The 72,089-nt window shown below is 35.8% G+C and overlaps 2 protein-coding genes and 1 long non-coding RNA gene across 3 annotated transcripts; 2 read left to right on the top strand and 1 right to left on the bottom strand.

Annotated features, from left to right (window-relative positions):
- Positions 1-28,722: 28,722 nt before the first annotated feature.
- LOC147498800 (uncharacterized) lies at positions 28,723-32,551 on the top strand. The gene is made up of 6 exons (XM_086563341.1): positions 28,723-28,808; positions 31,461-31,530; positions 31,614-31,681; positions 31,793-31,902; positions 32,267-32,369; positions 32,444-32,551. The coding sequence occupies exons 1-6, from the start codon at positions 28,723-28,725 to the stop codon at positions 32,469-32,471; spliced, it is 465 nt and encodes a 154-aa protein (XP_086419467.1). The 3' UTR covers positions 32,472-32,551.
- A 6,877-nt stretch (positions 32,552-39,428) lies between these two features.
- On the top strand, positions 39,429-48,777 carry LOC147498799 (fanconi anemia group I-like protein). Its single transcript, XM_086560700.1, has 13 exons — positions 39,429-40,510; positions 40,729-40,810; positions 42,514-42,705; positions 43,124-43,188; positions 43,272-43,431; positions 44,931-45,176; positions 45,258-45,374; positions 45,536-45,727; positions 45,826-45,907; positions 46,223-47,208; positions 47,295-47,802; positions 47,884-48,074; positions 48,157-48,777. The coding sequence occupies exons 1-13, from the start codon at positions 39,525-39,527 to the stop codon at positions 48,580-48,582; spliced, it is 4,233 nt and encodes a 1,410-aa protein (XP_086416826.1). The 5' UTR covers positions 39,429-39,524; the 3' UTR covers positions 48,583-48,777.
- Positions 48,778-49,743: 966 nt separating this feature from the next.
- On the bottom strand, positions 49,744-53,625 carry LOC147498798 (uncharacterized). The gene is made up of 3 exons (XR_015195600.1): positions 53,428-53,625; positions 51,116-51,224; positions 49,744-50,426 (listed from the first exon to the last, which is right to left on the bottom strand). It is a non-coding gene; the product is annotated as an uncharacterized LOC147498798 (long non-coding RNA).
- Positions 53,626-72,089: the final 18,464 nt, after the last annotated feature.

The raw sequence follows: 72,089 nt of genomic DNA, 5'->3' as shown, positions 1-72,089 counted from the left end.
CGAAAACTTTAGATTAAACAGGTCCAAACTTTAATATACACCGAGCCCAACAACTTAAAATAGAATCCGGGCCCAAACAAAACAAGCTAGGGCCCAAGAACTTAAAACAGTTCGGCCCAAATGAACTAATTAGCTTTTGGCCCAAAGACTGAACTAATTAGCTTTTGGCCCAAAGACTGAACTCGGCCCAAGCCCAAGTTCGGTCACTGTTCATCTTCTCTAGATGCCAACAGCCACCACCACCAAAACCAAACCGACCACCACTCCCATTTCAACAAGTCGGTTCGACTCCTCCTACCAAACCAAACAACATTGATAAAACCAAAAAGCCCAAACCGTCCAATTCAAACATTACAAAAACTAGATCTAGAAATTTCTTGCCGCCATTAATGGCTGGCTTCAAGCTTCCATCAGCCACCATGACGACCTACTACCACCATACATCAAACCCCCACTCACCATACCAAATCGCAGTTCAAACACGAAAAATACAAACAAAAACCCAAATCCTTCAGTAACACAGTCATGGTTACACTCACAACAAGTTTGGATAAAAAGAAATAATGAAATACTCGATTCCATTCATGTTAAACAAAAGATAACGTCTTTAATCGTCCATCGATATCCGGCGACGAAGTTACAGTATATCAGTTCTCATCGATATCAGGCGACGTATATCAGTTCTGCGTTATAAGTCTAGTTTTTCTTTATAGGCCATTTAGTTCAAAACGATACATGCCACATGCGTATACAACCAAATTTCCAACAGTCGACAGACTTGCGTCTACATGCTACAGTCGACAAAAAAACAATGATCCAACACTAAAACAGTGTTTTAAAGATTTTCAAAGTGAAATCTTTTATATCGTTGAATGTGAAAGTATCTACTCACCTTAACTAACAGCTCGACGAATTTTCCTAGCCCTAATCGTGCGGCTCCACCTCTCCAAAGAAAGAAACTTCTTTCTCTGCCTCCATTTTTATATTTTATTATTTTTTTTTTCTCTGAACCCTATTTTCCAGAACAGTGTATTTATATACTTGGGTCCGAAACCCAAGCCCAACACCGACTCGGGCCTAAAACCAAGCCCACGTATCCCGAGTCCAATCCGACGAATTTTTAAAATAAACAATTAAATTAATTAATTAAATAGAAAAATACGTATAAAAACACGGGGTGTTATAATATACACACCTTAAAAGGATCTCGTCCCGAGATTCAAGGTAGAGTATAGATTAACCAAACAAACAGTACGTCAAACAATAAATCTTTACAGAGTATACAGTTAACAACTTATATCCCAACAACTAAACTTTAAGTAATAAGGTATAAACATATCAAATAGGAGATTAAATTTAACACATCATTTACAGCTTGCACCCAATAATCATAGTACACCCAATAAAATGAGACATACGTGTATACGCAAGTATACACACCTTAAAAGGAATACACATATACAATATCATATAGATAGGCATACTACTATGCAAATCACATACTTTAAAAGTGTCTATATACGTATTGAACCCAAGAAATACGTATATACGCTAGCATACACAACTCAAAAGAATAAACGTAATTAATTTCTTCAATTGCCAACACTTAATTAAAATCATTCTTTCACAGTTCAACAAATTCATTTTTTTCGAGTTAAATCATACTAAGAAGGCAATGTAGTTCCTCTCACACCGAGGCAATCAGTTCCTCTCTTAGTATTTCCCAACTAGTCCAAGCGTTCCACATTTAATATACATTTAATAATTTCATTTCCCAACAATCTTCCCAGTCAAATCTTTTCACAAAAACTCACTTTTTTCCCTCCACCATCTTGGTGTTTACACATATATCAACATTTCTCTCAGTGCCTCACGAACACCACATGTTCGAAAATAAAAATATAAAACGTATAGACTGATTCATATTATCAACGGCCTACACTATGTCCACCATCACATAGGATCAAACACCTACAATGTGAGGCATGCATACTGGCTCACACACCAACGATATGCAAGTATACACTGGTTCACACACCAACGATGCATACTTACTCTCTACCATCACATAGGATCAAACACCAACAATGTGTGGTTTGCACACTGGATCACACTCCAACGATGTACATGTACACACTGGATCAAACTCCAACGATGCATACAGAGAGATGTTATGTATATTGGATCACACACCAACGATATACATAACTTGGACAATATCAAATATTTCAAATCCAACCTTTATCAAAAGGGTTTCCTTATTCCTTGGATAATTCCAATTTACTCAAATATGAAATTTTAAAATAACCATTTCTTCTTTAGTCAATACTTACTTAAAATAGAAAACTCCGTTAGGAAAACAACACTATAACATGCTGAACAATTTCGATTATAAATTTCATAAGAATTTAACCGTTAAAACAAGCATTTTATTTTCCTAATCATATCCCAACATTTCACTATAAAAGTACACACAAAACAACAAGCCAAACCAAATACCACAAAGAAACACTCCTACTACCCATTCACCACAATCCGAGGATCACCTAGAACTTCACTATCTAGGCTAACCTGGCTCTGATACCAAAATGTCACAGCCCGAATTTCTAAACAATTAAACTAATGAATATTTGAAATATAAATATCTCAAACCTCACTATATTCAATTGTCTAAAACCCGGGCTATGGACGGGGATACAACACTGCCAAAACCTAAAACCCACATCACAACGGGATCAACTTAACAACAAAAATCTCCAAATTCCTCAACTATCACTTTATTAAAACTTTCTTCCATCCCAATAAAATATCAAACCAACTTTACAAAAGCGGTTTCCAACATCGTATTCTCATGTCATATAAAAATGTAACCTACGTTATTACATCCGCCCAATAAAAACAGACCTAATAAAATAAACTCTGGACCGCCTCCGGGCAAGAATCCAAATCACACGCTAGGTTCCATCAGCCTTCCACCTATGTTCCCAAGAACACACCCACGTTGCCAAAACAAAGCAAACATGGGTCAACAAATTGAATTTCTTTGGTATGAGTAGACTAAACACATATAAACATTCAAAACTTTACTTATCCCACTAACACTTTAACTCTGTCATGACTCCTAATCATTCACGGCTTGGAAGACAGGTAGTTCCGTCATTTCAACCGGCATAGCTTCTTCCCAAGCAAAACTTCCATTATATAACTCATTATAATAACTCGTTTTAATATCTAAACCATTGAATTTCAAACTTACCGATATCATTTCACAGATAAGGGTAGGACGGCCCCCGCACAAAAAATATTATTAAGTCCTACCCTCCTGCAAAAGAAAGTTAGCAATTTTATATAATATGTGCAGATATCCTATAGGTATTTCAATGCAAGCCCAAATACACTCGCATAATCAAATCAATTTCTCTTATCAATTAATCAAATTCTTTTCTTATACACATATTTCACAACCTATGTACCTTAGGTCATTCCCGCCACATTCAAGGAATACCCAACCTTACATTCCCGTACACTCAAGGAATACAACTAACCCGCAAGGCGAATATCTTAGTTCCTCTCTAGGGTAGTCCAAACAATCTGGTCATTCATGGCACATTCAATGAATACCCATAGATAACGCTAACGGGCCATTTATGACACATTCAATAAATGCCCACCTAACCTATGACATCAACAGTCATAAAACTCAATTATGAAATTTTAGGCGTGGAGAGTTCAAAAAGGGTGCGGTAAACTTATTTACGCATTATTGAACTTTATTTCATATATTATTTCAGAGAACGAAAGATTATTTTGATTCATGTATTTTTGGTTTACGCGTTATTAATTTCATGGATGTATAAGTGTCATAACGCCGTATATCCTAAGAGATTGAAATATCACATAATAGTTAATACACGTACACACGTATATATATATACAGGTCTTAGCCTAAAGTCAAATACCTATCCCAATAGACTTTATCATAGCCAAGTCAAAGGTCTTTATGACTATGTCTCTAAAAATATAAATCTTGTCACGTGTCTAAAATACGCCATATCAACGTCAAATCTTTATTTGATAAAGACAAACCAATTTATGCAGGCTTCCGCAATATTTTAGCATTTGATTTGTCCATACAATCTACAACATAATACTTAGCACAATTAAACAGTCAAAAGTCCACAATCAAAGTTCAAACCAAAGCCCAAAGGTCTAACTATCTAAAGACCCAATTTGATCTATATTAAGTCCTATGAACTGCCCAAGCAATATTAGAAACGGCCCAAAAACTGTTAAGTTAAACTGGTCCACAAATACAAGTGAGTTCGGCCCGAAAACTTTAGATTAAACAGGTCCAAACTTTAATATACACCGAGCCCAACAACTTAAAATAGAATCCGGGCCCAAACAAAACAAGCTAGGGCCCAAGAACTTAAAACAGTTCGGCCCAAATGAACTAATTAGCTTTTGGCCCAAAGAGCTGAACTAATTAGCCTTTTGGCCCAAAGACTGAACTCGGCCCAAGCCCAAGTTCGGTCAACGTGTTCATCTTTCTAGATGCCAAACACCACCACCACCAAAACCAAACCGACCACCACTCCCATTTCAACAAGTCGGTTCGACTCCTCCTACCAAACCAAACAACATTGATAAAACCAAAAAGCCCAAATCGTCCAATTCAAACATTACAAAAACTAGATCTAGAAATTTCTTGCCGCCATTAATGGCTGGCTTCAAGCTTCCATCAGCCACCATGACGACCTACTACCACCATACATCAAACCCCCACTCACCATACCAAATCGCAGTTCAAACACGAAAAATACAAACAAAAACCCAAATCCTTCAGTAACACAGTCATGGTTACACTCACAACAAGTTTGGATAAAAAGAAATAATGAAATACTCGATTCCATTCATGTTAAACAAAAGATAACGTCTTTAATCGTCCATCGATATCCGGCGACGAAGTTACAGTATATCAGTTCTCATCGATATCAGGCGACGTATATCAGTTCAGCGTTATAAGTCTAGTTTTTCTTTATAGGCCATTTAGTTCAAAACGATACATGCCACACATGCGTATACAACCAAATTTCCAACAGTCGACAGACTTGCGTCTACATGCTACAAATCGACAAAAACAATGATCCAACACTAAAACAGTGTTTTAAAGATTTTCAAAGTGAAATCTTTTATATCGTTGAATGTGAAAGTATCTACTCACCTTAACTAACAGCTCGACGAATTTTCCTAGCCCGAATCGTCGTGCTCCACCTCTCCAGCAAACCAGCTTCTTTCTCTGCCTCCATTTTTATATTTTATTATTTTTTTTTTCTCTGAACCCTATTTTCCAGAACAGTGTATTTATATACTTGGGTCCGAAACCCAAGCCCAACACCGACTCGGGCCTAAAACCAAGCCCACGTATCCCGAGTCCAATCCGACGAATTTTTAAAATAAACAATTAAATTAATTAATTAAATAGAAAAATACGTATAAAAACATGGGGTGTTATAGTGAGTGGTTGGTAGGGGTGCTGTCGGGGTGTATAGGTGAAGTGTATGGAGGGAATTGTGGTTGGGGGAAAGGTGATTGGGTTGTGTAGTGAGATGTGGGCTGTTGAAGCTCCGGAGGGGATGTTAATGGCGGTTGAGATCTAAGTTTGAGTGATCTCGACAGTAGATAAAAGTGTGTTGTGTGTTAATTAATGTTGTTTGGTTTTTGATGAGGAGGGAAACCGCTGGGTTGAAAAGGGAGGTGATAACCATAAAAAGATAGTTTTACTCACAAATAAAGCGATGACATTCTAAACGCAAGTAAAACTATAAACTATTATGTTACTAGATTTATCAAAGATATTTGTTTTCTACTCTCGAATCTATTGACGTAGAGTTGGAATAGAAGATTCGTTCCACTCCTAGTCTTTTAACATTCAATTTTTCTATAATTGACGAGTCTATCCAAAGTCTAATGAGAGTAATGGTGGAATTTATACTACGATGTGAATTCAAATAACAAGCTACGAATAACGAAATGACAAAATGCTAAGATTTGAATCTAGATAAAGAATTAGGGGAATTTGATTCCACCTTGAATCCCACTTAATAAACTAGCATAGAATTGTTGTAAACCAATTCTTACGTTCTTACGTTCTTACGGTAAGAATTGGTCGTTCTAATCCCTAATTATATATGACATTTCTGCCAATTCATAACTAGCATGTGAGGTCGTCCACCCATTCTCATGGCGAATCAACAACCTTCTAGAGTAGAATAAATTCTTACAACGATTCTATACTACACAATCAAGTTTTCATCAAGGCTTCATCAAACCCCTCTAATGGAGGTTTAGCCTTGATTCATCAAACTATCATTTCCCATTGAATTAAAACTAGACATAATATAAAGATTTGAACTTTACTAATTTTAACTAACAATACTTCAAATCAAATTAATAACTAAGAATTGAATAACAACAAGAATTGAAATTATATCTACAAATTTAAATGACAAAAATCGAAATGATCAAGAACTACTATTTTATTTATCTAATCAATGAAGAATAATCATTCCAATAACTAATCTAAAACAATGTATGAAACTAATTAATTAACTAATTGAAATTCCAAAAACTAGATCTACAAGTTATTTTAATGGTTACTTTCTATTCTAAGCTATCTAACTATATCCTTCTTAAGAGCTAAGTCTTGTTTTATGTAAAGCAGGAGACCAGATCCACAATTTCATACATGGGCTGAGGAGCCATGTTTTGGGTCGGAAAATCGAGCCCAAAGCCCACTTTCTTCAGTCCACAGAGCCCGTTTCAGCTGGCTTTGACTTCAATAAACTTTTCGTCTATTTTTGCTTCTCTGATTGGGTCAAGACTTGAACCATTGGAAAGCTCTTTCCGAGACGGTCGTTTTGATGTAAGGTAGGTCCAAATACGAGGCCTGAGTCCAAAGTTATGGTCTTCGGAAGTTCTGCTGAATTGTGCACTGTTTCTCCCCGTGTTGACTTTTCAGCTTTTGACCGGGTTTCATAAAGGCCTTGTCTACTTGAATCTTGGCCTTTATCACAGAACTTCTTAGCAACCAACCCTTTGCTCCTTTATATTGCCAAAGTGGCACATTTCTGCACATAATTGAGTTACATGCCTGAAATACATAAAAACACGTAATTAACATTAACTCTTATTTATTACTCGCATAATTGGTCTAAAAGTAGTATTATTAAGGGGTTAAAACTACAGTTCTGGGCTCTTATCAAACCACCCCCAAACAGCATTTTGCTTGTCCTCAAGCAAATATGAGAAATTAGCATAAGTGACCAAAAATTGAGTTCTAACTAATCTCGTTTCACCGAGTGTGATTGCATTGACCATATGCAACAAAGCCTTAAACCCCTAGGAATTCCCTAGTGGACGAGTTATAGCCTCGTGAGAGTTTTCCAGTGAAAGTACTCACAAACTTCATCTATACTACAACGACTCATAAATAAAACTATTGTTTCCTTATCTATGTTTCAATTATCTATACATCTTACTTAGCAAATGGATCCAGAATAATCAAGTTGAAACCTAAGCTAATATATGCATAATAATCTATCATCTACGAATAAACATATATACAATGAGTAATACTATGAGATGAACTAGCAGGTCCATTTCTAAAAACTTGGAATAGCGTCCTTAAATAGGTCCTCACATAAATGTCAAGACAAAAACCACTCTGATTTTTCCGCTCAAGTTTCGCTACTCCAGTGTGCAGTGGGCACACTTTACCTTATAAACTCAATGACACACAAGGAAGCCGGAGTCGATCAAACACATCTGGCACTTACTATCACACTAACTTATTCCTAATTGAGCTAGAGGTCTTTATTAGGTGTTGCGGGGATTAGGAGATGGTTTAAGAAGAAAGGAAATGGATATTCAAAGAGAACAAGTCTGAGATAATAGAGTCTTCATATTATTGATAAGTGCTCAAAAGTAATGATTTATAACCCCAATTATGTGTATATTAGTCTCCATTTTATATTTAAATATTCTAATATGATGCAATTTGAGTTTTTGCAGGTCAAAGAACCTAAATATGAAATATGGAGGGAAAAGAAGTCAAACAAGTCAAAAAGGAGTCACCTGGATTTACATTTAAAGGCCTAGGGGCAAAAATGTCATATTTGTCTCCATAAGTGCCAAGCCTAATGGGACTCTAAAAGAGGATAATAATTGAGTTAGAAGAGTCTTCAATCTGATCTCAAAGCCTTAATTTCGACTTCATAGGAAGATGAGATCAACATGGAAAAGAAGTCAGAGTTTCACAAGAATTAGGAAACTGAAAGCTGTCAGAAGCTGCAGCTTGGGAAATAGCCTGCAGGGCAAAGTGGGCCACGTCCAACTTTGGTCCAACCGAATTTAACTTTTCCAGGATTTCTTCTAGAAATATTACAGAGAGTTTGACACCAAATAAACATAGGATTCGGATCTCTATCCAGACGAGCATGTAAGCCAATATATAAGGCACAAAAACCTCAGTTTACATCATCTAGGAAATTAAGTTTTTGCATCTTAGATCTAGAATTAAGAGAGAAGAAAGTTCAGACCTTTTCACCATTAATAGCTATAAAGATTATTCCTTTTCATATTGTGTTCATAGCATAGTATGAGGGGCTAATCTCCCTTCTCTTGGGAGGGGAGATGAAGCCTTTTTCGTATGTTTTAGTTTAGTTCTTCTTCTATCATGTTTTAGTTTAAATCCCTCATTGAGTTTCTTCTTATTCGTCCATTGATCTAACGCTCCTGTAGAGGTTAGGAGGTCTTAGGGTAATCCAAGATTGTGTAGAGCCAAATACTACAAACCCTAGATTCTTTTTCTTCTAGTTTTAGTGTTCTAGTGTGATGATTGGATTCTTTATGGCACCTCAATTAGTTGTATGGTTAATGCCACATGTGGATTTTCCATGGCACCTAGAGTTGTATATTGAATGCCACTTAAAAGCACAATTTGGTTAGATAGAAGATATCATTGGAGATTGAAGAAGTATTTAATGGAAAGATAGAAAGCACGTTGAAATCCACATATTATCATCATGGTTATGAGCATCGGGGTTTGTAGGTATGGTGAGTTTCTATTGGTGATTTATATTAAGCATGATAGGTAGATCTATTAGACTAATTCTATGATTTTGGTGGATTCATCTCTCCCAAGATATTCTCTCTTGATTCATATTCATATATTTAATTTAGTTTATTTTATGCATAGTTTAAATCTCAAATCAAATCAACCATATATTACTTATTACTTAGCCACATCTTTTACTTGCATTCATTAGAGTAATTTAGATTAGGAATTTCTATTACTATCAACTAGTTATTTAGAGTAGGATTGATACCTTGCTAGCCACTATACTAATCAATATATATAATAGGCTAAGTAAGATTTGCAAAAGATACGTAACCCAAACAACGACACAAATAATTACGTGTTGCGTGATTTTTCAATGGCGCCGCTGCCGCTCTAAATTGATTAGGTGATAGAATATTTAATTTAGATTACTTTAATTTAGGAATTCATATAGTATAAATTGCATATTTAGCATAATTCAATTAGATTTCATAGTAAAAAGTATTTCCATAAAGTTTAGTGTTTGTTTAACAGAAAAGAACAGTACAGAAAACATATTTATAAATTTCAAAAAATTCTGAAATTTTACAGAGTTGATCTGTACAGTATCGGTAATTTATTGAAATTTTTTCAAATTTTTAGTGCTTGTCTTACCAAAGTAACTAACATTGTCTTTGCAGTAACCCGTTTTCACATTGTAGGACGCAAGCATCTGTACAAACAGTCGAGCAGAGTTATTTTCACATTAGCAAAAATTCTAAATTTTTTACAGGCGGAACCTCGACACGTCAGGAGCTTCCAGTAAAAATTTGAGTACTTTTTGACCTGTTTTGACCACTTAACTAGTTGCTTGTTTTCAGTGTGTTTCTGCAGCTTTTCAGGACCAAGGTCTCTGGAAGAACAATCGAGAAGAAGGATCTATAAAATTCTAAATAATCCAAACTTTTTACAGGATCATCCCTGACACGTCAGGAGACTCCAGTAAAAATTTCGTGATTTTTAGTGCTCTTTTACTTATTTATTCAATCGATTGTTTACAGTGTGTGCAGAAAACTTCTTCACTGGACTCTGCAGGATTTAACAGTATAGAAGAGGGACTTACCAAGCTCCGATTGCTCTGAAATTTTACAGGCTACTTTCTGGACGTATCAGCTAGCTGCTATAAAAATTTCAAATTTTTTGGACTTGTTTTGCTTGCTCTAACAGTAAGTGCTTCTCTTCCACCGTGAATCCCCTGTTAGCGGTTTCATAATTAGCATCATATAGTTTGATAATATAATTTAGTTAATTAATTGCATATTAGATTATTTTATAGCTTTATTATCTAGTGCATGAAAACTTGGTTTCGTGGATTCACCTAAGAACGTTTAATCAGAAGAGCTAATTCTTGTAACAATCTTCCATTACGGTTTTAGAGGAGAACACACCATCAAACTCGGGGGATCTAATTTGATTTCAAAACACACACACCACTAGTAGATTTAGAGGATACACCGAGAGAGTACCATTAGACACCATGGCTGATCAAAGAACTCTTAGCACCTTGTTTCAACCTATCGCAGTTCAACCACCGAACTGCATAGTGATGCCCGACAATAACAATAACTATGAGATTAAGCCCACCATTCTTAATATGTTGCCAAGATATTATGGCAAAACAAATGAAGAACCATATAATCATCTGAGTAAATTCTTGAGCATATTAAGTACTTTTAAAGCACCTCATCTTTCACCTGAAGAAACTAGATTAAGGTTGTTCCCATTGACTTTTGAGGATGCCGCACTACGTTGGTATAGATCCCTACCCTCTAATTCTATAACTACTTGGGAGCAACTATCACAAAAGTTTATGAAACAATATTACCCTTTACGTAAAACTGAAGCCATGCAATTGGCTATTTCAACCTTCAAAGGAAAACCTAATGAAGAGTTTCATACAACATGGGATAGATTTAATGATTTACTTGTCCGTTGTCCACATCATGGTTTTGACATACTTAATATAGTACATTACTTTATAAAAGGTCTTTCACCTATGAACCCGTCGGAGTTAATTGAATCAATGAATGGAGGAAGATTTACTAGTCTTACTCCCGATGAAGCCTACAATTTTTTGCAAAACTTTTTTCGAGAGTTCTAGGATTGGGCCAATAGTAGTGACCATGAGGACATGGCACGCGGGTAGATGGGGGATAAGTTTTAGTAAAACCAGGTATGTATGAGGTTAAAATGAACTCAATGAGAAACTTGAAGGTGCCATTGCTAGTTTAACCACAGGAATCGAAAACTTAAACAAGAAATTTGATTCATTCACTTTAAACCCTTCAAAGAATAATCAACCTCAACAAGCAATGAGTGTCAATCAATTTTGTGAAAATTGCCTTACTACAGATCATGACACTTCAGTTTGCTCTATGTTTGTTGCTCAAGGTACCGATGATGTTTGTGCTTTTAATACATTCAAAAAAGACCGGGTTATCAAAATAATTTTAACAACAACAACAACTATAACCCAGATCTTAGGAATAACTCAAACAATTCATGGAGACAGAATATGCCTCCACAACAAAACCAATATGGTTTTCAAGGTAATCAAGGGAACAATAGGCAACAATACATGAATAATAGAGGCGCGGTAGTACCTTCTCCACATTATTATCAACAACCACAACAACAACCACAACAAACAAACATGAATAGAGAATTAGCCATAGATCCTATGGCTAATTACCAAACCCAACCCAATACCATAGATGAAACCATGAAAGCTTTAGCCACCAAGACCGAGAATGAATTCAAAAGGATTGACCAAAAATTTGATGTTATGACTCAACAGATAAGCCAACAATTCAATCAAATACTAGCTAGTCTAGCAGACAGACCCAAAGGAACCTTACCAAGCCAACCTGAACAAAATCCAAAAGGTAGAAATGTTTATCAAGTTGAAACTACTCCTTCATCCAAGATCCACACGGAGGAGTTAACTTCGATATCTACCCTTAGGTCGGAAAGAAAGTAGATAACAAAGTTGACATACCGATTCGATGAAGTTGTTATAACAAAAGATAAGGAAAAGCCGGTTGAAACCGAGAAAACCAAAGAGCAGGTAACTGAAAAATTCCACCCGCACCATTCCCTCTAGGTTGAAAGATAACAAAAAGGAAGCACAATATAATGAGATCATGAATATTTTAAAAATCTACATATCAATATTCCTTTTCTAAGCCTTAATTAAACAAATGCCTTCCTATGCCAAATTCATAAAAGACCTAGTAAAAAAGAAAACAAATATCCCAAAAGAAGTTTTCCTTGCACAAGGTTGTTCATCCTTTCTACAGAACCAAGCCGTAGTAAAACATAAGGACCCCGGTAGTCCTACAGTTATGTGTAGAATAGGAGAGGACTACACTGATCAAGCATTATTGGATTTAGGTGCTAGTGTGAATTTGTTACCTTACTCAGTTTATAAACGACTAGGGTTAAAAGACTTGAAACCAACAAATGTTAGACTACAGTTAGCTGATAGATCTGTTAAGATTCCACGAGGGGTAATCGAGGATGTGATTATCAAGGTCTCTGATTTTTATTACCCCGTTGATTTTATAGTTCTTGACACTTTGCCTACAAATGGAAACCAAATTCCTATCATCTTGGGTAGACCATTCTTAGCTACAAACAAGAAGCTTTAATAAATTGTAGGAATGGGAGCATGACAATAACATTTGGGAATCTAAAAGTGGAAGTAAACGTTTTTAAGCTTATGAAACATCCCGATGATAAGGGGGGGGTAGATGATATGTGTATGATTGAGGAATTAGCATCGAAACATTTGAACAAACCTATCCGGAAGATCCTTTGTTAATGTGCCTATCACAATTAGTTACCGATTATGAAAAGGATAGTGTTAGATGTCGTTAATGCGTTGCTAGATGAGAACATTCCAGTGCATCTAATAAATTTAAAGAAAAGACACAGGATATAATTGAACCACCTATATTAACGGAACCACCTAGGCGTGAGTTAAAACCTTTACCTGCAAACTTAAAATATGTGTTCCTAGATGAGGCAAAGGAATTACCTGTTGTGATAGCTTCAGACTTAACTAGTAAAGAAGAAACTAAACTATTAGAAACTCTAAGAGAAAACAAAGAAGCTATAGGATGGGTCCATAGGTGACATAAAAGGGATAAGTCCTTCAGTTGTCCAACATAGAATTCACCTAGAAGAAAATGCCAAAACTTCTCGCCAACCACAACGACGTCTAAATCCTAACATGAAAGAAGTGGTACTTGCAGAAATAATCAAACTTCTAGATGCTAACATTATATACCCAATATCAGATAGTAAGTGGGTTAGTCCAAGATTACAAGTAGTACCAGAAGAAATCAGGTATAACGGTTGTAGCCAACGATCACAATGAGTTAGTGCCTACTAGAGTGCAAAACCGGATGGAGAGTATGCATTGACTATAGAAAGCTAAATAGTGTTACTAGAAAGGATCACTTTCCTTTACCTTTCATAGACCAAATGCTAGAAAGATTAGCCGCCAAGCATTTTCTTGTTTCTTAGATGGATACTAGGGATATAACCAAATCCCTATTCATCCTGACGATCAAGAGAAGACTACATTTACATGTCCCTTTGGAACATTTGCTTATAGGCGTATGCCTTTTGGCTTATGTAACGCACCTGCTACTTTCCAGCGGTGTATGATGAGTATTTTTAGCGACATGGTAGAAAAATTCATAGAAATCTTTATGGATGACTTCTCTGTTTTTGGATCTACATTTGACGATTGTCTACACCATTTATCTGTAGTCTTAAAAAGATGTCGTGACACCAACCTAGTACTTAACTGGGAGAAATGTCATTTTATGGTAAAACAAGGGATTGTTTTAGGTCATTCCGTGTCTGATGCGGGTATTGAAGTGGATAAAGCAAAAGTTGACTTAATAGCTAAACTCCCTATCCCAAAATGTGTAAAAGATATTCGAGCCTTCTTAGGACACGCCGGTTTCTACCGTAGGTTCATTAAGGATTTTAGCAAAATTGCACGGCCTTTAACGAATCTCTTAGTCAAGGATAATGATTTTGAATTTGGGGAAGATTGCCTTACCGCATTTGAACAACTTAAACATGCACTCACAACCGCACCAATTATCAAACCTCCTGATTGGAGATTACCTTTTGAAATTATGTGCGATGCATCCGATTATGCCGTAGGGAGCTGTTCTAGGCAAAAAGTGGACAAAGTACCTTATGTAATATCCTACGCGAGTAAAACACTTAATGATGCTCAAAGAAACTATTCCACAACTGAAAAAGAGTTGTTAGCTATAGTCTTTTCCCTTGACAAATTTCGTTCGTACCTTATTGGATCTAAAGTTATAGTTTATACTGATCATGCGGCGCTTCGCCACTTATTAGTTAAACAAGATGCTAAGCCACGTTTAATTCGTTGGATCCTTCTTTTACAAGAATTTGACTTAGAAATCCACGACAAACAAGGAAAGGAAAATGTAGTTGCTGACCATTTATCTAGGCTAGTGTGTGAGTCTCTCGTAGAATCCCCACCTATTCAAGAAAACTTTCCTGACGAACACCTCTATAATATTTCACAAGTACCATGGTATGCTGACATCGTGAATTATTTAGTGACAAATCAAATCCCATCTCATTGGACCAAACCAGAGAAGGATATTTTCTTCGTCAAAGTAAAAGATTATTTTTGGGATGACCCTTACCTATTTAAGTATTGCCCAGATCAGATAATCCGTAGATGCATCCCGGAATTTGAGCAACAATCTATTCTATCTTTTTGCCATGACCAAGCTTGTGGTGGGCATTTTGGTTCAAGAAAAACCGCTGCTAAGATTTTACAGTGTGGATTTTATTGGCCCACCATGTTTAGAGATGCTATAACCTATTGTAAAGCCTGTTCTAGATGCCAACATTTAGGAAAAATAACCAAACAAAATGAATGGCCCCAACAATCCATTCTCATATGTGAAATTTTTGACGATGGGGTATAGACTTCATGGGCCCTTTTCCTCAATCTAATGGTTTTCTATACATCCTAGTGGCAGTTGATTATGTGTCCAAATGGGTTGAAGCCAGAGCAACAAGGACCATTGATCATAAAGTGGTCGTGAGATTTTCTTAAAGCGTATATTTTACCTAGGTTCGAACTCCTAGAGCTATAATTAGTGATAATGGCTCGCATTTTGCAATCGGTATTTGGAAATCTAATATCCAAGTACGGAATAACACATAAAGTTGCTCTTCCATACCATCCACAAACAAATGGGCAAGCGAAGTTTTGAATAGGGAGATTAAAAATATTCTAGAGAAAACAATTAACCCTTCGAAGAAAGATTGGTATTTTAGACTTAATGATGCTTTATGGGCTTATCGCATGCGTTCAAAACTCCTATAGCTATGTCCCCTTATCGAATTGTCTATGGCAAGACTTGTCACCTACCGTCGAACTAGAACACCGAGCCTATTCAACATTTAGAGCCATGAACTTCGAATTAGATAAGGCGAGAACAAAGAAAGCTACAACTAAACGAATTAGAAGAAATATGGAGTGACGCCTATGAAAGTTCAAAGAACTATAAGAAAAGAACAAAGCTAGCCCATGATAAACAAATTTTAAGGAAAGATTTCTACTCAGGTCAGAAAGTTTTACTCTATGACTCTAGATTAGAATTATTTCCGTGAAAATTCATGGTCTAGATGGTCAGGGTCCTTACTTTGTAAGCGTTACACACCATGGTGCAATAGAGTTAGAGGATCCAAAACGAGGTACTAGTTTTAAAGTAAATGCACACCGTTTAAAACCATTTTTAGAGCTACCTACACGAGATATAGAGGAAACTTTACTTATAGAACCAATATACAAAGACATACCTGATCCGGAAAACAATCTATGGGATAAACTACCCACGGTGTTGCAAGATTATATCCTTGTACTAGCAGAACCAGTTACAATAAGCTCCATTCATTTCTTATTTTCTGCCGCTAGAAAACGAAGGATAGAGCAAATCAGACCACATTAGAAGATGAGCCTAATTTAGTTAAGGGGTAAACTTAAGTTCCCCCTGTATGTCTTGGCGACATTAAACTTAGCGTTTATGGGAGGCAACCCAAGTAGTTTATATAGATAGTAAAATTTTCAAAAAAAAAAAAAAAAAAAAAAAAAAAAAAAAAAAAAAAAAAAAAAAAAAAAAAAAAAAAAAAAAAAAAAAAGATGCGTACCTGAGCCTGTGCTGAAAATTCATAGCAAAATCCTCACTAAACTCACATTGCTTCATCTATATAAATTTTTTTTTTTTTTTTTTTTTCTACTTCAACTCTCAATTAGCTTTATACTAATTCCATTTTAATTAGGATTAGAGGACTTAGGATAGTCCAACATAACCCAAAAGACTAAATATTTTCGTGCAAAAGAAAGAAGAGAGAGTCAAGAGTCTATAGAATTCAAGTTCAAAAGGAATAGAAATCTACCCACCGAAGGAAGTTTTTATGCTTTTCTTTCGACTAGAAGAGAAGTGGAGCACGCCCTGAAACTTCTCCTATAAAGCTATACTTTGTAGCATCTCCTGAGTTCACTATTTCAATACCTTCTACATCTCTTTTCGTTCAGATATCTCATAGCCAAAACATGTCGGAAGAAATCTAACCCATACTCTCCATATTTCACCGCTTTCACCGAAATACCTCTCAAACCATAAACCGCCATGTGCTACAATGAATTATATAAACTTAGGAACATTCAGACTGTTGAATTCACCCAAATCAATCTCTCCAGATGCCAAGATCATACCAGAGAAGTGCTACCAAGATTTGTTTAACAGCCCTTTAGGACATTACTTCGGAAATCAACTAGAAGTTAGAAACTTGACTGGTTTGTTTTATACACCAGAAGACACTTACTCTCCTCAGATGGTTCGTGAATTCTATTCTTGTCTTCAAACCTTCAGTACAATGGGATACCTAGTAGGATCTCTTAAAACCATGCACTTCTGCATAAGCCCCGAAGTGATTTCAAGGATGTTTGGAGTAGAAGATGAAGAGATTAGGCGTGAACTAACAGGATTGGTGGAGGATATGAGTCGAGGAGTCAATAGAAACTTTCTAAACCAAGAACCAAAGAATGGGGCTCTCACCTACGAGAAGCAACTAGGACCAGGTTTGAAAGTAATAGATCGCAAGCGCATCCCTATAAACACCTTTGCTCGGAACCGTGCCTTAGCTTTGATGTGGATCTCTACCAATATCTTCGGTGATCCTAATCTATTTTCTGCTGATAAATATAGCCTACACTTACTAAAGGCTTTGGAGAACGGTGAATTCTACAACGTATTCTATAGGATGCTAACACAAATCGTATACATCTTTCTTAGGAACACCAATAAGCTAGTGCTCCCCGTTTTTATTTGCAAGATGGTACGTTACTTGTACCCAGGCTTAGAGAATCACTACAAAGATTGGGTCCCAATTCAAACAGTCAATGCACTACACATTACTCTTAGGCGCTCTAGACTCTTGGCTTGGGATTATAAGGTTAAATTGGACATCAAATACGGAAGAAAGTTATTGTCGAGGTGTTATTGGAGTGATGAAGATATTTTAAAAAAAATTAAAACCGACAAGGAAGTTTGGAAGATAATTTTGGAGCACATTGATAGCAATGACAAGGTTCGGGAAGGAGCTTGAAGTATCGAGAGTACGGAGAATTAATCTATTTTTACTCGTTAGGGTATAATATTTGGAAGAGTTTACGTAGAAGTTAATTTTATTTTATACTGTCATGGGATTAGTTGTTTTTAATTTCTTAGAATATTAATAATTATATATTGAGTGATATTTTTATGCATGAGTATTAAATTTATATGAGTTTAGAGCTGTTAAGTTGTGCGTTAGTAAGGTGGAATTCTTCTCTATTATGGACTAGTTCTCTATTCCTGACTAGTAAGTTAGAATCCCTTTTGTTTTGGATCCCAATCCTAGTCAAAGTTTATCGATAATCATTTTGGGCCTAAAACTAAAAAAAGCCCAATTAACAAGCTTTTTTATGATTATTAAAAAAAGAAGGCCCGATACTTTCTTTCACTCATCGTCTCTATCATCTTTCTCCATTAAGACTAAACCCTCCTTCAACCAAAACCAGAAGCTACGGCTTCATCTTCTAGTTTACCCAAGACGTGGGCACACTTCCCAATCAGCAAGTATTAACTTCGGTCAGTTCACACAATGTTTTAAAATTAAAATTCGGAACTCTAGATTTCCAAATCGTGGTGTTGGGACGCCCTATTCTCTCGATAAGCTATCACCCAATTTTAGAATTCTTTAAATTCTAGAAGGTCTCGATTACATTCAATAGAGATGGTTTCTATTTTTGTTCTCATTACAATGTGGGAGAGAGAAGAACAAGAACGTGGTTTCGGGTTGTAAAGATGGGTAGATTATGAGTATTTGTTTAGGAATTGGAGAGAAAGAAGGTCCCGAACCTTAAGGACTTATTAGCTAGTAGTAGTTCTTTTGTGACCGGGTTTTGAACTTCAACGAATTGTTCAAGGTCCTTCACCGATAAGGTGCTCTCGATTATAATAAAAGAATGGTAGATTATGGGTATTTGTTTAGGCTTGAGAAGATTTGGAGGAGAAACAAGGTTTCGAACTGGACGATTTTTTATACCAACCAAGTATTTGAATTTTTAGTCTCGTTCTGTGGTTTTGTTGTGTCCTCTTGCCCTCTGTTTGGCTTACACATACACACCCAGCTCAAGGATAAGTTTGCAAATAGTTGACCCGAACAAAAAATTCAATGAGAACTCTGTTATAGAGAGTCCTTTGAAAAAAAAAAAAAAAAAAAAAAATAAAAAATGTGAAAAACGCGGTTGGGATTGTCTCTTAATGTCATGAAGATATTATTTGATATTTTTATGATTATCGAATCAATTACGAATAGGCGAATGGGAAAATGGAATTGTATTGGGATAATCAATCCGAGCTTATTAACTGATTTTCTGGTAGAGAAATTTGGACTATCGCAGTTCTCCATTTTCTTAATAATTATTTTTGATCACTCATGTACTTGATTGTCTAATATGGCTTTATTTATTTTACGACTAAAACAAATCTTGTATTCCGTATTTTAAGTTATTATTATTATTATTATTATTATTATTATTATTATTATTATTATTATTATTACTGTTATTCATTGTTTAAAATTTTCAGTCGTGTCATTTGTACATGTGACTCTTACATTCTACCTCCACCTTTTTGGAGACGTATAACTCTATAGACATGCACATGACAAATATTTAGTCGTTGTAGTAATTTTAATCCTCACTTAATCATTACTCCTATTTCTTTTGTTAAGGATATAAATTCTACAGATTTTAGCTGATGTAATTTTGCACGATTTAAGGTAATATCCCCCTTTCTGACGATTATTTCAATTATGGTAAGCTTTTCAGTTATTTTATTTAGTCATTGAGGACATTGCCTAATTTAGTTAGGGGGTGAGAATTAAAATTTTGTAATATTTTAATTACAATATTTGGAAAGTTTATATGTGAATTATGGTGATTCTAGGTGAAAAGTATATTTTTATCGTTTAAACTGGCTAATGAAATAGGAAATTATAAGTCATGACCAGGATTAGTAAGACTTTTAGACTAAGTTTCTATTACTAGAAATAGATCTCACTGATAAAAGTCTTAGTCTAGAGTAAGTTCATATAATACACCACTAGAGGAATTTCAACTAAAAGAGCAATTTAAACTTCTACCAAACTAGATGATTAGTACAGAGACTTGACCTGTGAGACTTGAGCCTTTCAATTTTAATTCCTTGGAGAGTCTTTACGTAAATCTGAGTCCAAGTTGACTCAACCATTTTTCAGTGCTTAAATTCGTTGTGTAGTCTCATTTATTCTTGATTTGGTCAATCACGAGGTGACATCAACTGGGGAGATAGCCATTAGGTCTTGTAGTCTATTCAAAGCGGAATATCATACTGATAAGTCAAGTAGTGAACCAATCAGCCTTTATCCCACCTAGTAGGATTATCATATTAACCACTTTTGAGCCTTATATATTAAACCTTTTATTCTTAAACCAATCATCTTAAACCCAACTCCAGATAAGGAGTATATCCCATATTATCAGCCTTATCCATATTTCTGAGGATTTCTAAAGACTAAAGAGAAAGCTAGAATGAAGAAGATTTTTGAAGGAAATTTTACTAAAGTCAAATGAAGAAAATCATTCCTTTTGCTCAAAAAAAAAAAAAAAAAAAAAAAAAAAAAAAAAAAAAAAAGAAAGAAAAGAAATATAAATAATTGAGCAAAAGTAGTGATAGAGGTCAAGTGTTGCAGTCTACAAGTGAAGAAAATTTCCAAGAAGGTCAAAAGCAAAAAGTCTTTAGTATATTCTCAGAAATTTTTGAATCCTTTTTACCCTTTTCTTGTTAACCTGTCCTAAGCCCCGTTTTAATACCCAGACTTATCACCAAAGTATGATATGAAGTGTAGAATAGGTGAGAGGATGCTAAAGTGAAGGACCCGACACTTCAAATGTGATTGACATTCTTTCCATGAGACTTTATTTATATATTTGCAAATTTCCGTCTTTCTGACTAAATATGTGGGATGCTCTACTTTTTACTCATTTCCCTGCATATAGAGGTAAAATAGAAAACTTATCTGAGAGAGATTTTCTTGTGAGTGTATGAAATGGTGAGATTTGAAGTCGAAATACTAATCCAAAGGTGAGGTAGAAATTCCGTTGCTTGGAAAAGAGAAAGGAATCAAAATGGTTAAAATGAATAAGCTCTAGTTAGGATGATTAGTCGGTCTTTTCTATCTTTATGAATAGAACCTTAGCCTAATGTTTTATGATCATGGGTATGATAAGTAATAACTTTTTGATTTAGACATTTGAATTGAAAAAATTGTTTTCTCTAGATTTCACCATAGTTCATATGTAAAATTGATTTTGTGGGTATATCAACCTAAAAACCCTCACGAGGCTATAACTTCGTCCCTTTAAGGGTAACTTAAAAGGTTTAAGGCCTTGTTGCATATGGTAAATGCAACCGATGCCTCTTGAAAGTGAGTTAGTTTATTATTTAATTAGTATTGTTAGCTTTGAACACTTCTCTAGTATACCACATATTTGCTAAGAGACTAGCAAAATGCTAGTTGGGGTTGTGATAAGTGCTCAAAAGTAATGATTTATAACCCCAATTATGTGTATATTAGTCTCCATTTTATATTTAAATATTCTAATATGATGCAATTTGAGTTTTGCAGGTCAAAGAACCTAAATATGAAATATGGAGGGAAAAGAAGTCAAACAAGTCAAAAAGGAGTCACTTTGGGAATTCTGACTAAAGGCCTAGAGCAAAAATGTCATATTTGTCTCCATAAGTGCCAAGCCTAATGGGACTCTAAAAGAGGATAATAATTGAGTTAGAAGAGTCTTCAATCTGATCTCAAAGCCTTAATTTCGACTTCATAGGAAGATGAGATCAACATGGAAAAGAAGTCGAGTTTCACAAGAATTAGGAAACCGAAGCTGTCAAGCTGCAGCTTGGGAAATAACTGCCTGCAGGGCAAAGTGGGCCACGTCCAACTTTTGGTCCAACCGAATTTAACTTTTTCAGGATTTCTTCTAGAAATATTATAGAGAGTTTGACACCAAATAAACATAGGATTCGGATCTCTATCCGGGACGAGCATGTAAGCTCAATATATAAGGCACAAAACCTCGGTTTACATCATCTAGGAAATTTAGTTTTTGCATCTTAGATCTAGAATTAAAGAGAAGAAAAAGTTCAGACCTTTTCACCATTAATAGCTATAAAGATTATTCCTTTTCATATTGTGTTCATAGCATAGTATGAGGGGCTAATCTCCCTTCTCTTGGGAGGGGAGATGAAGCCTTTTTTCAGTATGTTTTTTTAGTTTAGTTCTTCTTCTATCATGTTTTAGTTTAAATCCCTCATTGAGTTTCTTCTTATTGGTCCATTGATCTAACAGCTCCTGTGGAGGTTAGGAGGTCTTAGGGTAATCCAAGATTGTGTAGAGCCAAATACTACAAACCCTAGATTCTTTTCTTCTAGTTTTTAGTGTTCTAGTGTGATGATTGGATTCTTTATGGCACCTCAATTAGTTGTATGGTTAATGCCACATGTGGATTTTCCATGGCACCTAGAGTTGTATATTGAATGCCACTTAAAGCACAATTTGGTTAGATAGAAGATATCATTGGAGATTGAAGAAGTATTTAATGGAAAGATAGAAAGCACGTTGAAATCCACATATTATCATCATGGTTATGAGCATAAGGTTTGTAGGTATGGTGAGTTTCTATTGGTGATTTATATTAAGCATGATAGGTAGATCTATTAGACTAATTCTATGATTTTGGTGGATTCATCTCTCCCAAGATATTCTCTCTCTTGATTCATATTCATATATTTAATTTAGTTTATTTTATGCATAGTTTAAATCTCAAATCAAATCAACCATATATTACTTATTACTTAGCCACATCTTTTACTTGCATTCATTAGAGTAATTTAGATTAGGAATTTCTATTACTATCAACTAGTTATTTAGAGTAGGATTGATACCTTGCTAGCCACTATACTAATCAATATATATAATAGGCTAAGTAAGATTTGCAAAAGATACGTAACCCAAACAACGACACAAATAATTACGTGTTGCGTGCTTTTTCAATTATGTAACTAGGGAAAATCTTATTATTTACTTTTGCTTCTACACTTTGTTTCCATCCTTAGCCATATTTTTTCTTTTTCTTTTTCTTTGGCTTTTGACTCCTTGATTCTATTTTTGGAGTTCTAACTCTTTATTTCCTTTTTATTTTATTTTATTTATTTTATTTTATTTATTTGGATGGAAACTTACTTTTCTCTTCTGAAGCGACTAACGAATTCTTGATTTCAAAGGTTCTTCTCTTTTCTATTCTTCATCTCTATTATCAAACTTATTCAAAAAATTGGGTAGGTTGATTTTTTTTATTTTGTTTTGTTTTGTAACAGGGTAAATGATTTGTGGTTTATGAAAGGCTAAAGAAAGGCTCAGAGGGGCAACTAGCGGAAAATAATTCATAGGTTTGAATTTCTTACTATATCGATCCAAAAGGGGCCTAAATTCTCACTTAGGATATGGTATAGTAATTAAGCAAGTGGACGTGTGATTTCTCTATCTAGATTTTACTTCTCCCTTGTGTCATTTCTCAAATGTTCACTCATATAAAGCTTAAGGCTATATTCTCACAGGATTTGTAGAATAAGTACTCTAGCCTAGATTTCAGAAACTTACTGCCAACAATCATAGATACTCATGTAACATATTTATAGACAGATGCAAGGATTATTATCTACATATTAGCCTAAGTTTCTAAAAACTATTCTACTGCAAAAGCTACGTGAGACTTCTAAATTATTGAGAGCATAGAGAAAGAAAACAATACCAATATTCCTAAGTGTATAACATACTTTTTATTTATATATATTTTTAAAATTTTTGAATTTTTTTTTAGCTAGATAACAAGTGCATATTACATATCTATATCCTAATAGATGCTTTAATTACACGTGTTTCTATGCCCCCCCCCCCCCAAACAAGAAGCATGTTTTGTCCTCGAAGTATTTTAAATAAAGAGGGTAGGAAAATACCATTGAAACGCGTGAAATTTCGGAACATCTGCAAAACAAGGTTATAACATACTAATATAGAAAAGAAAACTGACGCAACTCTATAAGAGTTCCACCCGTTATGGGGTTAATGAGAAATAGATTACTTGGGACATAAGTAGACACTAACTGAAACTAACACTTCCTGCACTCCCGTTTAAACATTTTCCTCCTCATTTCCCTCTTCAAAGAGATGAGGTAGTTCCTTCGCATCCTGCCATGCCATGATAACTTGTCAAGCCTGCCGCCGTATGTCGTCAACTTGTGCTAACATGTCTAGTGTTACTATGTCTGATGGGGTGTAAGGAGCAACCAAATGAGATTGCACCTGCCATCCCAGCCAAGTCATTACTCGAAATGAGCGAACCACCCAATTGGTGGGTCTCATGACTTCAACCCTTTTCCAATCCATGAACTGGGTACATAATTTTGGTAGACAACTAAGTAGGATGCGGCAAACCAAAACAGGCATAAGAAGATACTTATGGCGCATGCTTTGGGCTCTCTTAAGACTGGCCACTAATACTCGGGGAATGTCATATCGATGATGTCCCTCAGCTAAAGCAAGGAAAACGTCACCAGCGGTACTATTTACAGAAGTAAACTGCCACTCCCCTAGACTATTCATGAGGATGAATAACATGGCGGTGCCTACATTTAGGGACATGCTACCAAGGGCTATGTTGTAACGCCCTTGGTCCATTATACGAAATACCCCTCCCCCATAATACTCATGGAAATATGTATAGTCATAGAGGTATGAATTATCTGTCATATATCCCCACGTGTGAATAGGATCAGGTATTGGTATTCCCGAAACTAATGCTACCACATACTTATTGAATTCTAGGGGTGTGTCATCAACCGTGACGGAGAATTCTTGTTCTCCATCCTGGTTACAATAGAACTTAACATTATTGTAGAAAAATTTAGTAAGCTTAGGTGAATACGAGTTGTCTTCACTTACCAGAAGATGCCTCCATCCTAACTGCATGATCGTCTCGCGGAACCAATGTCCATAAGACTCGCTCCCCAACAAGTGTTCGAAAGACTGCTCTGGTATAGGAAAAGTCATCACAAAACTACTCTCTAGAACAGCTGCAACTATCCTGGAACAACCCTAGAAAAACTGGAAATTTTTGGTGCCCATAGGGGTCAGGGCGCAGGTGCGCTCAAGGTATGCCTAGGAAGGGCGCGGGTGCGCTCTGTTGAATTTCAAATTCTAGGCACTTCAGCAGGGTGCTTCACTTTCACTTTTGGCTGGGATGGGCGAAGTGCTTTCGGGATCTATAAGTATGTGAATTCTGAATAGGAGGAAGCTGTCATTTGGGCAATGCTTGTTAACGTTGGTGAAATCAATGCAGAGTCGTACCTGGCCATTTTTCTTAGGAACAGCTACAATGTTAGCTAACCAGGTCGGGTACTCAACCTCTCTGATGAATCCAACATTTTTGAGCTTTTCTATCTCTTCGCTTTTTGAAATTTGAGTGCTAGTTTTGAGGTTGTTGTTAGATAGGCTTTATAGTTGGATCTACATTTAATTTGTGGCAAGCGACCTGAGGGTCGATTCCTGGCATATCGATATACGACCAAGCAAACACATTTTTATTGAGAGATAAAAAATTGAGAAGTTGCTCCTTGAGCTTGGGGTCTAAATTAGCCCCGACATAAGCAAATTTTCGGTCATCATTTGTGCCCAAATTGACTTTCTCACCTAGTTTGACTTGTGCTTGTTTTTCTTTGAGCTTGTCTGCTGCTGATGCTGGAGGGCTGGAAGCTTGAGGATCTTGTGGCTTCAAGATGTCGTTTGACTTGGCGACCTGAGTTTTGGCCTTGGTTGTTGTGCTTACTTGATTGCATTGGTGAGCTTCTAGTTGGTTGCTTCTAAGCTACATGATGCCTCGAGGTTCGGGGAACTGCAAGACTTGGTGTAAGACTGATGGAACTGCTTGGATCTTGTGAATCCACCTGCATCCTAAGATTATCGTGTATGATAACTTGACAGCTATCACACTGAAGCATGTTGAGGTCTTAACCATGTCCTCTTTTTCTCTAATGGAGATTGGTAGGATGAATTCTCCAATTGCATCTGTGCTGTCTCCATTGAACCCGTAAAGTGGTACATTTGAATCTATCATCACCGAGTCTGGTAGGTGCATATCCTTGTATGTTTGGTAGAAGAGGATGTCACAAGAGCTACCTGGATCGATTAGGACCCTCTTGACTATCCATCTGTTGATCTTGACATGCACTACCAGAGCATCATTATGGGGTAGGCACACCTTGTCGAGATCTTCCTCGGTGAATGATATATCATTTGTAGATCGGGAGCTGGTAGGAGTGATCACCTCAGCCTTGTGGGATAGGTGGTAGATCCCTTGCAGTGCGCCTATGTGCCTGTGCTTTTCACGACCGGAGGTTTCGTTGTTGGAGGTGTCTGTAATCATGTGGATTACCTTTTCCTCTTCATGGTAGGAGGAGTGCTGTCGTCTGTTGTGCCTCGATCGACCTGGAGATTTAGATAGTTGGGCTGTTATGCTTCTGCTCCTTCTGTGTGCAGGTCGTTCATGACTACGACTCCTACTTCTATTACGGTTGGCATTCAATTTATGCCTGAGATCGTTTTCTAGCAGGAATTCTTTTAGTTTTCCCTCTTTGACTAAGTCTTGGAGGTAGTGCTTGAGGCTCCAACATTTATATGTGTTATGGTGGTAGAGTTTGTGGAAGTGGTAGTATGGGCGTCCTGGGATTTCTATGACCTTGTTGATGTGAGGCTTGAAGTAAGGGGATGTCTTTATTTTCTTCATGATGTGGCCTGGCGTCCTGGATAAGTTGGAGAATTCCCTCTTGGTGTAAGATAGCTTTTGAGAGTTGGTGCCTTTGTTTTTGCGTGAGTACTGATTGCTTTCTTTGGGTCCCCTTTTGTCACTTACTGCGATGACCTTTTTGCCCTTGCACTGGGCCATCCATTCTTCGTACTACATGTACTTGTCGACTCTGTGGTACAGGTCATCTAGGCGATCTGGCTTATTCCGCATGAAAGACCCTACTAGTTCAGAATCGTCTAGGAGGGCGTTGGTGAATGTCGAGGTTGCAAAGCTATCCTTGAGGCTTGGCTCCATTGATAGCACTTCCTTTTTTAAGCGACCTAAGAAAGTCTGAATGGTTTCTCTGTATGCTTGCTTTAGCTGGAACAATGAGTCTAGGTCGGCTTGCTTCTTTCTGTTGTAGACGAACTCTGCTGCGAATGTTTCGGCTAGCTTGTCAAAGTTGTGGATTGAATCAGGCGCTAGCGTATAGAACCAGTCTAATGCTCCATCCTTTAAGCTGGCTGGGAAAAGTCTGCATCTCAGGTAGTCGAAGTCTGGAGCACTATAGAGCGTTAGGATTTGGCTAAAATGAGCTACGTGTTGACCTAGACATGAGCTGTCATCATACATTGGGAACTTTGGCTGGATGAAATCATTGGGAAGCTGCTTGTCCCGAATTTCAGCGATGAATGGTGACGCTCTGTAAGATTGGAGCATCTTTTGACGATCCGTATCGCGGCCTTTTCGCTTTGATTTCTCGGTATTTGGGAGAAGTCGTCAAGGCATTGATTGGTGGTGGTTGTGAGTGCTGCGACGCAGTTGTTATCAATGGCGTCGGGATCCATGTTGTTAGTGTTGGACGTGGTTTGTTTGAGAAGAGTTTGATTCTCTTGCTGAAGGGTTGTAAAAGAATCTTGGAGAATCTTCACTTGATGAACTAATGCTTTGAGTTGTTCTTCCATGGTGGTTTTACATAATTTCGTGGGCTTGAGAAAATGATGTGAATGTTTTTTCTTAAGAAGACGAACCGGCAAACAACGCCAACATAGATGTATAAGTTTCTACCTATAACCTGATGTTGAGATTGATCTGGAATGGTTACACTCTCTCTTTGGATAAGAGTTGCCTACGTATCAAGTTTCTTGGGTCTACTTTAATCAAGTTTTACGTAGTTCATCTTTCTCTACCGATAGGTGTTTGATTTGACTTTCCTTGTTTGCTCCAGGCCGTTGTCAAGTGTAAATCCATATTTTGTGCTCCCTTGATGATTCGCCATTATTTCTGTTGTTACAAAGTAAATGCCTCCTTCATTGGTGCGCTGACTGAACTTTAAGATCGCGGTAGATCATTTGTTTCATGTATGGCTGTATTTGATATTTGGACGACTTGGGTTTTGGTCGTGATTACGTCCTTGTGGCGTAGTCCTATCTTGCGGTATACAAGCTAAGCTGTGCAGTGTAGATACGACCTGGTGGATTAGACACGTGTGATAGATGTAATGAATGCTTGAGAACGGAGGGTACTTATAGTTCGACGTTAGCATTTCTCATTTAGCTGCTAGCTAGTGCTACATTTCCAATCAAGATTTGCAAGTTGAAGCTACCTACTCAATACTTTGGTGATGAAGTTGTATCAAGTTTACATTTAGTTGCAACATCTATTTTATGTAATGTTTACTTCATATATTATAGAAATTAGCATTCACATAGAAGATGTAAGTATAAAGTATGTAACGCGCATACTCATTTCTGCATTTACAATACTTGTGTCATGGGACTCTTATTGGTAAAATGGTAAACATAGAACAATCATTTGGGCAACTGTGATTTTAAGTTATTTTCTAACCTTGTTAAGTTATAAGGAAAAAAAAAATGAAGTGCATACATTTTTGGGTTTGCCTGGCTTCTAGCTTGTGTCGTGCACAAGCTCGGACGGGTGTACATGTGATTTTAGCCTTCAAAACCTCCAAACTTTCCCACGTACTGTACCATTTCATAGAACTATGAATACCAAGAGTTACAAGTTACCATGTCCATACCCTGTTTAATATATGGAGATCGAAAGAGCTAACAGTGTTCGACTGGCAGGGATGGAACCAGGATTCAATGTCTGGGGTGCAAGAGTATACGCAGCCCAGTAATTGGACTAGGCCGGGACTGCGGTAGTAATTGGGGTGCAAATCCTTATAGTTTAGCCATTTTTCTAACAAATTTCTAACCCATTATGTGATTTTTATAAATCTTTGGGGGTGCGACCGCCCCCACATGCACCCTGCTAGCTAGATCCATCTATGTCAACCATTATGTGATTTTTATAAATCTTTGGGGGTGCAACCGCCCCCACATGCATGCACCCCGCTAGCTAGATCTATCTATGTCGACTGGTCTAATTGTATTTTTTGCTCGACATCATTGGCAAAGAGCTCCACGACAAACACGTCCCTTATCGAACCAGAGTGTATGACGTCAAATGTTCAAAGCAAGGCCCAAAATATCGCCAATATATCCTATATATCGTATTTTTGGTACACCGACATGGATATATTCAATATATTTCAACCGAATATTGAATCTTTTTTTCATGATATATATCGCAATTTCCGATATAACGATATATATCGACCGATATATATGATATATCCGATATAAATTGTTGACTTTGACCGATATTATTGATTTTGACCAAATATTGTTGACTTTGACCGATATATTGACGATATTTCCAATATATCGACATACAAAACAAAAATTTGATTGGTGAACAAAAAAATATATATCTCCGATATTTCCAATATATATCAGTTTTTTGGTACATCGAAATATTCACCAAATTCGATATTTTGGGCCTTGGTTTAAAGTGCAAATTTTGTGGATTTTCGTACCTTTGATGCAAAGACATGCTACCAAACTGTGACATCACTGCACCAAATTTAAAAAGAAAAGACAAGACTACCGACGCTATTTTTTGTCCTTTTGTGAGCACGCCCAACACGCGTCGTTGAACTCCCCGTGAACGTCGGATCACAACCCATAAACCCATAGAAAATAAAATAAAAAAAAAAAAAAAAAAAAAATCATCCCAAAAAAACTGTTTCTTCTCTCTCACAAAAATAAGAAAAATCTCGCTCCCAAATCACTCTCAAAATCCTCAATTTCTCTTCATAATATTTAATCGATCCTCAAATCGCTCTCTTCATCAAATCTACAATCTCAATCACATCAAATCTACAATCTCTTCAGGTAATTTCAATTATTTGATTTCAGTTGTTATGGTTAAGCGATTAGGTTAGATTTTGATAATTTTTAATCCGTCAATGATTAATTCATGTAATCTTCAAACATGTAATCAGATTCGAAATTAGTTAAACATATTAGTATTGTAATCATATTCGAAATTAGTGTTTCATTGATTTGTCAGCTGGTTTTGCGTTTGGTAATGAAACCTAGATGCATAATTAACAGTTTAGAAATTAAAAATGACCAAATTCAACATTGCGCGTGTTGATATTGCTGAGGAATATTTTTTAGGCAATCACGTTGTGTAATGCCGTAATGCTAATGGTGATGTTTAACGGCAAATGGTCTGCCGCAATACTTGTGTAAAACATCATGCAATTTATATCCAACACCTGGAAGTGGAGTCCACTGATCTGGCAAATATTTCACAAATGTATAATTATCATTACCAAAGATCAAATGTATTTGGTAGCTTTAGAAAGGCAGTTAAAGGCAGTTGATGACCTGATGGGACTTGTGATACAAATCATTTCTCTCAATCACATCAAATCTACAATCTCAATCACATCAAATCTACAATCTCTTCAGGTAATTTCAATTATTTGATTTCAGTTGTTATGGTTAAGCGATTAGGTTAGATTTTGATAATTTTTAATCCGTCAATGATTAATTCATGTAATCTTCAAACATGTAATCAGATTCGAAATTAGTTAAACATATTAGTATTGTAATCATATTCGAAATTAGTGTTTCATTGATTTGTCAGCTGGTTTTGCGTTTGGTAATGAAACCTAGATGCATAATTAAAAGTTTAGAAATTAAAAATGACCAAATTCAACATTGCGCGTGTTGATATTGCTGAGGATTATTTTTTAGGCAATCACGTTGTGTAATGCCGTAATGCTAATGGTGATGTTTAACGGCAAATGGTCTGCCGCAATACTTGTGTAAAACATCATGCAATTTATATCCAACACCTGGAAGTGGAGTCCACTGATCTGGCAAATATTTCACAAATGTATAATTATCATTACCAAAGATCAAATGTATTTGGTAGCTTTAGAAAGGCAGTTAAAGGCAGTTGATGACCTGATGGGACTTGTGATACAAATCATTTCTTTTCGTATGAAGGCAGGATTCTATTGACACTGTGAATTTAAACCAAACGACACGTGTCAAGTGCCGATGGGTATCGACACAGTTATGTCTTGTGATGTGGGGTATTAGGAATATATGAATAGATCAGGAATTAGTGAGTGGTGAGTGTTGGTGGCTTGGTGTTATAGGTGTGTTTTTGTTCATTTTGTTGCTCAGTTAAATGGTTTTTCATTTCAGTTAATCCTGTAGACGTGTTTTTTTTTGAAAATCCATGTTTTGGATCTGGTCATTTTATTTGATTTTGACTTTGGTTAATTATGAAAGAGAAATTATTTTTGGTTTGTTTGTTTGTTGTTGTGAATTGTATGAGGTTTAGCCAGTTTATGTTTTAGTATAGTGATTTCGTTCAGAAGATATTTCGTTTCCTTCACTATAATTGTTACGTAAGTTGCAGATTTACTTTCGAGAAATTATCTATAGATTCTCGAACGAAATCGCTTGATGTTGCCGAGGTCACTAAGAAGGTATGTTCTAGTCTTTTAATTGTTTTAGATGGTATTAGGTTTATTTCCATAAACTTCGTCGAGATCCGTTATCTTTTATGTAGGTTTCTTCTATAAAACGTGGATCTGCTGATGCTAAGGAGTCAAATGGTACAATCCATTCAACTGATCGGTCTGCATCGCCTCTTCTTTCAGAGTTTGGAGATACGACCATGTGTTACCTTCCTAATTAGATAGGTGTTGGCCGTAACATCTGTTTGTTGTATCACTTGATGCAGTGAAGGCTTTCCCCAGAGATGATGCGAACAAGCCATGTAAGCTCACTGCCTTCTTGGGTTAATTACAAGGCTGGCATGACCCACATTGTTAGAGATGTTGAAAAACCTGGATCAAGTAAGAATCTCTTTGATTAAGTAGCTTTGCCTATTCTTATTGGAGAACGAGCTGTTGTGTTTTCAACATGATTATTGTTGTTGGAAGTTATTTACTCATAATATTGTATGTGCAAAGCTTCACAAGAAGGAAACCTGTGAGGCTGTGACAATTATTGAAACTCCTCCAATGGTTATTGTTGGAGTCGTCGCTTATTTGAAGATACCTAGGGGGCTTCATACTCTCAACACTATTTAAAAATCCCGTATATTTTAGGACACAGTACTATTGTCAATTTATCAAATCTGGTATATTTTTTTTATTTTTTTATTTTTTAAACAGTCTTCAAATTATTACTAAAGTTGAATTATTTTATTACTGTTAGGTAATAATTCTCATTGGGAAAGACTACCTTTTGATTTTCTAATCGATGGCGAACTTGTTCGGATGGAACTTGAACACTTTCTTCTTGCCAAGGCATTTCCGCGGTAATTTATCATTTAATTGTTTTTTTTTTCTTTTCTAATTGGGATATATTTATAATTATTTTTTTGTGTTATAGGAAAAGATACTTGAAATTGAGTATATAAAAGTTCTGTCCCTAGGAAACAGGAAGACCCTTGTTTACATGATGATTGGGTCAGTGCGGTCAACGGAATTAATCCTAGGTAACTACATACATACATACATGGGTTGTTACTATGGTTTTTCACATTGATATCTGCTCTCGCATTGGTATATGATAACAGTAATGTGATTCCAATATATTTGCCAGTCTTGCACTTTTTTCATTTCAACTTCAAGTTGATACTGAATTTTCTTAAAATTTGCAATCGACACACATCCTCCGGGGTTCATCTTGACTGGGAGCTACGACAGTTTTGCAAGGTGTTTACAATATTATTTTAAGCTGCTCTTCTGTCTTTCTAATTCTTTTAATGGCTAGTTGTATCATCTGGGGCAAACTCAAATTGTGTGAGATTATCAATGTGTTATTTCTCTTTTTTTGCCAGAGTATGGAAATCTGATGGATTGTGTACACATGTATTGGAAGGGCACAAGGATGCTATTACTTCTGTTTCTCTTGTCAATTCCAAAGGTACACAGGAGAGATATTTATCATTTCATACTTGTAAATCTCTTAAGTGACATTGGCTAAGTACGTCCCTATAGGCATCATTGTAACTCGGGTTTAACATTTCAGATCGGGGAAGATGAAGGGATTGAAGCGTAGAAGAAGGCCCATCGATGGAAATTCAAGTGAATGGTGGAACTATTATTCACTTTGTTATAGTTTGGGCTTCTACAGAGATTTTGTGTTAGGATATAAATTGATCTAATTGAATGGGCATGTACTGGGATTTATCTATATGTAGGCTTTGTTCTTATTTGGGCTTTTATAGAGATTTTGGGCTAAGGAAGAATTGGGCTCAATTGACCTGGATTGGGCTTTGTCTGTATGTAGTAGACTTTGTTCTGATTTGGGCTTCTATAGAGATTTTGGGCTAAGAAAGAATTGGGCTCAATTGACTTGAACTGGGTTTTGTCTGTATGTAGTAGGCTTTGTTAGGCCATGATTTAGTAGATTTTGGGCTAGGGGCATTTTTTGGCCCTAATTTGGCATTTTTTTTTAAAAAAAAATGAAAAAATAAAAAACGACACTTGTCAAGTGTTGTAGAAAAAAAAAGACTGCAAAAAAAACGGGTCACCATATGACACAGAAAAGTGTCTTTTTTTCGGAAAAACGACGCAACTGTCTTGTCTTTTTTCAATAGATATGGTGTAGTGCATGGAATCAAAATGAGCGGCCAATTTCCCCACGCAAACCCCAAAACCTCATTTATAAAACCAGCTGAAACATTAAAATCAAACACTTCCCATTCCACCATGTCACCCACTCACCCCCAATAAAGATTGTGTTATTCCTATAGCATCTTTTAAAAGATTCTCCTCTGCCGAACAGGTTACGATGCTTTAATGACAGAAGACAATCATTTGACTCTGGTTGCGAGGTTTAAATATTTGGATTCCTTCTTTGTTCAGAACAAGATTTGAATCTCTAAACGTACTATATATCATGGTCTATAATCTAAAACCCAGAAGACATGGTTGTAAACATGTGTTCTCTTTGTCTATGCCTTCTTCTCTCAAGCTTGTTGGTACTTCACTTGGCAGTAGTTGTAGGGCACAATGGCTTCAACATTAAGATCATTCATAGGGATTTACCAGAGTCTCCTCTGTATCCAGGTAATCTAACACTTGAACAAAGACTCGAGAGACTTCGCAACCAAACAACGGATTATGTTAGTCATGTACTTGCTTCAGTCATAGAAAGTAGCTCATCAACTAAACAGTCTAAGAATATAACGCCAACCTGGATACGTCCACCAGTGGCTCTTAGGAACCCCTATTACATGACTATTGTGGGGCTCGGCACATTTGATCGACCTCAAATACCATACTTGAATAACTACTTGATGACTGACATTGGTATCAAACTTATACGGACTGAATGCGAAAAATGTAAAGAATGTTTTCCTCAAACTAATCCTTTATACCCCTATACCCGTTCAAAATCTTTCCAAAATCTTCCTTGTGACCATCATCCGTTATGTTATCCAGGAAAATGTTTGGATAACAAATGCACCTATTTAGAAAGTTAGGCTGGCAAGGCCGTGACAGAATGTTACCGTGGTACTGAAAGATTCACATTCAATTCATGTCAAAGATGTTTTACTGAATATTTCTGATAATTTTATTAATATAAAATAGTAGCTATATATACAAGAATACAGAAGGTCTCCTAGATCCACATATCTAGGAGAAGATAATACTTTTACTAAGATTACAAGATACTTGCTAATCCTAACTAAGGTAACAAATATTCCAACACCCTCCCTCAAGTTGGTGCATGGATATCACACATGCCCAACTTGATAAGAGAGTCAATAAACGCCTTGCTAGCTACTACTTTAGTAAGGACATCTGCTAGTTGGTCTTCAGACTTTACAAATGGAAAAGTAATAATTATAGCTTCAAGTTTCTCTTTGATAAAATGTCTATCAATCTCCACATGCTTCATCCGATCATGTTGAACAGGATTATGAGCTATCTCTATAGCTGACGTATTGTCACAATACAGATTCATTTCCACTTTTGGTTTAACACCCAAGTCCGTCAACAAGTTTCTCAACCACAGCAACTCACATACCCCATATGTCATACCTCTCATATTTCAAAGACTTGATCTTGATCTTCATTGCCTGTTTTTTACTCCTCCAAGTCACAAGGTTTCCACCTACAAAAGTGAAGTATCCTGAGGTAGACCTTCTGTTGTCGGCTAAACCTACCCAATTTGCATCAGTGTAGCCTTCTACTTTTAGGTGATCATGTTTTGAGAACAATAAGCTTTTACCCGGAGCAAATTTCAAATATCTCAATATGCGCTCTACAACACCCATATGAGATTTACGTGGGTCATGCATGAATTGACTCACAACACTAACTGCATACGCAATATTTGGCCTGGTATGCGATAAATAGATCAGTTTCTCTACAAGCTTCTGATATCTCCCCTTATCGGTTGGAGTTGCATTAAAACACAGAAATAGCTTGTGGTTCTGCTCAATGGGAGTATCAATTGGCTTACATCCGAGCATTCCCATCTCTGATAATAAATCAAGAATGTATTTCCGCTAGGATAAGAAAATACCATTCTTTGATCTGGCTACCTCAATCCCAAGGAAATATTTAAGGTCTCCGAGCTGTTTCATTTCAAATTCAGAAGCCAGATACTGTTGTAAGCTAGAAATCTCCTCATGATCATCACCTGTCACCACCAGATTATCAACATAGATAATCAAAGCAGTGATTTTACCTCTTCTGTGTTTTAAAAACAAAGTGTGATCCGAGTTGCTTTGTTCGTAGCCGAACTTCTTCATAGACTTGGTGAACCTGCCAAACCAAGCTCTTGGGGACTGTTCTAACCCATACAATGCCTTCTTTACTTTACAGACCATTGTTGTATCTGAGTATTCTGGTATACCTGGGGAAGGATCTATATATACTTCTTCAGTAAGATCTCCATGCAAGAAAGCATTTTTAACATCAAACTGAAAAAGAGGCCAATCTTTATTAGTTGCTAATGACAAAAGTACTTTCACAGTATTGAGTTTAGCAACTGGTGCAAAAGTTTCTTGATAGTCAACACCATAAGATTGTGTATACTCTTTCGTAACCAGCCGAGCTTTGTATCTCTCAATAGCCCCATCTGCTTTGAGCTTGACTGTGAATACCTATCAGCACCCCACTGTCTTCTTTCCCTTTGGTAAGATTACAAGTTCCCAAGTGGCATTCTTTTTCAATGCTGTCATTTCTTCTGCCATAACTTTGGTCCATCTAGAATCTGCTAAAGCTTCCTGCATTTTACTAGGAATAGAGACAGATGATAACTGGAATACATAAGATGCATATGACTTGGACAACTTGTGAGATGACACATAGTTGCTTATGGGATATTTCACTTTAGCTTTAGGATCAGGTTCATATTGAATTGGTGGTTGGCCACGGTTAGATCGAGGTGGAAGATGATATTTAACAAGTTCAGAATTAAGACTAGGTAGATTAGCATCATGAATATTAGAATCACCAATATTATGAGTATTGGAATCAACAATAATAGAGTCGGGCGATATCTCTAATGGGTCTTCTGGAGAAGATTGGATTAGTGGATCCGTTGTAGGAGGTAATGTACTATCATGGACTTCATCTTCACATCCTTCACTTGAGCACTCAGTGGAGGTTCCATCGACTTCTTCTATTAAGTTTTTATCACTAGATGATTGTGGTCTCGATAAATCAAAGACCATTATATCATCATGATTTTGTATTTCATTTCTATTCTCCCCCTGAAGTGAAGAATAAGTTATCTCCGTATAAAAAAGATCGTGTTCATGGAAAATGACATCCATTGAGACAAATTTTTTTTTAGAAGATGGATGATAACACTTATAACCCTTCTGAGTTGAGTCATACCCAACAAAGACACACTTCAACACACATGGATCAAGTTTGGTGCGTTGTTGTGTATGTAAGTGAACATACACCACACACCCGAAGATATAGGGTGCTAAATGAATAATGGGCGGAAGCGTACAGTGATCAGAAAGCACATTTAAAGGTCTCTGAAATTGAACAACACTAGAAGGTGTACGATTCATCAAGTAAATAGCATAGGTCAAAGCATCGCCCTATAAGTGAGATGGGACATGACCACCAATTAATAAAGACCGAGTGACCTCTAAAAGATGTCTGTTTTTTTGTTCTGCACCCCATTTTGCTGAGGGGAATAAGAGCAAGAGGTTTGATATAAAATACCAGCCGAATGCATAAAGCCAGTCAATTCCTTTTTGAAATACTCACCTCCATTATCAGAGCGAACAACCTTTATAGAGATTCCAAACTGTGTGAGCACCATCTGATGGAAAAAGGGAAAAACTGTACAGACATCACTTTATGTTTCAAAAAGTATACCAAGGTCATTCGAGTGCAATCATCGACAAAAGTAATAAACCATTTCATCCCGTTATGTGTATACGTGGGGTAGAACCCCAAACATCTGAATGAACTAAAGAAAAAGGAGCATCAGCTCTATTATCACTCGAAGAGAAAATAGTACGATGGCTTTTCACCATTACACAGGTTTCACAAGCAAAATCAGAAAGTCTACAACCATTAAATAAAGATGGAAATAATCTCCTAAGATGACCAAATGATGGATGTCCTAGTCGTCTATGCCAAAGCCAAATCTCGCATTTATTTTTATTAACCTCATCGTCACTCATAACATGAGCTTAGACTCCTTGATTGGACCGTTGAAAACCATCATCCAGATAGTACAATCCTCTACTTTGTTTACCACTACCAATCCTCTCCTTGGTAAGGGTGTTATGAAAAATACAGTGAGTAGGAAATAACAAGGCAACACAATTATGAGATTTGGTTAATTGGCTAACAGAGAGAAGGTTACAGTTTATTGATGGAACAAATAAAACATCATGGATAGATAAAGAAGGGGACGGAGGTACAGTGCCAACACCAACAACTGGAGATGACACACCATTAACATTAGTAATGACTGATTTGGAACAACTAGAGAAGAAATGGCTAAATTTATAGCGATCGCAAGTCATGATCAGTAGCACCCGTGTCAATTATCCAATCACTATTTCCAGTAAAAGCAATAAGAGCAGAGTTAGATATACCTGACTGGGCAACAAATCCGGCAACAGTGACTAAGTGACTCTTCGAATTAGAAGACATGACAGTGGAACCATTATTGGAATGCACAACAACGGAATCATTATTGGTAGGTAAGTCTGTCATTATGATATAGAACATAAATAATGAACTAGATCAATAGACAAGAACGATAAAGAAGAAAAGGGTAATAAATATAATCTGATATAGTGTAACAGATTGTATTATATGATCAAAAAAAAAAATAAAAAAAAAAATCAATCAAAACACCAAAAAAAAAGCTTCGATTCCTATAGTAATGGGGTAATGAAAAGAAAATCGGAGTTGGCTCTTGATACCATGTCAAATATGTTTTACTGAATATTTATGATAATTTTATTGATGTAAAACAGTATGTATATATACAAGAATACAGAAGATCTCATAGATCCACATATCTAGGAGAAGATAATACTCTTACTAAGATTACAAGATACTTGCTAATCCTAACTAAGGTAACAAATATTCCAACAATTCACACACTAGAGCGACTAAAAGCGTCAATCTAGTTTCTGGGTGTGACTTTGATCAAAAGCAATTCAATTTTGGATAGAACAACACCATGGCTGGAATCCTTGGTTTGGGATATGGACTGCGATCCTTGGTTAACCAACTAGGCCCTCACAGTCAAGGTCGTATGCAGGGGTGGAGCCAAGGGTGGGCAGCTACACCACCTGAACTTTCCTAAAAAAAAAAAAAAAGTTGTAGTAATGTCTTAATTCAATGTGTGATGTGCATTTGGTTTTATCTTAATTTCCAAAAGTGCAAAATTTTGCTACCCTTGAGAGCACTTTATCCAAACTTAAATTAGAAAGAAAACAAAACGTTCTCATTCTTAATCTGTTTAACAGAAACTCAAAACTCAAATACAAAACTTTGCGCCTAATTTCTCTCATTGTTTGATTTGTGTGGCTTGCTCATTACTTCATCACTTATTCTACCAGTTGCTACCGCTCCTGAAAATATTTTCAGCTTTGCATATTGTAAAGAATCGACTCTAGAATTGTATAGGAGATGAGTGTTTGAATGTTACTTAGTAACATATATTGAGAATGAGATATTTAAAAGTATTGATTCTGAAGTGATCATACAACACTTTCAGAAAATGGATACATGTGGACACTTTTAATTTTTTTGATTGATTTTGAGTTTTTTAAAAAAATTCTTTTTTGGACACTTGTAATCAGAATTTTGGGTGGCTTTTCCAATGAGTTGCATATTAATTTGCCCACCCTCATATATATAAAATCCTGGCTCCGCCCCAAATTCTCCCGCGCGAACCCCCAAAATCCGAAATAAAATAAACCAGCCGAAACATTAAATCAAACACTTCCCATTCGAGCAGCATGTCGGCACCACCCATTCCTGAACTAACCCCAGAAACTATCATACGCCTAGCACAAACATCCACACCATTACCCCCCTCATTCCTAACTCCCTCTTCACACACCACATTAATCTCCTTCCTTCAAACCCTTTCCACGTCACCAAACTCCCTCACTGAATACATAACCGCCCTCGTTTCACTCATCACTCAAAACCCATCTCTCTCTTCTCTCCTTTTCCCCCTCCTCATTTCCTACATCCATCTTTTCACTTCACACATTATCCCACGTGACCAACACGTGACTAAAATCATCACACTCTTCTCCCTACACCTTAACTCCATCCCCAAAACCAACTTAACCTCCCTAGTCGACACCATTTTATCCGATATAGACAATGTACTTCATTTCAACGATGCCCCGTTACTCGATATACTTCCACACTGTTTAAATATAATGTTGTTGAGTAATGAGATTGATAAGTGTAGGGAGTATGTTGATTTAGTACTTGATACCTTACTAGAAATCGAGTGGTCTAAGGTTTTCTTAGTTAAAATAGTTGGACTACTTAAAGAGTTTACATTTCTTGATAAGTTTAAGTGTAGGGAGTTTCTTGATAAGGTGTTAATAGGAATGAGAAAAGTGGACTTACAAGATTTACCATCTTTAGTTTATCAGTTGTTGGTTTTGGCGTCCAAGGGGTTTAGTAAAAAGGATGTGATTGAAGGGGTTGTTGGGTTTTTTGGTGAAGTTGGGGAGAGTAAAGTGAGTTCTATTGTTAGACAAGTGGAAGGGACTGTTTTGTTACATGTGAATTTTGCTGTGAAACAAGATCCTTCTTTAGGACAAGAAGTTTTGGGGTTGGTGAAATCGGATGTTAGAGCGTTTAATCATTTTACGGTTGTGGTTTTGTTATCTATTGCGAGAGTTAAAAGGTTTAGTGATGGTGCGATTGGGATTTTGAAGAATGCTGTTGTTACATCTTATCAGGAGCATATGTTCACAAGGTGGTACTATATGTGGTTTCTATATGCATTGTTGTTTTCATCAATGTTGCATTTTAGTTTAGTAGTATGATCTAGGAAGGCTATTTACTTGATGGAGGTAAAGAATAGTGATAGAAATATTAGGATAGATAACGTAATTTTGTAGTGGTTAGGCTAATTACTTGTGTGAGGTTTGATGTTAATGCATTTATTTATTGATTTTATTTTTCAACTTGCAGAGATTGTAAGTGGTTGCCTGATATTTTGAAGAAAGACTGTTTGCATAATGCTAAAAGAGTAGAACAATCTGTGATGAGAGCGGTAATTACATTCCTTTTCTTATTTTTCATTTCAACTAAGTATTTGATCCATTCTAATATGTGTCATGGAAATATTTTACCATCCTATTTTATAAATGCATTCCAATTTCAAACTTATTGGTTGATAATGAATAGCTCGTGGACTTATGCCACAAGGATTTCCTTGGTTTTAGTTTTCTCAGAAAATTTCCAGTGACCCCTAAGGGATTTTGGTGAAAACAACTTGTCATAAAGTCTTGGAAGGGTATGCACCTCATTTTTCTGGATAGAAGGATATACTCTGTAGAGCATAAAATTGTTTCAAGGCTTTCAGTGTCCTGTGCTATTAAAGTGTCCTGCCCCATGCCTTCACATTTGCCCGAAATGAGCACTACAAGTATCGACAAGTTTTTATATGTTCTAAATTAGAGAGGATGATCTTTGTTGGTATAGTTAGCGTTTGCGCAAAAAGTCCAAAATTTTACACTGGATGGTTTATAATTTTGTGTTAATCATTTGTGGTCACTACATGGTTATGGTATAGGGTGTTCTAGCGTATAACATAGTTTTCCTTATTATCGGTTCTTAGAGCACATTATCTTCTTTGTTTGCTAAGCTGAAATTGTGATTCACTCTTCTTTCTGTTTAAAGAATGTAGAGTGTATAAGAATGAGGATCTTGGTTATACAGCATTGTGAAACCACGGGATTTCTAAAAAAAAAAAACGGTTCTTCTTTTTCTTCCTCGCGACCTCATCTCGCCAACTGGTAAACTCCCCTCGCCAAGAACTTAACCCAACTTCATCTCTTCATATGTTCACAGTGACTGTTTTATCCAATCAAACCTCACAAACCTCTATTAAAAATCTCTTACTCTCTTCAACCATTGTATAGAGAACAAATCATTCGAATTTCAAAGAAGAAGAACACATTTTTTTGGGTAAAATTGGGGATTAATCATATGGGGTTTTGATTTGAAGAAGAGTTTCACTGTTTATGTTTTGATTTGATTTGATTTGAATAAGCTCTTTTTCATGGAAAGAAAGACCAAAACTTCAAGAATTTGTTTCTTATAATGTTTAGATAGACTTTGGGTTTGGGTTTTAATGATTAGTTGAATAAATTTTTGTTTACTTAATTTAGTTTGAAGCATCCATATTGCTTGATGAAGTTGACGGTAGATTTTGTTATACCAATTTCAGTAGACTTTGATGTTATTTCATATATTCTTTTTAATTTCTCCTATTATAATTTTCGTTTTTCCTTCTAAATAATTGTCCAGTGTTTTACACAATCCAACTACAACCAAACACTGAGCAAGCTAAAGAAAGAACTTCTACACTACTCTTGTCTTGGTTGCACAACTACTAAATATGTGCATCATTATGCAGGGTATGTAGGTACTACCAAACAGAGCCTAAAGAATGTAGCTTAGAATGAATCAGACCGAATTCTAAAATAGAAGTCATTTCACACTCTAAACATGTGTAAATAGAATTAATGATAAGTAGTTACAAGATACCATCAGTTACATGCTTTGCTATTTTTTCTTACTAATTTGTACTCAAAGTACCATATATTGAATTTAGCAATAAAATTTGTTGCATTTGGTACTGTTTCTAACTCTTGCAGAAGAAATGGCTTTTGCTATTTGCTTGACTTATATTTTCACACGAAAACTGTGTTCGCTTTATTTTTACAAAGCTGATCCTCGATTCTATTGTAGATTAATGAGAGCAACTATGGAAGGGAACACATTGTACCTAGTATTGTCCAATTTGGCTTTGTTTTGCTGGAAGCAGTGGAAGAGGAAAATAACCAACAAATTAGCAATAAAGATAGTTTGATGGGCATAGAGGAGCTTGGTGTTCAAATACTGAAGACATTGTTTGACGTTCATGACATGTCCAGGAAAGAGGTTGGTTTGCAAAAATTCAGGTGCTTTTTAGGAAATGCATGTGGAATTTCTTTTGATAGTGAAACTTTACTCATTTTTTTTTTCTATTCTTTAGGGAGGCATAATGTGAATTAATGAAGTTTTCTCCTAGTGCACCTTCTTTGTCTGAGGGAGGTCAAAACTTTGTTTCCATTTTTTCTGTAAACATCGTACATATTCATCTTGAGGGAAGCACATATCTTCATTTGAGCAACTGATCATGACTATTTATTCTTGAAATAACTTGTCTTTACTTCTTGATTTGATTCCCTTGCTATTTCCTTTGAGCTGTTACATTTGTGTAGTCATTTTCTTTTAATTTTTCTGCTTCAAGTTAGAGTTTTTTTATACACTAATTGCTAAACTAGTGTGTTGATCATAATATGGTTAACCGGTGCAGATTATTGAGCAGTGCAAATATCGCATTCTTTCTCTGAAGCCTCAGCAATGCCTACCAATAATAAAGTAACTCACTTGAATGTAAAGTTTAACAAATTGTTGTCTTTTACATTACATGTTTTTGACACGTTGATTACTCTTTACATCAGGTTTCTTGGCTATCTATCTCGGAGCTATCCTTATGCCATGCTGGAACATGTTGCACGATTAAAGGATTTGTTGGATTATTTCACTTTCATGCATGGTGAAATTTCTGCTTCTCTTGTTACTGCTCTATTGCCTGTGATCAAGCTAAGTCATGATCTCCAGGTATTTGCTAATATGGAATTGAATATAAAAGTAGCTCTTCATCATTGATAGTGACAGATAAAGTAGGTCTCATTTAGTAATTAACAGTGAGAATCCGTAATATTACTTGTTATACGGAGAAGAAAGGCAGTAACCATTGGATTGCAATACTGGTGTATCTCAAATTATGCCCCGAAAAAGTAAGGCAGTAATGTACCCGATGTAAGATACATAGAAGTTATCCCTAACTCATTTTCTGAGGATATAAAGAAAATAGTCTATGATGATGCTATGGGGAAAGTGTATGCCAGGATGTAACACAATTTTTACAATTATTAATGAAAAGGGGTAGGGGACCTCTCAAACAACCTCGCTTGCTTATCAAAAAAAAAAAAAAATTATGCCCCGAAAAAGTAAAGGTCAAATTATAGAGAGCTTTTTCATGAGCTTAAAAACTATAAAAATTTGAAGGCCGTGGATACCTGATCCTACATCTAACCTAACATTGACTAGAAAGGGAAAGAAAAATTAAGTTATAATGCTAATAATCATGAATAATGGAGGGCCAGAATCCTTAGACCAACTCAGTACTTGAACTAAGGCTTTTTAGTGTCCCACATTGGACTCATATAGATGAAGATTCTGTTCAGGGATTACTTTTCATGGAGGTGATTGCTTGAATATTGTTCTAGGAAATCTAGTGTCAAGAATGTAGAATATAGAGAGGTTATATGAAGCCTTTGACACGGATCGAAGGTCTTTCCATCTGGACCTTTGTCTTGATTCAAAATTTTGTTTTAGCTCATAGAAGCTTTTATAGATATGTTCTAAGTATCATTTTTTTATCCTGGACAATTCATGTAGTATTAGCTGTTCATCGATAAACCAAAACCGTGAAACTGTACCAAACCAAACTGTACTGTTTCTACGGCTCCTCGTAGGACCAGTTTGGTTTATGGTTCCTAAAATTAAGAACCGTCTGGTTCGGTTTGGTCTTTGGTTTCTGCCTTTGGTTCATAGTATAAACCAAACCAAACATATGACTTATGTTATTACACTAATATCTACATATAATATCTTTGAAATCAATTTTTGTTTGTGTTTGGCTAGTTTATATTGTCAAACTTGTCAAGAGGCCCTATTGGCTAGTGTATTTACTTCAAGCATAGTTTAGTCTATTACTCTATTTGTTTTCAATATTTTGTGATTGGCTTCAAATCAGCCCAGATTCAAGGATATGAAATTTGACAGCGGGCCCAGTGGTTGGTCCAAATCAAATAACGGAACCAAACTGTTCGAGTCAGTTTGGTTTCATATCGGGTTCCACTAAACATCGATTTGGTTTTGGTATTGAAAATTGAAAAACCAACGAGTTGGTTTGGTTTGCAGTTTCTGTAGGAACCAGTAGGAAGCGAACCATGAACATTCCTTTGTAGTATGATGGTGCCAATTATTGAGCAACAAGCCCGTAGGGTCTGTTTTTGAGAAACTATTTGATTTCGTTTTTGTAAGCTCTGCAGGATTATACTATATTGGTTGTGCGGAAAGCTCTCTTTAGACGAGAAGATACAGTCCGTCTTTCTGCTATTAGTGCCATTGTTAATCTAATTTTGGCGGAAAAACAATCTAGCAAAGATGGCATAAGTTCTTTGCAAGAGTCTTCTAGCCAAGCTAGTTGCAGTCAGCAAGCTGAGATACCATTTGGATTCCGTGCAAGTCTCTTCCAAGAGCTCAGTGGTTTGTTGCAGAGATGCCTTTCTCAGCAGGTATGATGCTCTTTAAGTTTCATAAACTCGATAATTACTTTTCTAGCCACTTTTCTTCTTATAGTAGAATGCTGTTGACAGGCAAAAGTTAAAGAGATAGTGTACCAGGGGCTCATTAAGTTTGTCTTGAAGGATCCACTAATTGCTGGGTCCGTCTTTGATTTTCTCCAGCCTCATTTTCTTCGCTTTTATCATGAGGTATTAAAACTTAACATTTTGTTACTCGCTCGTAATAAAAGCTCTTTCACTTCATGTAAAAGAGAAGATAACCAACATCATGGACTAAGACTTGAATTTCATTTTATTTATAGTAGGAACTCCATAATAATGTTTTTTTACTCTGAACAATATTATCACAGGATGAAGATGCCCACCTAAACCTTAGCTGCTGTGTTAAATTGGAAAGTGGAAAGGTTTTTCTTGACGAACCATTGGATTGTCTTCTATCCTGTGTTTCTTGGATTCTTCTCCTCCAGCCACATGGTAGAGCCGATCTTCCCTCGGAGTACTCATTAGCTTGTTTTGGTTTCTCTCTCACCCAGGAGAATGAGGTATCTTTATCATTTTACTGAATGAACGACTGACTGGTGACATCATTACGAACTCTAGTACTCATTGTCCTTGCTCTAATATTCTCAACCTGCTGCAGGCAGGTAGAGTATCATGTGGCGAGGCATTCTCCAATGCATTATCAAAGCTACGAAAACTTTTGAGAAATAGCAACTTGAAAGGTTTGTAAGATCGTTATTTATCATGCATGTGATGGATATTCAGAATCCTTTATAGAGATACATTTGGCAACAAAAGTTAGTTGGTGTTTAAGATTTTTATTTTGGCCTTTCATTTTACTCTATTAAATCGTAGTTATGATGAAACTTGAAAGGGTTAGGTATTCCTGGTACCTGTAAATCAACACTTGACTTTCCCTTAGAAATGAGGTCTATTAGTAAATATTGTTTGGGAACTATTATTTACTAAGAATATCACTCATGTATCACTTTAAGCTCTCTTCATCTAAAGTTTGCCTTTTTTGCTTGTCAGAGTAGACATTGTAGGCCAGTGCCAGGATTCAGATCTTCAATCTTTGGAAGAGGATAAAAGTAGTTATTTGGCTTCTATTCTGTCAGGAATTATTGAGGTGTTGTTAAATGTTATTGCAACTGAGTTGGAGAAAGCGACAGATGTGAAAAAGGTGGACCTTGAAAAGGAACTTATTGACTTCATTGATATGCATGACTCTTTAGAAAGTAATGCATGTGCAACTAAACAGGGCTCTAGTCTAAAGAGAGCAACTTCAAGGGATACTCCTCAGGATGCATTAGATAAGTCTGATCGTGACCGTAAAGAGTGCATTCGTTCTGGTTCCATAATATTGTATCAAGGAAGAAAACCTTTCTTGGCAACATCTAGCATTTACCGGCTATTACTAACTGCACAGAGTTTGTATGATATCAATTGTTGTAGCAGTCAAGTTTCCCAGAGTAAAAACTCCCAGAGCCCCAGCCAGTTGTCCTTGTTGAAGTCATCAACTCAATGTCTTAAACTGACATCATTTGCCTTGAAAGCTTCCCTTTGCCAAATTAAAACTTTCCCTTCCATGGCAAAGGATGATCCGTTGATGCCTTTGATCTATGGAGATCTGAAGCAATTAGGACGCCCATTGTTGAAAATGGTTTGGCTGCTCAAGTCAAGGCCGAAGCTAGATACAAATTATAAGAAAAGGGCAACTAAGGGCAAGAAAGGTGTGGAAGATAGAGGGGAAATGTTTTTTAAATCCTTAATTTGCTTGAGGGAATTGATTGGTCTCAGTTTGCACACACCTCAATTGACTGGATTGATTGAAGATCTGATGTCAATGTCCTCAGATGAGAATGTGGTTGGAAATGGCATAGATGCCCACAAGGGCAATGATTGTGAACTAATTTCGGGGATTGAAGATCAAAAGACAAAAAATGTACAATTATTCTTAGAAAAGACGCTTAAGCCTTTACTTGCTGAGCTTCTTCATATGTCTTTGCATCGAGAGTCTGAGGTAAGTATGTTTCTCGTGATGTCTTGTTGGTTGCTACTGAAATTATGTACTGCTGCAAAATATGTTTAATGTAGTTTCTTTCTTAGGTCCTCTCTGACATAATCTTGATGCTGGGAAACAAATTGCCATTCAACATAAGGAACTATAATGGAGCTTGGGCTTTAAATTTGTGTAGAACCACTGCCTTGGAGGATCCTAAAACTGCAAAAAGTTTGTTAGCCCTCTCAGTTTATTTAAGCTTGCCGCCAAATGATCTAATAACATCCCAAGAAATGGCATCAGAACTGTTAAAAGTTATGGGCTCAGAACATTGTGATCCTGTGGAGACCTCTGAAACTTATCCAGTCATAAGCCACGCAACGAAGAGTGCTATAGCATCTACTCTACTGCATTTGGTTGACTCAATCATTGTTGATGTGAGTTGGTGCATAACAAAACTAAAGACATTTTCGTCCTTCACTCGTGGAGCTGTTAGTATTGATCAACAAGGTGACGAGGAAAAGTCAACTGCACTGATATTGGAAGAAGCACTCTACCTGAGGTCTGAAGGATTGGTAAACCTGCTATCGTCTTTTGCACATATGAGTCTCAAAGGTATGGTTTTACATGTATGAACTGTGATGAATGATACTTATAGGCTTCTGCTGAACATAGATCTATGATTGCATTACACAGATCCTCAAGCAGAGCAATTCTTAAGATTGACTGCAAGATTTTACAAGATTTTGGCTTTAATGACAAAGCTTCGAATAGCCCCTAGAGGCTGTAAACAAATTATACCCAGAATCAAATTCCAGAAGCTTGTAGAAGTAACTTGCAAAAGGCTCACAGCTCCTTTGTACAACTTTGTGACTTTGATCCAAACGGTACGAAATTAATCCGTTTTTATGGTATTTTCATTGCACTGCTGCATGTTAAGCTTGTTTTTACATGTTTCTTCCATTTCAGAAGCAACAAGAAAATGCCCAGAGTAAAGGGATTATTAGTAAGATCAAAAGGGAGAACCGTTGCATCCCTGATCTAGTATTCCAGATTGAAGACTACGAAAAGTATCTCATCCAGCTTAGCAAGCTGACCAAAATCAATTTGTTGAGATACGCAAAGCGCAGCACTGCCAGAGACTTTAAGATAATAGAACCAAAGAAGATAGTAGACAGACAGGAGGAGGAACCTGATGGTGAATCTAACCCTGTTAATTCTGTAGCATCCCAGAATGAAGCATGTGATGAAGAAAATGAATCTGAGAAGGTTATATCACCAGAGTCCAGTAACGCTGTAGCTGCTGATGACTCTGGATCAGATGGTGAAGCTACCAGCATCAGAACCAAAAGGGCGAGAATAAACAAGGTTGTGCAGGATTCAGATGAAGAGTAATAACAAAAATATAGATAGTGAAGTGTAATCGATATGAGAAGTTAAAAATAATTTCTCATCGTTCCCTACTTCCCTCTCTCAACTATTATGCTGTATCCTGGATCGGCTTTCTTAGGTATTTTGTTTGAATGTATATTCGTGTACAAAATGGCACGTCACTCAATGGTTGGGCAATACCATTTACTTGTTGATTTATCAAACTTCATTGGACGTTGACGGTCCCAAGATCGTAGAGTTTGTATTTGTCAGCTACCCGCCTACACACGACCGCTTAGGAAAAGTATTACTTCCTACTTTGGGTTAAGAAATTAAGCACTTTGAATCTGTAAAAGATTTTAGTACCAATTCACTAAAAGAAAAGAAAAATAAAAATAAAGGGTACATGCATTACCTAGGCAGATGGTATAAACTATAAAGAGGAAAGGTTACATAGTCAAAACTTCCAAGGTAGAAGAAAGATTACATACTCAAACTTCCAAGGCATTTCCAACACCGGCATGCTTGCTGATTCGGAAGACTCGGGCGGGGGGGGTGGGGGGAAACAAATGATGAAGAGAGTAGCCGCAAAGACAAAAGAGACGCCAATCAGGGTCGTCCCTGAGATTTCAATGGCCTGTGCAAATGGCGGAATGTGCAAAATGTGGCCCTCTTCCATAACACTAAATTTCTTTCTAAACCTTTGTGGTTCTTTAAGAATGAATTTATCAAGAGATACTTTCTGTTATTTAGTTAGTTTTACAAGTCTTTTCCTCTTTTTGCGCTTTTCTTTTCCACATTGATACTTTCTAGGAAGCATTTTTATAATGAAGTTATATAAGGATCGAGTTGGAATAATATAACCTGATATGCTTAAATGAATAAAGGTCGTGGTCTGCTTGATGAGAGAAGAATGAGTGATCGTTGTGTCGAGCTAAGAGAGCCGTTCAAGCTCTTAAAAACTATGGAGTTACTAGCTAATTTGCCTGTCCTATGGCCAGGCTTACTACTATAGAGATTAGACCACGTTAGCAAATACATATTTTGGATATGTTTGTATTAAGTTCATAAGTTTGTGTTGAAGAAAGATGTCACGGTACTTTTAGTCTTAAAAGTTAGCGTTCACAGTGTTTTTGTACATGACAGACTTGCAATTTTCCTGTTTATATATAAACTTTATAAAGAGATAGCAATAAAACTATTGACAAAGTCATATATACATTCGAAATGAACAGTTATACCTTAGCTAAATTCTTACAATGAAATAAAAGAATATTCATGCCATATGGTGTCCAAAAACATTAAGCTATTTTGGCTTCATATAGCTATTTTTATTACCGTCATCGACCATGATCGATACGAATGAGCTCTTACTGACCAAACACCCCAACCCCACCAAGCTTCCTAACCAAAAGATTTTGATTTATATCTAAAATCCCAATTCTATGCACAGCAGCAACAGAAAAACTTGAGGTCCCATCACGTGCATTAAAGTCATGCAGAATAAACTACTCGAACAGTCGAACGTTTGCAATCATGCTCACCTTGCTCACCTGTTTTTTCTCATCCATCCCTTCATTGAGGTTAGAAACATAGTGTGTGATCTTGACCAAGGCAGTATGTGGAACATTAGTAGATCGAGTGATCATAACCCAAGAGGTACATTGCGATTTCTCTTTTCTCTGTCTCACCAATCCTTACAGACTACATGAACCCACCTAGCTGACCAAGAGCTTTTCCAACGAAGCCTTTTCTATTGATAGGGACTTGACCGCGTAAGTATCTCAATCAATCCACCTTCTAGTTGATAAAAATGATAGAAAATTTCATCTGGCTGCCTGGCCGTCAACACCATTCTGTCACCGACGCTAATAACAGTTATAAAATTAAGTTGGCTAAGCTGAGCTTGACATAATAAGATCATGCAAAGTACAAAACTGAAAATAAAAACTGAAATAAATGATGATATGCAGCTATGAGACAATAGATAAGAACAACATCAACTGCTCAATTCTACATAGCCTACAAAACTGTAAGTGAACTTTACATTGCATTCCCTCTAATATAAATGGCTTATGATTATATGAACTCCAATTTAAAGGGTGACTTTTAAATCAAATTAAGACATTTTATTACTCTTACATAATCAAGCTATGATTTTCTTTCAATTTCAATTGGACTTTTAAGCTTTACATATGGTCTCAGTGACAATTACCTTCCGGTTGCTTTCTATATAATTTGGCGGTGCTGCTCATGTCAATGAGCCTTTTTTTAAGTAATGTTTTTCTTTTAACTAAGGTAAGCTTAACCAACATAAACATGTAGTATGTTTGTAAGTTATCTCTTTAGAAAATGATAAGTATATGAAAGTGAGTCGAGAACCTGATTTGAGAGTTTGAGAGGAATCGAGAATCCTTTAATCTACACAAAAATGTAATTAGCACTACTAACTACATTTAGTTATTTAGGGCTTGAACAACAACTTAACAGCAATTGCACTTACACAACATGAGATTATTGAAAATTACGCATAGGAGAAAAAGTGTTTAAGTGTTACCACTGCAGTTCACTTATAGCTCCAACTCTGTCTGCGTGACCAATTGGTTCCCCAAAAGCACTGCTATAATGGAGACTACCACATGATATTACGATGCATTGGCAAGCACCTTTAAACCTCAAACACAAAAATCGCAAAGAATTTAAGATCATATAACATGTATCATTTCCTTACATAGTTAAATTAAACAGATAAATTAAAATTTTATTGATGTTCAACAATATATGTAAACAGTTTAGTTCATTAATATGACATATTCAGCTATATTAAAATAGAGAATGATACTTAGCCCAGCTTTTAGCAATGGCAATATGGATGAATAAAATATTGAAAAACATAATGAGAACTGATGAATGAACCTTCAAGCAACAAAATAAGTATGATCCACTGTTGAATGCACCTTCAAGCTACACGATTGCATATGTAATTTGAATCTCAAACATTCTTTTGACAAACACTATTGCTCGGGTCTAAGATGTGATCGAACAGTAACATACTCCTGAATAGATGATTCTCCAGGCTTATGCGAGGCATGATGAATTCATACACTAACATCCGTTGATCATCCTCAATGCAATAACCGATAAATTTAACCAAATTAGGATGGAAGAGGTTGCCAAGAAAATTAACTTCAGCCTACTAGAATGGTAAGGTATTAATGCATCAATATATTTCATTTTGAGTAATAAGAAAATATTTGCCTATACAAATTTCAACAACAATGAAAAAGAAATTTGAGTAATAAGAATATAGACCCATTTTCATTTTGAGTTTAGATTCTTGGCTGCAAATGTGCATATTTTCTTGTGATTTTAGGGAAATAGAATGTACAATGGCAAAATGGGCAAATAAGGCTTCACCGTTGTCGACACGCGCATTTTGGTTCCCATCATTGTCCTCTCCATCCTTGAGCTAAACCTTTTGATGTGCAACGATGAGAAATTATTGAAAATTCGATTGAAATACTATATATGTATTGTAACCAAGGTTGGTTTCTTATTAAATAATCAAATTTTCATCTGGAAGAGGTTAAAATATAAGTTTATAAAAATCAAAAAACAAAATGATTTAAAAATGGATGAAAAGTTTATAGTTACCTCACAAAAATCATTACAAAAAGGTGTGTGTCTTCTCAATGTGGCTTCTCAAGAAGAAAATTTTAACACAGGTAATGTTTGGGACGAAGATATATCTACCTCGGCTAGATAATGGAAGGCGTAAAGAAAGTGCATAGTATATATATACCTAAAGAATGCAGTGGTTGCAGAAAATGAATTAAACACTTATAACTTCCTAATTTCATTCTCTCAACAACCATCATGGACTCCATAGTCCAATGAAATAAATCTATAGTACTAAAAATTGAACAAATGCAGAAACATACACACATGTTCCCCAAACACTTACCAAATGGAAATCCCAATCATTGACTATCATATTATGTAATACAAAATTTAAATAAAATTTCATGAAATAATGGGATATTTAGTATGTAATAAACTAAAAAATTAAATATTCATCAAATATGATGCGAATAATTGTATGAGGATATTATAACTTCAGTTTCTAACTAGTCTCTACTCTACAACATGATATATGTATATCAAACTTACAATTCATTAGGATGAGTTGAAGCGTATTGGTTCAACTGGTGTATAGAAAATTAATGTGATACCAGAAGGAGTAAAATCACTCCATTACTAATATTCTTAGTATGGGGATTGACGGATGAGTAGTGTCATCGCGGGATTAATACATAGCCCAAAAACTAAAAAATTCTTCCGTAAACCCCAAATATTCATCACAGCTTGAAGAGGAGGATAATGCGTTTGAATTTAGGGGAACAACTAAGGGAATATCATATCCACTAACCTCACTCTATGACTTAATGAGACATTGTAACAAACACTTAGATACCATTTTTATTCAAAACAAACGATAACAATGTATTAATTATTATTATTATTTTTTATTTTATTTTTTTATCTCTTTGTTTTTGTGTTTATATAAACCTAACACATAAAGACCTAGTTCACCGGAGAGACGAATTGGCTTCCTACTACCAACGCCCTAATCAGCTCCAAACAAACAATAATATCATGAAAAAAAAAACTACAGCCTAGAAGATGACGCCTCATTTTTGAGAGGATATTAATCCATGAAAAATATTGCAATTGTAAAAAAATATATTCCAATTAATCCACTTTTCTTCTCACATTCTTTCTGCAAATACCCAACAAAAGAAAGAATCGACATTCCAAACTCTAATGACAACAGAAGAAAATGTTTAGATTTAAGAAGAAGAAGGAGACCTGTTGCTTGTCGTTGCAATCCAAACTGATTTTGTTGGGAAGAGATTTCGGGTTGCGTGGTTAGTAATAAAGTGAAGAAGAGTTTTGGGGTTTGGGGTTTTTCCTCACGAAGAATGAAAAAATATAGATGGTTTCCGACTTTTTTAATTTATTGTAGCCGAACTATTGAAAATGGGGCGTGTATTTGGTTTTCTTTTTTACATAACACATTAAAAGACAATTTTGACTTATATTAAAATTAGATAGCAGGCCAAATTCAAAGTTAGTTTGGTAAGAAAGCGAGTAATTAGTTTTCAAGTAGGGACTATTTTAAAAACTTTGTTGACATGACTCACTATGAGCATCTTGGTAGGACGGATATTAATGTAGGTAGGATGGATTGGAGGGGCCTTATATCATTTATTTACTATGTATTACCCGTGCCTACGGCACGATTTGTTATGAGGTGTTTATTACTATGTTGTTTATGACATTAATCTTGATACACCATAATATTTTCAAATGTGTAGCCTATGTGAGAATTTGTAGACATTTTATTTTAAAGTGGTACTTTGTAACTCTTTGATGTTGGCGGGGTTTGAGCCCCAGACCTCTGGTATCATCACCCAAAAGTTTTACCGACTTTGCTAGTCGACACCTGCTTTTGAAGTGATACTACACGTTGGATGACATACTTCTATTCCGTTGTTTATTTTGTGGATGCCAATATGTGGTAATGAATACATTTTTTGAAAAAGTGTAGATCAAGCTTTATTTATAAAACCCAATTTGAAGTCATAAATTAAATGCAATTTCATCTATCGTACTATCACCAATGGACAGTTGTTAACATTTAATCTTTTTTTTTTTTTACAAACAATATAAATACGATAAAATTAATGTCAATTATTATTGTATAACATCAAACCAGAAATTGTCGACATCACCTTTTATTATTGTCTTACTAATCTTCTAAATTTTAAATAGCACTTAACTATGCTCTCAATGCATTGTGAATTATTAGAAAAGTCACACCAGTTTGATTGGCCAAAACCAGATAGGCATTCTAGTTCTGTTAAGACATTTTCTTCATTTTTTTTATAATTTTTTTTCCCCAATCATGACAGTCGGCTTTAGGCCGCTGAGCATTGCAAATGTAGTCATATATTGTTAAGATTGTTTGATGACCTGAAGTGTCGAGGGTGCATATAGGTTTATAAATCGGGAATTTGTCTTCACCGAAAGTAAGAATTTTATTATATGTCTCATCCAGTCATCTGGCACTTTGGAAAAATTATTCATTCTGCAAATAAACTATTATATGGACAATTAAAGAAAAAAAACACATTCAATTGAGACAAACAAATTATGACTAAGGATGAAAAAAAAAACATAAAAAACAATTATTATGCCTGAATTTATGGATATAACTTTTTCAATAAGCAATTACTAGATATAATTGAGTTGAGGATGGATGGTTGTATTTTATTATTATTATTATTATTTTTATAAGAAACATGAAGCTGAGTAGTGAGATTGACATTGTAATTTCTTTCCTATTAGGTTGTTATTACTTCAGCAACCCAAGACAGACAACATAGCACATTAACTCTCAAATTCTCACCCAAACAAACTTTTATCATGGGGTGTCTACCAAACAAAGACGTGAAAAATCCAATCCATACAACCAACAACAAACAAACCAACTTTATCAATCAACCCATAACACTTGTGGCATGTCGAGATTTATATCCAACATATTAAAACACACATGTAAATATATATATATATTTTTAGAAAATGTAACCATTTGCTAAACAGACATACTGCTCGAAATGTAAAGAAATTTCAAGTGACACGAGAGCCTCTTTGAATGTGGGAGAAAAGAACAATTATCATTCTAAAATACAACAACTAATTAGTAGTTTGTTCACAAGCAAAAAGAAAATCAACTTTACGTACTAAATCCACTCCTTTAAAATTAATAAAAATATTGACAATTCATACACCCTTGTAAATACATTTAAAGTTGTGCCAGTTCTACTCCAATTAAATCCAAGAGTTATAAACAAAAACTTGATGCAATGTGAAGAAAACTTGAAGAAATGAGAGAAAGGATACGAACTTTACAATTAAAAAAAAATCTTCAAGGAGGTGGGAGTCCTTTTCTTTCTTAGCAAGATAATAGCTCTTAGACAAATTCAATATCAAAAGGAGAGTAAAAAAGTGAATAAAATTGGTTATGCTTATTTATCTGCATTTAAAAATTGTGAATACCAAGTGAACATCTCTTTACAATATTTCAAAAACATCTCTCTACTTCAAGTTACATACCATCCAAGAGAAATATTAACTAAAAGAGACAAATAACACAAGCAACAACGTGAAATGCCTAAGGCAAATGACATGATGATAACATATAATATAATCTTAACCACTTCGTGCTTCTCCATTGAACACCTTCAACCTTTGCACATTAAGATAGTCAAATAAAATTAAGAGCCTTTTGCAGATAACCATTGTAACAATATGCATGGCTCAGAGTGGACATTTTGTATGACAGGGAAATTCAATAGCCACAGTGGACATCAGTTTGTGAATATTTTGTATGAAAGGGACCTATATCTTGATTTCCACAATAGCAAGTTCACTCCCTTTAGGCCTTTTGTCGGAAAAACCATGGAGTTGATCTCCTCTACATGCACAGAACCACCCAAAACGCTTTAAAAGACGATTGATTTAAGTTACTCGTCCCACCTGGAAAGCTTCACTTATTGAGATGCTAGGCAAATAATTAATTTTTGCTTATTGAGAGTCATGGGGAATGGGAGCTCTATTCAAGTCTCCAAAGCTCAAAGGGCAAATCACTGATCCCATGAATTATTACTTGCAAGAGTCAATGAGGAGCTAAAAGATGATCACCTTATTTACACCAAGGACGTATCCAAAAATAGTCAGTGACCTCCTTTTCTCTATTAAACATATACATGCATGTTGTAACACAAAACTTTATACTTAAGTTAAAATGGCAATACAAAGCAGAAAAATCCAGCTCCTAGATATAGCGTGCCTTCGGCACGATGCCATTAGCAAGCTGTAGGACATATTTACTCTGATTCTCAAAAAAAAAAAAAAAAAAAAAAAACAATGACATATTTACTATTGATATGGTGAATCAAAATATTCTATCGACATGATGCCCTTTCGCTCTAGGATATGTTTACTTTGATTCTTGAAAAAATAAATGACATTTTTACCTTTGATATGGTGATAATCAAATTATTCTATTAAAAGCACTTAGAAGATTACAAAAATAAACTACTCCCAATGACCTGTTAGTGTTAGTCCTAGTGAGGTCTTTTGATACTCTTTATTAGTACATTGAAACAAAATCTCATTGTGGACATCGGGGAAGCTGGGTATCAACCATGTCTACTGTTCTATCACACATTTGGACATAAAGCTTTTCCTTTTCAATTTAGTGAGCATTGCAAAAGTCAATAACTCTAACCCCTCCAAAAGCAGCAGCAGCCCCCATCCTACTTGCAAATATAGAAAGTGTTGAATTAAAGCAATAAAAGGGTAACTTTTCCAAAAGCACAAACTGATTAACATAGATAAAGAGAGTTGGGAAAATATTAAGAAATCTAAACGCCTATACTTGAATCCAAAGTGGGCAGTCTTGCCTCGGTGTTTCATCTCATGCGAAATTTATACTCAAATGTGTACCTAAGGTGGAGCCCCTACTTTGTGTATACCCCAAACTAACTAAACATGCTAAAGATTTAGAACGCACCTAGATTGGGCTTTTTGCGTTGCATTCTCTGAATAACCCAATTACATAATAATGTATATATAGTTTGTTACTCGGGTTGCTAATACAAAGGCAACCAACTATGGCAAGTCAGCATACTCCTCCTTTGAGTTCCTAAATATTAATTGGTGTGATGGTTGTTATCTGCAGTCTATGTTATCATGTCGGGGTTCTACATCAAGTACAAAGACACTATACACTAAGAATGATAATCTAATCATAACAAACACAATGACCTTGACAATATTGCCGAAGTTGCTTATTCCTCTAAGTTATCACTACCATCGATATTCTCAAACTAAGAAAACCACATCACTGCTAAATAATCTACAATTAAATTGATGCCAACATAGATTCCAAATCTCAAATAATCATTAAAAAAAAATGGCATTATAATGAAGTTCATGCTTTCTTCGTCACTCGCTAGATCAATGGACAGATTCAAGTTCTTCTTATTAACAAGTTTGTGTATAATAAAAAAATTGAAACATGAAAGTTTTACGCATTCAGTTTGTTCCATCAAGCTCTTCGATAAGAAATGCTGATAAAAAACATACAATAAGAATGGATTATTAGAACGTAGCCACGATACCATTCTAGTACAAATTCACATTCTGAAGGAGAAAATCTAAAAAATACGCAAAGGCAATATGAACTATCATTAACTGAACAGGAATGCCTTTCAACTCAATAAAAAAAAAATGAATGCATTTCAAAACAAATCCTATGTAAATCAGATTTTGAATGACACCTTAGTGTAAATTTTCAACATGATATGGAACCACTAAGATGAATAAAAAGAAAATACATGCCAAAAGGTCATATTTGATAACTTAGTTCTTATTATGTAGTCAAGAATCAAACGAAAAAATAATTTTTTTTTAAAATGGATAAAAATAAATTGTTGGGGTTAATACCTCCAAGTTACATATGTTGCATATCACACTCCAATCGATTGCATGCTCTGTAGCTTAGGCCTCTTCATTTTGTTTAGTTTTACAAAGTTGTAAATTAGATGCTGAGCAAATAAAATAAAAATAAACTAAAAAAACTAAACGTTAGTGAAATTATATGGTGAAGCATCACATGTTAGTGTTTTTTCCCTTGAACTTTTTTGCTTCTTCCTTGCAGATGCCATAGTTACAAACTTACAATGGTAAATGCCTAAATGGGGGGACTATGAACACAATAAGGCGAAAGAAACAAAAACAATAAATATACAATATACAATAAATGAAAACCTTGACGTTAGATTGTCTTATTTGATTTTTTTTCCTCCTTTTTATACACCATTTTGAGTAAATGGATATTAAATCCTACAACGCATTGCCAACTTTAAATTGAGTAATATGAAGAATCAACAAATGGAGTACGTTTGTAGCAGCTTACCTAGTGGTTAGCCAACTTGGAGCGTGTAATCAATCTCAACTGTGTTAAAATCAATCCCACACATGGTTCTGCCACAATATAAGATGACAAAAATTGGATGACCTCTTAAGCTTATCAATAGTTTCTACACAATGCAACACTCGTATAAATAGCAAAACACAATGACAAAAAAAATGGAAAAACACAATACTCATAGTACACACTTTTATATCAAAGGAAGAGAATGGGTTACAGTACGTAGGCAATTAAAGTAATGCATGTTAAACACGAGACCAAAGCCTGTTAGGGAGAAGTAAGAAAAAAAATATATAATAACTATAATAGGAATCTCGTCTACAATGCAATCTCCAAGAGCTTACTTACACAAATTAAACCTTGAGAAAATGCACACTGAAGGAAGGTCAAGGGAATACAACTTGGAAGTCAACCATTGACTTGTAATAATCATTGCGAGAAACAAAAACATTCCCAAAAGGTATCCTATATAGGACATTACCAATCCATAGATTCGTACAACCATTCCATGTGTTCAAATACCTTGTAAACCATGTCAGTGACAACTACAAATGTAAAATCTAAAATGAGTCATTATGATGCTAGTCTAAAAAGAGTCTTAGTATCACATATCTATACTGATCTATAGTATCATAAATCTCCACAAATGATCCTTAAGATATATTGGTTTGTGTTTGGTCTATGTTAGTCTAAAATGATCCTTAATTAAGATCAAGTTTGATCCAATGCGGTTTGATCTTAAATTATTGTTCTTCAAAAACGATCATCTTGCTAATGTCCGCATGATGTGTTATAGGGACTCATTTCTTTAAAATATTTCATAAATGTATACAGCCAATTGTTCTATTTTTTTTTAAAGTAGTAATAAATCCTAATTGACATAAAGTGTTGCTTTGAAAAATACCCATAAGAGATTTTACCTTGTTGCTCTGAAAAATGCCCAAACAAATAGCACTCATAGTCATATGGAATCTACAAAATAGGTGTAAACTGATCAGAAGAGATATGGAACTGTGATCGTTTAACAACTGTACAACATGCCTAAAATTATTATATAGCTCAACCTTAGACTGAGTTTCTTCAGAGCAACAATTGTTCTCATTTGAAATTAATAAAAAAAAAAGAATTTCATCAATTAAAATAAAAGTATATTCTCAAACTATAATCTTGACAAAATCCATGCTAATCCACTACATATGTAGTAAGCTTTTAATTCCAAAATGATTTGCGAAAAAATCTAGCAAATTTAGGTAACCAAATTTTGTTCGTCTTGCAATTGGTGATCCATATTAAGCTTCAAAATGATACCTTGAATGCATGTCATGCTTTGGAAGCAATGAGTTCCAATGCCCTCTGTCACAAAGACCTTTTGAATATAAAGGAATCATTCTATTTCCATCCTTTCTTGTAGTCACAGACCTAAACAGATAAAAAGAAATGGAACTACGTAATTATATAAGAGAAGGGTGCAAGAAATGGTGTCAATAGTGCATTACAAATTATATCAACCAAAAAGCAGCAAAACAACATTGAAATTCATAACTTAAATAGGGAAATTAGTCCAAAATCAGCCCCAAGCCTCCCGCCTCAAAAAATAGATGGAATGGAAAACACGAAGCAACCTATACTAAATATAGTCATCATTGGAATCATTGTCTACTTTAAACCAACTACATATATATGTACACTTCGATCACCTGAACGATATTATAGGCAATGCGCTTAATCAACATTTATTTGTGGTGCATAGTGAAAAACTAACAGAAATGTTAGTTGAGAAAAAAGAGAATTCCAGATTGTATATCAGAAAACAATTAGAAACTTGAACTTTATGGAGACCACATAATGTTTATAAAGGAAAGTTACTGATTTTCTTTCGTTATTGTGACCAAAAAAGAAAAGTCTGGGTAATCTTTTTGCTTCCTCTCTAAGTGATTGTACCAATCCAAATACAAAAGGGAGTGCAAAATTAAATTAGAGGGGAAACATAAAATTAAATTGGAAAAATTAAGGAACTAACACAAAGGGGAAAAAAGAAAGGAATAAACTTACCCTATAAACGTGAGTGCGGAAAGGATAGGCGAGACACCTGCAAAAAGAGAGAAAAAATGAGAGTTCTAGATTGAGATGAATAGATGCACCGGAGAAAAACATTTCAAAAAATTATAAAATAAAGAAACTAGCATCTTAATATATTATTTCCTAAGAGAGGCCAAAACATATATGAAACTGTCCTTAACAAAAATATAATCAGACCTTCATACAATAGCTACAAAAACTTCATAGAAAATCCAAAAGAAATCAAAAGGGTCCAGAGATACTTGAAGAGGAGATTAGTTTGTAGAGAAATGGGCTCGAGAAGTCTTAGGAGGGCAAACAAATTGAAACGGTCGAGAAGTAAATGTAGACTTTTAAAGCAAGCGTAATGTGCCGTGATTTCTCCTTTTCTGATAGGCATTGAAAATCAAATGGTTTAGTGGGCTCTTAATTGAACACAGAAAAGAACATTGCTAAAAACGTCCAATGTATGTATGCAATGAGCATTTTTTTTTTTTTTGTAGCCCCAATACTTACGTTTTTCAGTTTTTAGCCTACTAAATTTTTATTAATTAAAATATTAATTACTTAGGCATCTAATGTATAACCAATATATGCCTTGAACACAAATTTTTTTAATTAATTGAAATATTGATTACATTAGGCATCCAATGTATGCATTGAATTTGTATTTAAAAACCCTCTTTATACAAATCCCCACGCACATCTAACTCAGATCCCCATGAAATCCCCACCACTCTTTGTCTTGCCATTTTGTTTTATTATAATAGACTAAGTATTATCCGTGCCTATGGCACGGTTGGTTATGATGTGTTTATTATGTTGTTTGTGGCATTAATCTTAGTACACCGTAGTTTGAAACACGAAAGACAAATAAACGTAGTGTTGATGATGTTTTTTTCACAATTTAGTCTCTTCACTTATTGAAAAATACAAATGAGCATTTTCTGGTGTTGCCATAATAACGTTTAGTAGCTAAAAACTTGTATTTATGCATTCTTGAGATTTGACTTTGACTTATTACATCTATTAAACAATAGTTTTTTTATGTTTCCATCTTTTAAGTTGAACTCTCATGTCAATACATATTCACGACTAAACCACTGAATCTGTAATGACAATGCAACTGCATTAGTCTCAAGTCAAGCTGGCAGTAAAACTTCTGAAGTCTAGATCGATGGTAGTAAAATTGTCCATCACTCTAAGCTTTTTTCACTTGCTAGTTTCTCCCAAACAAATCCAATTTTCCTTGTACTGGACCATATCCTCCTACAATGTTGTGTACAATAGAAAATGAAATGCTATCTCGGGTAAATTATGCCGAAGCATAAAATAAAAATAAAATACTATGAAAAATATGATAACAACAAAATCTACCTTCAAAGAGATATATAGGAAAACTTTCCTAGTGCTAAGGAAGTCTTGCTTAGTGGGCATTAAAATAGTGAAGAGACGACCCTTAATATATATGATAGCAAATAGGATACCACTATAAGTTTGAAAAGAATCACATGTACTCAGGAAGTTATTTGTTAAAGCTTACCATTGAACCTACCATTGTAATCTCCATACACAATAATGAACTCCTCACTGAACAACTTCCATAAAATGAAGTACTCATTCCCTATCTCAAGCACATACCCCACGGGAAAACCCAATACCAATAACATTACAAATCCAAATTTTTAATGAAGCATGTCTATGCCTTCGGCGAAGAGTCAATAACAAAATTTGCACTAGTTAAAATAGACAAAATGTGCAAAAATGGGCTAAAAGGCTTGCACTACGAAAGTTGTTTTTAAATGGTTACATTATGAAATTACCTTTCTCCTATCATCTTTATATAATATATATATTCAATAAACACTTACGTAACTGATCTGTTAACTTACACTTTTGGTTGAAACTGATTAGGATGTATGCACAGTGCACTATCTTTCAATTTATACACCAAATAAGAGGCGGTAACATATGTTGAATCTTCCATGCATGGAAAATCATTCCAACTCTTTTCCACCTCCATTGAAGTCGATCTCCATGGATTATTGTACCCCTACAAAAGCAAGCATTGTACCCACTGATAAGTTATTAACTGATAAGCACCCAAAACTGTACTATAAACCCCATAGAGACATAATATTTCGGTTAATTTTGTATTTAATAATCATGAAATAGTTGCATTTTTGTGTTTTTGCAGGTTGGAGCAACTAACGTACAAATAATGATAAAGCCAGCATTTAAACACGGAATAGGGAGTGTACATAAGCTTTCCAATTAAGCCCATTTGAAGCCCAACAAATTCGCACAGAAGCATCAAACTTCCGAAGCTCCTACCTCTTGAACCAGGACTCCGAATGCGACAAGTGAGCTGCTCAGACGATCAGTGCGATGAACTCTACGCATAGGCGGGAAGTTATGAAATTGCCAAAAGACCAGACCGCCATTGGACTGCACGTGGACCCACTATGCAGGCCCACAAGATTTGATGAGTCATCATACAAGTCAAGACAAAGGTGCAAATAATTGGTGCAAAAGTGACACCTTGCATGTAGGTAATAAAGTTAGATGAGATTAGGTGTTAATAGTGAAAAAAAGATAGGTGTCATTTTGTTGTGGATTGTATGGGTAAAAAGGAAGTAAATGTGGTTTGGTGTTTCACGTGGGAGGAAATGAGATTTCTCTTAAATGGAGAACAAAAGAAAACAAGGGGGGATACACTACATTGATTGCCTTGACTCTTGTTCCATTTAAATTCCAAGTCTTTATCTTTTGGAAGGGAGTTTTTAATTTTTTTTAGAAAGAAAGCTTGTAAGATGTTAATGGTGGAAACACTTTCGAGTTTCTAATAAAATTTCTTTCTTTCTTAGGTAATCTATTTTTACATTTCTTTCTTCTTTTTATTACTTATTAGTTTGTATCTTACAAAAATAAACCCAAGGATCATGAGCTAAAATCCTCCAAGGTGGAGGGTTAATGATGCCCATGTGAGGGTTTGTATAGATTTCTTTATAGTAGGATTCTCTGCCTAGACTTAAGACGCATATAATACACTACCCCAAAATGGTAGTGTCCGGCCAAACTTGAGGCCTGGAAGTGAAGAAAGGCTCGCGTGCGCCTCCCTTTTCATACCTGGGATAGCCGCGCGCGCGAACCTTAATTAACTCCGCATTTCTAGATTTGACAGGATTATGTTTTATGAGTCCAGAAGTTGAGATGGAGTTTCAAAGATGAAAGTCCAGTTCAACTTCTTATGCTAGGGAAATGGACTTAGAGATGAGTTCATCTCGCTAGGGATCGACGCTCAAGCCGGTTCGGGTTTGATAATATACTCAAAACAGCTTAGAGACGGTAGGAATCCTATACTAAAATAAGATAATAAGTTCTTGCATTAGTATTATAATCTTCCATTACTTCTTTCTTCTTAAATATCTTGTAAAATTCTTAGTCTTTTTCTACTATTTTCGTGTTTTCACATTTTTTTGCACTTGTTAGTGCTTAAACAACAAAACCAAGCTTAGCTAATAATTCAATATTAAACTTACTCACTAGTTTCCTTTTTAAAGCATTAGAAAGTTGCATGTTGTCCTAGAATTTAGGTTGGTTCGAATCCCTACTCAACTAAACGCAAGAAGACGTGAGTAAGGACTTGAGTCTACTCTGAACGAAATAAAGATTTCGTATCTTTATACCGAAAAGTGATAGATATCAAATGGCGCCACTGCCACTCTAAAGACCCAAGGACCTGTGCTTGCAAACTGGAATTGCTCCATGGGGAAACCCCCCCACTCTCGTCCTTTCATTTATTTCTTTTTCTTGTGTTTTATTCGTCTTTTTTTTAAATCTCCAGCGTTTTGCTACTGATCTACATGCTGCTTTTGGTTGCACTTACAAGTTCAAAATGCTAGGACCTAGAAACTAGGCTACAACAAACATTAAGCTTACTGTGAGAAAATTTGACTTGCTGTGCACGTTTCTTTTCTTTGGCGGACTTGCAGGACGCTAACAGGTTTCAAAAATTTTAATAGACTATTGTATGATTCACATGTATGTAGTTATGTCGTAGCATGGACTATTTTTTGCGTATTAGGTTAGAAATATGCATGAATCATTTAAATACGCCTGTAAATATCTATATATGATTAAGTGACTATGAATTGCATATCAATGTATATGTACATGTCCATGGTACTATTTTGCATGGTTATATATATATATATATATATATATATATATATATATATATATATATATATATATATATATATATATATATAAGTTGCATGTTTAGCATATATATAAATATGGAGGGAATATAATTACATGTTAGCATATTTAACTTTTGAGTTATACATAGTAATTGGAGTGTGTTTTGGTATTTTGGCCATAACTTTGGCTACGGTTATCTGAATCACGCGTGTGAGCTCAATTCGGAAAGCTCTCGACGGCGCGCACGCTGTTAAACTCAGTGGAGGTCATTTTCGAGGTCAAAATCAACTGTTTTCCCCTCCAAAATCATCATTTTAGAAAATTGTCTTGTTTAATAAGTCGATTTTGTCATGAAAGAGGAGAACATTCCAACGAGGGTTAAAATCTGAGTTAGGTAAGTTGTTTCTAAACCCTACGGGGTGAAGCTGCTCTCTATATGACACTCGCAATCTCAATGAGTATTGACGAAATTGAACTATTATGCAATACAAGAGTCGTCTTTTAGTTTATGTATAATACGTTGTATGTTTAGTTTATGTCTTTGCCTAGTCGTATATATCTGTGTACGTATAATATCTTCGCATGCTACTGTAACTAGATACATATGAGTGATTACAATTTGCCTGTTACTGTAGATTTACGTATCTGTAATATATATCTACCTATTTGCCTATATATACGTATTACTGATGTGTATTTGTCTGTACATATCGAAGTAATTATTGATGATACAACCTTGCCTATTCGTATTGCTATACGTATGAGTAGAGTATCTTCACATGCTACTGTATCTAGTAATGTATGAGTAGGTCGCATTTGCCTGATTATACTTTCTCCCTTGCATAAATTTTAATTTAAAAAATAATAAAAATAATAAATAATAAAAATAAAAAATAAGACCTTGCATAAATTTTAATTCCATAAATCTTAATCATATTCTAACGGTGTCTAGGAAACTTGAAAGATTGAGGTTCCTTAATTAGAACCGTGCTTGCACGGAAAGCCTCCCTCATATCTCTCTTGTGACCTGGCTGTTGGTGCATGCACACGTATTCCTAGCTTCACTGCTACGTTAGCAGTAACTTAGGCCTACGTTGCTCAACTTTAATGCTTGAAGATAATCATAAAATTCAGGTAATAATTAGTTCCTTCTTTCAATTAGATCTAATTTTATGCTTGCATGAGATTAAGGTCTAGTTCTACTGAAGAATTTGAACATACTTATCGTAGGAGAAAATACGATAAGCATTTGCGTAAGTTTTCACCGCCACAAAGTTCTTCATCTATTAATCCAAATCAAACAGATTCCTTGTCACCATTCCTATCATTCATTATGGCTGACGAAAATCCACCAACTGAGAAGTCACTTTCGGACTTCTATACAGCATTACAAGAAGGACCTTCTTCCTGCATCAAACTCGAGGACATTGTCGGTGATTTTTGAATTCCGCCAAATGTTTTTAGTTTGTTACCTGTGTATCATGGTTTGGATCATGAAAAACTGTTCAATCATCTTCGTAGGCTTCAACAAGTGGCCACAACATTTCACCATCCAGCCGTCTCTAAGGAACAACTCTTGCTGCAGTTGTTTCCATTCACTTTAGCGAAGAAAGCGTCAATTTGGCTAGCAGGACAACAGCCACAATCCATAGACACATGGAATAAACTTGTTCAAGCTTCCATGCTTCAATTTTACACTCAGAAGAAAACTACTGAAATGCTTCAGAAAATTCAATTCTTTCGTCAAAATCCTCATGAATCCTTTTACGGAAGCATTGGAGTCGCTTTTATCGATCTTCTTTTAGAATGTCCTCATCACCAACTAGACAAAGTCTGTCCTTGTTCGTTCATTCTTTAATGGACTTTCTGATCATCAGAAAGAAACTCTTGATATAATGAACGGCGGTTGCTTCATGGACAAAGGAGCTACTGAAGCATATATTTTTCTTGAAAAACAAGCAAAGCGAGGTACACATTGGGGTAACTCTGATTCTTCTAGGTCATCTAAGGATACTGTTCCAAAAGCTACATCTATTTTTGAGGTAAAAACGATCCCGAATTAAAAAATCTGATAGAATCCCTCACTAAAAAAGTAGATGCTCTTGCAGTTCAAGTAAACGATCAACTCCCGCAACAGGTCATGAACGTTAACACCTCCCCATGTGTTCTTTCTCTTAGTCCTAACCATCCTGATACATATTGTCCCTTGTTATATGCTTCCCCTACTCAACCATCGGAGGAGGCATGTGCATTCAACATTCCTAATGCACCTTGGAGACAACATCCGAATTTCGCTTGGCGCCAAAATAACCAACAGATGGGGGCTCCTCTAGGTTTTGCAAATCCACCTGTTCGACAACCCAACAACTTTATTCCATACCGCCAAGGAAATAATCAGCAATACCAACAAAGTCAAAATCAGTTTCAAAGTAATTCTAATGATAACTATCAAAACAACCGCAGCCTTGTTCTAGCCAATCCAAATTCTGGCTATAATCAACAACTTCTCAGCAATAATCATGAACTAGTCCCTGTTACACAACCTATGCCTCTCGCTACTGATACGACAAGCGAGACTTTGTTCGCTTACATGAACCAACAATCCCAAATCCTAACGTCTATCCAACAATCACTTCAACAATTAGCACAAGAAAAGAGTCAGAAATGCGTGTTTCCTGGCCAAGCAATTCCAAATCCTAAGCCAGCAAACACTGCCTGTGAAGTTACCAATGTACCTAATACAAATGCTCCAAACCAAGGTGAGGTGAATGCCATAACTACTCTTCGTTCTAGCAAAACCGTTGACAATCAAATCCATATGCCAGATGATCAAACAAACGTAACCAAATGTTCCAGTGAATCAGCTCCCGATAATGAACCTACAGTGGGAACACAAAGTTCATCAAAGTCACCAATTCATAAATTGGGAAACGAGCGAACAGATCATTATGAAAAATACCGCCCTAAGGCACCGTTTCCTGCCAGTTTGGCAAAGAATAAATCTGACAAAAATTTTGATGAAATTCGAGAAACTTTTAAGAATTTGACAATAAACTTACCTTTTCTCGATGCCCTAAAACAATTGCCAAAACATGCTAAATTTCTAAAAGATATGTGCACCACAAAAAGGAAAACAAATGTTCCTCAACAAGCATTCCTTACTGAACAGTTTCCGTCAATCACCGAATATAATGGTATAGTCAAATACAAGGACCCTGGTAGACCAATAGTTCCATGCACGTTAGGTGACAAATATATTGCCACTGCACTACTAGACCTAGGAGCTAGTGTGAACTTACTTTCTTATTACTTATTCAAACAATTAGGTCCTCATGAGCTTAAACCTACCACGATGACTCTACCAGTTAGCGGATCGTTCCATTAAGTATCCAAAAGGCATTGTGGAAAACGTCCTTGTAAAAGTCCAAGATTTTTTCTATCCCGTCGATTTTGTCATTTTGGATACAGAAGTTGCCTGTGACTCCATTCCCATAATATTAGGGTGTCCCTTCCTAGCAACTGCTAATGCTCTAATAAACTGTAGGGATGGTTCTATGACCATGTCCTTCGGAAATCTTTCGGTCGAGGTTAACGTGTTCAAGTTGATGAAACAAATTTCAGAGAATGAAAATGATGGGGAAGTTATCTTGGTTGACGCCCTTGTACAAGAATGTTTCACAAACTCTTTTCCTGACGATGAAGTACACCAATTTCTTTCATTTGGTGATTCTGAATTTGATGTTGATGCTTATTCGCAGGATGTAATCGAATTATTAGAGTCACTACCACTATTTGACCCTACGACCATCCTTTCAACCGACTTGGATGAGCATCAGTCTGTTTTTTCTATGGAAGATGATTTTCCTCAAGAATCTTTAATACCCACTCCTCCCACCCTTGACTTAAATCCTATTCTTTTGAAATTAAAATATGTACATCTTGAACCAAATGGTAGTCACCCAATTATCATATTATCACAATTGACTGCCAATCAGGAATCACGTTTAATTAGTGTTATTCAAGAACACCGTTCAGCTATTGGATGGTCTCTCGATGACATTAAAGGCATTGACCCTAATGTGTGCACCTATCGCATACATCTTGAAGAAAATGCCAAGACGTCACGTGAGCCACAACGTCATCTTAATCCCATCATGAAGGAGGTGGTACGGGAAGAAATTTTAAGGTTACTCGATGCCGATATTATTTACCCTATCTCGGATAGTGTTTGGGTGAGTCTAGTGCACGTTGTTCCCAAGAAGTCTGGCATTACAATTGTGCGAAATGATAATGATGAATGCATCTCCACTCGTATTCCAGTGAGGTGGCGAATATGCATTGACTATCGTAAACTTAATGCGGTCACTCGTAAAGATCATTTCTCACTTCCCTTCATTGATCAAATGCTTGAACGATTAGCGGGTCATGCATTTTACTATTTTCTTGATGGTTATTCAGGATATTTTCAAATAATCATAGATCCTGCTGATCAAGAAAAAACAATGTTCACCTGTCCTTTTGGTACATTTGCATATAAACGAATGCCTTTTGGCCTTTGCAATGCACCTGGTACATTCCAACGATGTATGCTTCATATTTTCAGTGATATGGTTGAACGCTTTATGGAAGTGTTCATGGACAATTTCTCAATATATGGTAAGTCTTTCGATAGCTATCTATCAAATCTTGAAAAGGTTTTAGTACGTTGTGAAGAGAAAAATCTCGTTCTTAATTGGGAAAAATATCATTTTATGGTTACAAAAGGAATAGTTCTAGACCTTATCGTTTCAAAGGATGGAATCGAAGTCTATAAAGCTAAGATTGAAAAAATTGCTTCCCTTCCTTTACCAAAATCAGTTCGCGACATACATGCATTTTTAGGACACGCAGGATTCTATAGGAGATTTATTCAAGATTTCTCAAAGGTTGCTCGACCTTTAACAAATCTCCTACTTAAAGATGTCATATTTGACTTCACTTTCAATTGCAAACAAGCCTTTGAGACTTTAAAATCCGCCCTGACTACAGCTCCTATAATTCAACCACCTGATTGGTCTAAACCTTTTGAATTAATGTGTGATGCGAGTGACTACGCTATTGGAGCTGTCCTAGGGCAATGCCGAGAGAACAAGCCAATTGTCATTTACTACGTGAGTAAAACCCTTAATGAAGCTTAACGTAACTATACCACCACTGAGAAAGAGTTTCTCACCGTTGTATATGCCTTGGATAAGTTTCGTTCGTACCTAGTAGGTTCTTCCACAATTGTCTACACCGACCATGCGGCGCTTCGTTACCTATTAGCAAAAAAAGATGCAAAACAGAGGTTGATCCGCTGGATTCTCCTCTTGCAAGAATTTACTCTAGAAATTAGAGATAAAAAAAGTTGCGAAAATGTGGTTGCAGACCATTTATCACGACTCGTCAATGAGGTTGATAATGATACAGACCCCATTTGTGATTCCTTTCCCGATGAACACTTGTATTTTGTCTTTTCGTCTCCTTGGTACACTGATATAGTAAATTACCTAGTTACCGAGGAAGTTCCTTCATCTTGGTCTCGTAATGACCGAAAAAAGTTCTTATCCACTGTGAAATTTTATTTCTGGAATGATCCCTACCTCTTCAAGTATTGTTCCGACCAACTAATCCGCCGTTGCATTCCCGACTGGGAACACAATGACGTGTTATCCTTCTGTCATGAACAATCTTGTGGTGGTCATTTCAGTGGTAAGAAAACAGCAGCCAAGGTTCTACAATATGCATTTTTTTGGCCAACACTATTTCGAGATGCACATGAGCATTGCAAAGCATGCAACCGCTGCCAGCAGCTAGGACGCATTACTCAACGCAATATGATGCCCTTAAATCCCATTTTAATTGTGGAAATCTTTGACGTATGGGGCATCAACTTCATGGGTCCCTTTCCAAATTCTCATGGTTTTCTATACATACTGGTAGCTGTTGACTACGTGTCAAAATGGATTGAGGAGATGGCCTGTCGTACTAATGATCATAAAACTGTCATTTTGTTCGTAAAGGAAAATATCTTCTCTCGATTTGGTGTTCCCAAAGCTATCATTAGTGATGGGGGAAAACATTTTTGTAATAAATTTTTTGAATTGATAGTAAAGAAATATGGAGTCACTCACAAAGTGGCAACTCCGTATCATCCTCAGACCAGTGACCAAGTCGAAGTCTCTAATAGAGAGATTAAATCCATTTTAGAAAAAACAATTAATCAATCTAGAAAAGACTGGTCTCTCAGATTATCTGATGCCTTGTGGGCATATAGAACAGCTTTTAAGACACCTATAGGCATGTCCCCTTACCGTCTCATTTTTGGTAAATATTATCATCTGCCAATTGAACTTGAGCATCGTGCTCTATGGGCCATCAAAAGCCTAAATTATAATACCAAGGCGGCAGGCGCGAAATGAAAATTGTAGTTAAATGAGCTTGAGGAAATTCGGAGTGATGCCTATGATCTCTCGAAATCCTATAAAGCCAACATGAAAAGAGTGCATGACAAACACATATTAAGAAAATATTTCAAAATTGGTCAAAAAGTTTTGTTGTACAACTCGAGATTACACATTTTTCCAGGAAAATTAAAAACTAGATGGTCTGGTCCTTTTACTGTCTCTGCTGTCACCCCTTATGGGGCTATCTCTTTGAAAAACTTAAATGATGACAGCGAATTTCAAGTAAATGGTCAACGCCTTAAACATTATCATGAGTTGCGCTCTCCATATGTCGAAGAGACTCTTCTCAAAGATCCAATCTACAGAGACTAAAAGATTCACTGGGGTACTTCCTTCCATGTGTGTACGACAGGGGAAGTATGCCATTAGGGTAGCCGGGCCCTCTTCTATTTTCTTCTCTCAAATCTTCTAGAGTGTGTGGTTGCAAGCGCTGGAACCTTAGTCCACAAAAACTCTACTTCATAACCGAGTATAAATGTCTTCTGATAATCGAGCAAACGTGCCTTCTGGAAAACAATGGGTACCAAAAATTTCAACTCCTTCCTTTTCCTCCCTTTTCTATTCTCTTCCTCGCGAACTCCAACTCATCATTTGGTGTAAATCTCACCCATCTCGAATAGGTAATAGTCGTAGTACTTTTGCTCAAAAGCGACGTGTGCGAAGGATGGGGTGGTGTATGAATTGTCAAACACCTTTCTGTCTAGGTCTTGAACTAT

Source organism: Coptis chinensis, chromosome 5 (genome assembly GCF_015680905.1).
Source record: "Coptis chinensis isolate HL-2020 chromosome 5, ASM1568090v1, whole genome shotgun sequence".
Taxonomy (NCBI): Eukaryota; Viridiplantae; Streptophyta; class Magnoliopsida; order Ranunculales; family Ranunculaceae; genus Coptis; species Coptis chinensis.
This window is presented reverse-complemented; position numbering and strand designations above follow the sequence as displayed.

Bases quoted from the DNA above. Each gene is read 5' to 3' on its own strand.
- LOC147498800 (XM_086563341.1), top strand. From the start codon at position 28,723: ATGGAGATCGAAAGAGCTAACAGTGTTCGACTGGCAGGGATGGAACCA. The intron at 28,809-31,460 runs GTAATTGGACTA...CGTAAGTTGCAG, and splicing joins GCAAGAGTATACGCAGCCCA to ATTTACTTTCGAGAAATTAT. The intron at 31,903-32,266 runs GTAAGAATCTCT...TATTACTGTTAG, and splicing joins TGTTGAAAAACCTGGATCAA to GTAATAATTCTCATTGGGAA.
- LOC147498799 (XM_086560700.1), top strand. From the start codon at position 39,525: ATGTCGGCACCACCCATTCCTGAACTAACCCCAGAAACTATCATACGC. The intron at 45,177-45,257 runs GTATGATGCTCT...TGCTGTTGACAG, and splicing joins AGAGATGCCTTTCTCAGCAG to GCAAAAGTTAAAGAGATAGT. The intron at 45,375-45,535 runs GTATTAAAACTT...ATATTATCACAG, and splicing joins TTCTTCGCTTTTATCATGAG to GATGAAGATGCCCACCTAAA.